Here is a 61134-nt window from a genome sequence, read left to right on the forward strand (position 1 = left end):
GTCTGAAATGGTATAGGGTGTCCTGCCTTAGCAGGGGGTTGAACTTGATGACCTCTAAGGTCCCTTCCAACATTATTATTATTAATTCCATTCCAGTTGATAAGTTAGTTCCATTATTAAGTGAATGTGGTTTCTCCATTAACTTTGCTTGTCAGAAGGTCGCAAAAGGTGATCACATGTGTGACACAGCAATGGTCATAAATATGAACCCGTTGCCAAGCATCTGAATTTTTATTTCATGATCATGGGGGTGCTGTAAAGTAGGGCTTTTCAACCTTTTCACCGACTATACCACTTTTAGGCTATGGCAATATTCAAGTACCACCTAGCAAAGTGTCAAAAACTTGATGACCAAAAAAAAAAAAAAAAAAACCCGTTCAAAATTGCAATTGCACTGAAATAACTTATGGCCATTTTTCACACTTATGACTATTGCAGTATGCTCAGGGTCATGTGATTTATATTTGGATGCTTGGCAACTGATTCACATTTATGATGATTACAATGTTCCAGGGTCATATGATCCCTTTTGCAACCTTTTCACAAGCAAAGTCAATGGCAGGACTGCTAGTGACCAAGTGCTAAGGCGGGATTTCCTTCCTTCCCTCCCTCCTTCCCTGCCTCCCTCTTTCTCATGCCCACCTCCTTCTGAAGGAAGAATTTGAACCCCCCCCCGCCATATTTTCCTTCTTCCATATATTCATCAAACAAGGAAAAGCCTCCAGAGACAGAAAAGTGAAGCTGCTGAGTGAACTAGCTTAAAAAGGCACATTCCTCTTTAAGAATTAGCTACTGGCTAGAAAGAAAACTTAAGGAGCGCAGCTGGCACTTAAGGAAGAAAAAAAATGTAGTAAGTATTGGCTGCCGGTTAAGGCAGCCTCCCCAAATGGCTCCATTCATAAGTAAAGGAATGCTACAGGCAAAATCCATTCAGGAGAAAAATACTTCAAAATCCCTTGCAGCAAAACTTATAGCTAATAATAGCAGAACAATAGAAGCTAACAGGAGACATCAGCCATCAGCCAAATAGAAATTGCCAAACACTCCTTAAGATCACAAAGCCCACATTGCACATATCCCAGAACTTCAAAGTCACAAAACCACATAAGAATCCTTCCATCTCCCTCCCTCCCTCTGTGTCTTACCTCCAGCTGATGCTACCTTTCTTCATTCCTCCTGGAGGGCAACCCCTCCCCTGCTGCATTTCTTGCCTGTTTGTTGCTGCCAACACAGGTGGCTGCCACAGAAGTTGTAGATCGGCTCATGGCCGGCCTGCTTGGCCTGCTTGGACTTCTTGATCTCCTCTCCCCTCCCCCCCTCCTCCTTCCCCTTCCGGGCAGCTAGAGCTGACTCCACATCCTCCCGAGGCTGCTTCTTTTTTTTCCCCTCTCCCACCCAAACTGCCTCCTTTTATAGCCTTTCCTGTCTCCACCCCCCTCCTCCTCCTTTCTCCTGGGGGAAGGTGAGCCAGAAGTGAGCCTGGGGTGAGGTTCAACCTTAGCTACTCTGCAGCTCCAGAGGACTCTCTCACAGTAAGTCCTTGCCTGCACTGGCTCTTTCCCTCCCCCACTACACTTGGCTAGCAGGGCTGCATACCACCTGCCACTCGTTAATGTACCACAAGTGGTATGCGTACCACCGGTTGAAAAGCCCTGCTGTAAAGATCATAACTATAAAAAATTGTCATGTCATTTTTTTCAGTACTATTGTAATTTTGAATGATCACTAAATGAACTGTTGTAAGTCAAGGACTACCTGTGTCCCTTTATGCCCATACTCTCTTATGTTTAAGGGTACCAGACATTTACCTCCTTTTTGTCTTCAAAATGTCCTCCATTTGGCAGACATAGCTTTAAGATCAAATATTGCCAGGCTTTTTGAGTATCTGACAATTTATATCTGAGCAGTTTTTCTCCCTGTGTGCTGCTTTCCTAACAAATTCTGCTCTCTGATTTTATCTGGTGAGCTTACACTGGTGAAATTGACAAGTTACATGCAAAAAGTTTTTGCCTTCATACTACCTCTAGCACATTCTTATACCGGTAATAGAAAAACCAGACTTCCCTCATTCTTTCATTCCCTCTGTTTTCCAGAATTGAGCAGATGTTTATCTAGGAATCTTTCCTGACTTTTCATCTGTAAAAGCAGTAACTCACTGGAGTCAGGTAGAGTTGTATACAATTGTCACATTCAGGAGTTTAACTTTTAGTGTTTTAATTGAACATTTTGTAAATAGATATAAATCTTCAAGTTAAAGATAATTTTGTAATAATGATAAATTTATGCCAAGAAACAATTACTTAGTATTTTGTCATCAGGTAAACCTCCCGTGTGAGGAACAAATTAACACAAGTTGAAGAACTCAACTCATTGTTTACAGTACAGTCCAACATTTGATAGAGAAAAACTTTTTACTTGTTCAAATCTATATCTGACTGTATTTCTTTTTTTTTTAAAAAAAAAAAATCAAATAGTACATCTTAAGTCAGTGGTTCTCAACCTTTTTAATGCCGCGACCCCCAACCGGTCGTACGTCGAGGACTAAACCGGTCGTAAGTCGAGGACTAAACCAGTCTTAAGTCGAGGACTACCAACCGGTCGTAATTTGAGGACTTTCCCTGCCTGGAAGCACCACGCATGCGTGGTGCCGCCCCCTGCGCCGGCCGAGGTGTAGCTGGCAAGTGGCAGAGACGGAGCAGGCCGACCACCAGCTGGGCCACCAGCTGGCCCAGCCCAAGGGAGGTAAGGCACCCACGGAAAAGGGGAAAAAAATGGTGGACAGCCTTGCTTGGCAACCCCTGTGAAATGGTCGATCGACCCCAAATGGGGTCGCGACCCATAGGTTGAGAACCGCTGTGTTAAGTCCTCGCAGTAATGGCGAATGATGAAGACACATCTTTCCAGGAACAACTCTTTATTTCAGTTTCCAGCCAAAACTCCAACAACGAGCAAAAGCACGCAGGCCTCCTTTTATACGTCCAGATCCCCGGACACAATGGCAACAGAAACAGGCGCTTTTCCCGCCTTGCACATGTGTGCAAAGCCGGCGCCACTCAGTCTGGTCCCAGGCAGCTTCTGCAACGCCCGGGACCATTGCAACGTCCCAAGCCTGCATTTGCAGGCTCAGGACACAACAGTACATATATGTATTTTTCTTTTTTTAGATTACCCATTCACACAAATGTAGGTATTTTGATTATGCGCATAAGAATGAAATTATTTACAATATGGGAAGGAAAGAAAATGGAAGAATTCACGAATATTAAAAAGTGATTTTTGGCATCAGATTTTAACTTAAATGAAAATAATGTCAATTTCTTTATATCTAAAAGAAACTTGATCCAACAAGATTGATTTTTGCTTCATAACCACATCTCCATTTTACATTATAGATGTTTGTGCCAACAGCAGTGTGGAGTGGAGAAAATGATGTTATGGTAGATGTTACCGATATTCAGCTCTTGCTCCCTCGAATCCCTCATTTAGCTTTCTATAACTATCTTCCTAACTGGCAACATCTGGATTTTATCTTTGGCCTTGATGCTTTAAAATGCCTCTATCCTGATATCCTTTACCTAATGCAGAAGTATAAATAATGTGCTTATCATTATTTACATTTATACAAATACATATATTCTGCATTAATGGGGAATCCAGTAACATGTCTACCAAGTTGATCCTTTTTTCAATAAAACTGTTTTGTACACCATTTTTATATAACAATGTTTTCTGTTTCATTGAGCTATCCATCTTCTTTCTTCGGGATCCTACTGATCTTTTAAAACAAGTTTGATTGATTTGTTGACTAATTGATTGAATCAGTCACATCTTCTGCCAAGCCCCGACAGCCCTGCAACTCCAGCTGTCTCTCCCTTAGGCTTGTATGGTGCTTCTGCTGCTACAGCTCATTCCACTCCCCTGCTACATTTGTTTAGTATGGTCGCTTACCACCTGCCAGGTGCCAAAGAACCACTGGTGATACTCATACCACCAGTTGAAAAGCCCTGGTATAGATTGTCAAATTATAAGATGCTGGGGACAATTCTCCTTGCCAAAATCTTGTAGTGGCATATGATTTAGGAAAAATATGTGCATTTTGGACAGCATGGAAAATATTGTCTATAGTTAGTACAGGAACTCTGCCTCTACATAACATTCTTATTTAACACTCTTAGTTTCTTTCTAGTAACGAAGGATGCTAAATAAGAGTGTGATGTAGAGGCACAATTTCATTAGTAACTGTCTTTGTGTGTTAGATATCCAGGTTGCAGTTTTCTGTATTTTTATAATACCATTCTCCAAAATTAATTTTAATTCACATACTAAAAAGAAATATGTCTTGGCAAATGTAAATGCTGATATTCACTGAGTAAAATACTAGCGAAACCTGTATGATCAGATACTGCACCCCAGCCTAAGGCTGGAAAACACAATAAATTTGCACAATAATTACATAGTGCTTATTATACACTGGGTAACCATACACATATGATATATGATATTCTACCTCTTTGTTTGAACTTGATTCTGCTGCTGCATATGGAAAAAGCAGCATCAATCACTTTCCACAAAAAGATTATCCAGCTTTAATCAATGCCTTTTTGAACAAGCAATTATCCTTCTCTTGCATCTGAAAGTATGTATTTTGCCTTTATCTTAGTTTTTTACTCCACAATTTGTGCCCACTCGACCTACCGTGCTCATATGATTTGGGCAAGGGACAACCAGCTCAACTGTGAAAAACAAATAGTTCCAGTTTTGATATGTTTTTTTTTTCTCTTGAACATATATGAATATAACCACTATGAAGATCAAAGAGGTAAAATCTGGCAGAATGCATCCATGAACACAAGCTAGCAGTCAGAAGATATGATGAAAACTCTTTAATTTCACATCCGATAGATAGACTTAACCATAGTTTCAGTTGGGAAAATGTGATCATCCTAGATCAAGACAAATCCAAAAATGCCAGGGAATTTTTAGAAGGCTGGCACTCTGATAAATTAGCTATCCATAGACACAAGACATTAACAACATCTGTAGACTATGCAAAAGAAAAAATCAACCAGCCAAAAAGGGAACAAAAAACCCAAGCACTTCTCCACCAGCAATCAGCACCCAGTTCAGAATACATTAACTCCAAGATTAACATTAGACCAGCACCCCTTCAGCAGAACCGATAGCTAATTTTTTGCTACCCATGCCCAGAATAGACTTCCAGAAGCAGCATCCACACAGAGAACCAGTTGTTCATATATTTGAATCCCACCAGTGCATTAGACCAACATTCAAGTAAATTATACCCGAATCAAGAAACTGCTAAAGAAACCAACAGTAAGCAGCCCAATCAAATAAACCCTATGGCCACCCCCACCAATGCTGACAGGACAAGCCACTAGAGCAGGGGACTTCAAACTTGGCCCTTTTATGACTTGTGGACTTCAGCTCCCAGAATTCCTCAGCCAGCGTGCCTGGCTGAGGAATTGTGGTAGTTGAAGTCCACAAGTCATAAAAGGGTCAAGTTTGATAGACCCCTGCACTAGAATATAAACTGATAGCAAATTTTTTACTTTTTACTAGTACTGATGATGTTACCTAGTTTAGGTAATGAAATATCTGCAAGAAAACAAGAAAGCTCAGAGAGCACCAAGGATCCTTCATTTCAACCCTGAGCTACTAATATTCTCCTTTATTGATACATGGATAAATTTATTCATACCCTTCATGATATTTCTTTAAGGGTAAGCACTAATCAAAGATAAAGAGTATAAGGTGACCAACTGTCCTCCTTTAGGGAGGACAGTCCTCCTTTTGTAAGTTCTGTCCTCCCTCAAAAAGTGTCCTCCTACATGTCCTCCTTTTCAATATTTGAAGACTAATCTGCATGGCTTTTTTTTCTCATAGAACGCTCAGAAGGGCGTTCCGGAACCTTTTTTTGATGGGTTTTTTTTCAACTTTTGCATGAGCTGTGCTACTCTCACTATTGGCTTTCGAAAGCCAATAGGAATTGCTGCTGAGCGCACCAAAATACCCGGCCAGCAAACTTTGCAAATGCAAGTTGTCTGCAGTGAAGGCAAATTGGCAGGAACTTTGCACCCCTCCCTGCTACCCAACTATACAATCTCCTAGTTAGTCTCGAAGATACCTGGAGGAGACTAACTTCCATTTAGGGATGGAAAAACCAAAAAAGAGGAAATGCCTTTTCAACGATAAATTGAATAAGGAATTTCCATTCATCACATCAAAGAAGGATAACATTGTTTTCTGCAATATTTGCAGCGGAGAATTTTGTATTGCAGTTGGGGGCAGAGCAGCTATTATGAAACACTTGACCACCAAGAAACATAAGCAATCATCAGATGCATCTGCTTCCAGTTGTAAAGTAACAAGTTTTTTTAAAACTTCAAAGTATTCTGAAGATAAAAAACAGTTAGCTGCAATGGAGGGAACATTTGCATTCCATACCATACCATAATTCACAATCAAAGTTTTTGTAGTATGGATTGTACAACTAAATTATTGAAAAAGTTTCACGATGCTAAATTTTCATGTGAGGCTATTATTAAATCAGTATTTAAAAATTACTGTGACAAAATACTTACAGAAGACTTGAAAACTGCAGCATTTGTAACGGTTTTATCTGATGCATCCAATCATAATGAAACTAAATTGTATCCAATACTAGTAAGATATTTTAATGTTAACAAGGGCATTCAAGTAAAAATTTTAAATTTAGAATCCATTGAGGGCGAAACTGCTGAAATTTTGTCAAACCATCTCTACAGAGTAATAAATGAAAACAATTTGAAATCCAAAGTTGTTGCACTAACAGCTGATAATACAAACACAAATTTTGGTGGGTGAAGACACAAAGGGGTGAATAATGTGTATGTAAAATTACAAGATTTACTCCAAAAGAAATAGGTTGTAATGCACATATTTTGTCAAATGCAATCAACACGGCATCATGTGCCATGCCAATTGATGTAGAAGTAATAATAACTACAATGTATTTGTATTTTAGTCATTTTACCGTTGGTGTGGCTACTTTAAAACAATTTTGTGAAGAAGCGAATGCTCAATACAAAAAACTTTTAGGATATTCAAAAGTTCGATGGCTTGTTCTAACACCTGCTATAAAGCATGTTTTACAATTATTTGAGCCTCTCCGTTCATATTTTTTAAGTTTAGACAAATGTCCTAAAATCCTGGAATTGTTTTTCAATAATGAAATATCTGAGATATTAATGTATTTTGTACATAATCAAGCATCTATTTTCCACCAAACGATTCAGAAGACTGAAGGTGAACACATTTCAGCTACAGAAGTTAGTCTTATTTTGAATGACTTTACATTTCAATATAAAACTCGATTTGAAGAAAAATTTCTTCCTTTAGTTATAAAAAGAAAATTGGCAGACTTAGAGGAATCAAATCTGGGCATAACAGAAAAGTTTATCAAAGAAGTGCAGAATTTTTACCAAACATGTTTTCAATATAGCAAAGAATGGTCTGAAACAAACATCACAGGGAATAACAGTTTTCAATGGTGTTTTTTGACTTCATCGCAAGTTTATTGGACAGATATTGAATCTTGTATTGAGTTTTTAATCTAAAGAAATATCAGACATTAAAATAGACAATTGTCTCTTTGAAGAAATTAAAAGACTGAATGTATTTTTAAATTCTGAAAAATTAATACAATGGGAAAATAAACATGTTGAAATTGATAAAAGATGGGTGGCAGTATTCAGCCATTTCAAAAATGAACATATTCCATGTGAAAATGTATTTATTCTTGTTCAATTTACGTCGTGGTGTCCTGGAACTAATGCAGCAGTTGAAAGGGTTTTTTCAATTGCTTATGGTTTTTGGAAAAGTGAGAAACTAAGATTGAATGTTGATACTCTAGCTGCAGCACTTGCCGTAAAATTCAATATGAAGGATATTTCTTGTTCAGATATTTCCAATATATTGTTAGAAGATGATACATTGACAAAAATATTCATTCAATGGAAAAGTATTTAAATAATAATTAATAGACATGTAAGCACAATTACAATATAAAATGTTATTGTTACAAATGTTTTTATTATGCATTTATCATATTATAGGGTATTCTGTATTATTGTTGCAATGAATAAAATGTTTCTTTTATTTACGATATTTTTTTCTTCAATTTATTTGTGTCCTCCTTTTCATTGTAAAAAAGTTGGTCACCTTAAAAGAGTAGCAAGCAAAATATATTAAACATGGGAGAAAAAAGAAAAGAAAAAAAAATCTTAAATGTAATTTACATTTGACCTCTCTATATTTATTTAACCATATTTAATTTTTTCTCTTTTCATTTTTAGTAAACATACAGCTGTCATTGCATTCAGCAACCATTTTTGAATTTGATAATCAAACCTATTCATATTATCCTATTGTTAAATCCACAAACATGCACTTCTCCACAGTTTGCCAAAGAGCAGAAGTCTGCCTAGTAAAAAGCCACATTGGACTTCCTAAAGTTTGCCAAGTGGGACTACTTAGTTCAGCAAATTAGCCAAAGAAATTTTTCATCTCAGATAGTTTATCATATTTTTCCGTGTATAAGACACTATTTTTTCCTGCAAACTCCCTGTTCAAAAATCAGATGCATCTTATACAAGTGCAGCATCTTATACACGAAAAAATAATGGTAACCTCCGCAGCCCAGAGCATGCCTGTGTAGGTTCTTTACATGCTGCTGCCATGCTACCTGGTGCAGGTGTCAAGCCCCTGTGGGCTTGCCATTAATGGGAGGGGGAGGGGCAAGATCGTAGGCAGGCCGAACTTCCAGATTTGCCAGCTCAGCTGTTCAGTGCTCCACCAAACAGCTGATCGGCACGGAGACAGAATGTCCACGTACCAGAATGTCTTATACAAGGGTGCATCTTATAGATGGAAAAATACAGTAATTACTACCAAACCTAAATATTTTCTAGTGTATGGGTGTACAATGTAGGGATATTTTTCTGTATCAGTCTAGTACTGGTGTTAGACACAAAAATAATCACAAATTGAAATCCACTCTGAGTTACAAATAGAAAGGAAGTTTATTAGACTTCACATCCAAGTCTAAAAAAAATAACGGTTTGCAAAGCGTGGTGGATTCAGGAAGGCAATGCAATGTAGCCAAGCACTGAACCATACCCCAAATTCCAAAATCACATATTATTATACATCCTATCGCGATGCCCCATTCCCTCCCCCATGGCCCCATTGACTTAGGCTTTGGAGGTTACAATCTATCAGAAGTGCCTAAACAGAATACATTATACTAATAAGATCCCTCCCCTACTATCCTATATCAATTCTAGAGGAGAGATGTCTCCCATCTTCTACACCTGTTAGATCCAGTAGGGGTACCAGGCACCAGAAGGTACTTAAAAACAATTCCTAGATGGTGACTCACACTGGGCCCCATGGTAACTCCTGTTCTCCTCCCTTCTTCCATCTGAGGCTTGTATGTTCCCTATATACTCAAAGCATCTACTCAGGCAATTGATTATACAATAATAATTATAAAATATAAAATATGATTACATGATAATACTAAAAGTATATATTTTTATTTTTAAATATTCTCGCTACTTCCAGTTTTTTCCACAATCCACCCTTTTTCTTTTTACCCATTCTTTAAAAATAAAACATTAACATTTTTCCAAATTTCTTTGTATTTCTAAGGTTTTTTCATATTCTACAAAATTAGTTTCTTCATTGATTTGTGTAAGGTTATACATTTTTCTCCCTAGTGATTCCTTCTGATTACTGTGTATTATTCCTTCTACAGTAATTTGGACAATATTCTTAATGAGAGGGATGAGACAAGGTAAAAACATTAATCCCATAATGATTATTATAAGCATGAATAAAGCTTGCTTCCAGTTTCTAAAAATTCCCCCTAAAAAGCCCCCTTCATCTAAAAGACCAGTCCAAGTCTGGACTGGAACATGTACAAGTTGTCTCATTTCAGTGGTTAATTGCTTCACCACTGTACCTGTTTCATCTATTTGTAAGCAACAATTAGTTAAATTAAACTTCCCACTTACCCCTCCTTCTTTATATAATATATAATCTAATGCTAATCTATTTTGATACACAACCACTCTAAGCTTATCAGTAGTTTTTGCCAAAATATTTAAAGCAGTATCTATTTTTCTTCCAACTAATTCTAATACAGCCTGTAATCTTATTATTCTGTTTAACATATAAACGGGTGTTCTATATCCCCAAGATCCATCTTCGGCCCAAGTAGCAGGCGCGTAGACACACACGATCTTTTCTGGTGTCCACTCATTTCCTCTCATTGTTTCAACATTACATGGAATATCTATCCCAAATCCATAACTTACTACTTCAGCATGGTTCTTAGTGATTTCCAACTCCATCGTATTAGTTCTGTATATTCTGTTAAATTTGGTAATACCACTACATCCTGGATAACCCCCTCCAGTGTAATCACACACACAACTCCACCCTGAACATTTAACAGATCCCCCACAAGGTGACCATTGATTGGGGTTCCCATTTGCAAAGTTCAAATTAGTGGGACAGATATATTTATGATTTTGTTTATATGCTGAGATCCAACTAGAGTCTCCACACTTTGTGGCGAGAGGAGATAAACTTAATATTATGCAAGCATCAAACCGTATTAAAGCCTTTTCTGTCCCTTTTTCTAATATTTTTGTGGAATTAACATATATTAATCTTCCTTCACCTTCAGGTCTCTGTCTCGCTCCTGTTTTAGCTAGACCTACATATATACTAAAATTGAAATATGTTAGCATTGATGGATCATAACATTGTATCTTCTTGTCTTCTCCCTTACAAACTGAATATTGTGATATTTAATTGACACATAGATTGAAATATATATCCCCTAGGTGCTTGGGTATAATATACCAAGGTTTTATTTACTGCGTTTCCTTTGGTGGCATTCGTAATGCAGGCTTCACATCCTTCTGTTTTTGTTGCTCTCCTATATCGTTCTCTAGAAAGGGAAAGATAGATAACCATGGACAAATATACAACACTAAGGATTTGCATTTTAGTCATTCTCGTTGTTCGTCCTGGACTAGTTATCTTTTAAAGTATATAGTATATTCCTCAAAAGGTTTCAATTTCCAGAATGTTCTTCACATCTGGTACATCTTACACAGTCAATACAATGGAAACAGCAACAACAATCAGCATGGCATTTACAGTCACAGTACCAACACATCAGGTAAAAGATCAAGTTCTTGAATCTCTCGAGGCTGTTGGGATTTTGGGCACAATATGGATGTGAATTCGTTCCTGGTTTGGCACGCAATCACAACTCCTATAAGACAAAGAAAAATAGCAAACCCTAATCCCACCCAGTCATATAGTTCTGGTTTGGACATTCGGTTACTGTCGCTTGAGAGTGATCTTTAAAGGTTCTGGATTTGGAACACAGGTCCACTGTTCTTTTGGTTCAGCTACTGGTCCCTTCACTTGTGTGTAATGGGTCCACCCTTTTTCTTTCGTCCAGACTACGGTTTCAGAGGTCAGCAACACTGGAATGGTCCTTCCCACTTAGGTTGCAGTTTTTCCTCCTTCCACATTTGGATCAGGATCCACTGTCCCACCTCAAACTTGTGGACAGGAAATTTCAAAGGGGGGTGTTTGGATCAGCAAGCCTTGTTTCCTGAGATAAGACAAAGCAGAAAACAGCCCCAGTATCTAATTCTTTATAAACATGTCATTAGTTTTCATATTGTGGAATTTCCCACTTGAGATAATTTAAAATCAACTTGAATGCATTGAAATAGCCTCACCATTAGATGTTATAGAGCATTTTATGTATTTGTCTACATATCATATAACCAACCATATATTAACCATAGAAAAGTACAGTATCAATTATCCCTCCCCTAGCTATTCCTTTTGTCCGTATTTACAAACACATTGCTTAGTAAAGAGCCAACAAAGGAGCGCTCACCAAACCCTGCTTGAGTTTGTTTGCATACAAATCTTTATTCAAAACAACATAGCTCATTTATAAACCCAAAATTTTTCTCAACTCCTTCATTTTAAACAAGGGTTGAATTACAATTCCTTCAATTTTCTTAGATATTATGTTTTTATCAGTGTGTCCTGCACACAGACATAAAAACATAAAAAATAAAACATCAACAGTATAGATGTATTCAAGTTCTTCTCATATTTCATTACTATAAGAATGGGTATTAAATTTCACATCCACCCCACCTTCCTCCCAAAGCAGAATTCCAAGTGGAGAAAAAAAAGTTAAAATGAGCAGCCCCCCCCCCTTTCTTTCTGTCTCTCACTCTTAAAGCAACACAGCCAGCTGAAAACGAAAGAGGGGGGGATAGCTTTCTTTCCTTCACATGAATTTGCCATAAATTCTCTCACACATTCTCCATGGAACTCTTCTCATGCAAACACTTGCTAAAACAATAAAATCTGCAGTTTAGATGGGGGAGAAACTCACTCTCTCACACACACAAACACAGAGAGAGAGAGACAGGATCAGCATATCCACACATTCACTTCCATTCAAACTGCTTGTATAAACATTTTCACATAGAGATATTTCATTTCATACTTTCTCTTGACAAATCAATAACTATTATTATAATTTCAAGGAGCTGTTCAAAAGCCAATGAGCTCCTTTCCCTCCCCTAGTAAAAACTATTCTCTTCTTCCCACACTGAGTAAACTTGCTGTTCTCTCTCGTGTTTAGGGCAATCTTTTTTAAAAGTGGCCCTTCATTCCACATCCAAAGCACGTTCTTTCCCTATTCTGGTATCCACCCTGAAATCCTCCAAATCCCCTTCCTCTACTCCCATTAACATACTGGTTCCTTTCATCCCTCCTATATCTTGTCTCAAAGAGACTCTTCTTATCCCCAAACTCTCTTCTAGGAGGTTTTTCCTGCTTCATCACTTGCTGTATTGTTGCTACCATCATCTTACTTTCTGCCTTACTTTCTCTGTATCCCTCTGAACATACATTTTCCTCCTTCTCTGGCTGTTGTTGGGGCCAGGTTCCAATTCCTCCCACCAAACAAAGCAACACAAATTCACCACATCTTCTTTAATCAAATTTAATCTATCAATTATCTTATTATAAGGCAATTTATCCCAATTACTTAGGAGGAGTCCTAAAGGACTCCCTGTATCTATGCTCAACCTAGGATTCTTCCTAGTTTTCTTCACACATTTCCTTCTGGGAACACTCCGAGAATTGCCCATACTGGTTTGCCGTACTGTTATCCTTACCAACCTAATGAGACCAACTTTCGCTTCACCAAGCTCCTGCTTCTCCCTTTTTCTCCACCAATCCTCTCATGAGGGTATGGCAAAAAGGGTCAGCTCCCACACCGTCTTACTTGGGACGTCTAATGCACTCCTCTCACAGATCTCAGATTCAAACAGTCCTACCCAGTCCTCCCCCACCGCCTAGGTGGTTTTCATCTGGCCACCCCAGATATTACTCACCTAGGTCTGTGCACGAAGTTACCCGGTTTTTCCTGAGGCCGGCAAATCTCTATTCCTGGTTCCCTCACCCTTTGTTTCTATTTGCAACTTCTATTTAGGTTCGTAGGGCTCTAGGGTTCATTCAGCACCCACCTCTCCTGGAGTTCGAAGCTGGACTGTCGAACTCGACAGGGCATGCCTTCCACATCGTCCTCCAAGTTAGGGAGTCCCAAATGAAATCCCATTGAGTCCCGGGTTTCGGCACCAAAATTGTTAGACACAAAAATAGTCACAAATTGAAATCCACTCTGAGTTACAAATAGAAAGGAAGTTTATTAGACTTCACATCCAAGTCTAAAAAAAATAATGGTTTGCAAAGCGTGGTGGATTCAGGAAGGCAATGCAATGTAGCCAAGCACTGAACCACACCCCAAATTCCAAAATCACATATTATTATACATCCTATCGCAACGCCCCATTCCCTCCCCCATGGCCCCATTGGCTTAGGCTTTGGAGGTTACAATCTATGAGAAGCGCCTAAACAGAATACATTATACTAATAAGATCCCTCCCCTACTATCCTATATCAATTCTAGAGGAGAGATGTCTCCCATCTTCTACACCTGTTAGATCCAGTAGGAGTACCAGGCACCAGAAGGTACTTAAAAACAATTCCTAGATGGTGACTCACACTGGGCCCCATGGTAACTCCTGTTCTCCCCCCTTCCTCCACCTGAGGCTTGTATGTTCCCTATATACTCAAAGCATCTACTCAGGCAATTGATTATACAATAATAATTATAAAATATAAAATATGATTACATGATAATACTAAAAGTATATTTTTTTATTTTTAAATATTCTCGCTACTTCCAGTTTTTTCCACACTGGCTAATGGTATCTCTTCCTAAACTTCTGTTTGCAACCCACTTGCTGCAGGATGACACTTCATTAACATATCTGAGGGACATGTCTTCAGGATGTCATCTCAATCACATTGCCAGCTTTTTGCCAGCTTTTTGCTGAAGTAGCCAAAAGCATCTTTAGTTGTTCCAATTTGGAAGTAGAGATTTATTTCTTCCCCCACATAGAAAATTTAGGATTCATATCTGAATAATCTAGAATATCCAGAAATGACATGGTCAGAGATTGTGATCTGCTCAGCTCCTTTTGAAGATGTCCCTGATTTCAGAGGCCAGTCTTTTTGACACATGGGAGAAGGCCATCCCAGTACAGATAGTCCTCGACTTACAACAGATCATTTTGTGGCCATTTGAAGCAACAAAGGGACTGAAAAAAGTGACTTTATAAAATAATCATGTATTTTACAAGTGATCAGATCAATCTTTTACTACTGTGTCATGCTTCTTAAGGTTTTTCACACTTTGTAGGGTTATTTGTCCTCATATTGTATAATACAGTAGAGTTGAATATATTCTGCATTCTGAAGCACGTAGTACCAATCCCTTGAAGCTTTTCTACAATTAAAAGCTAAACAAGATCAGCTCTGCTAAGTAGATGAATGTGAAACCACTAGGCTAAACTGAACAGGGAAAGCAAAACAAAATTTAAAAAATAAAAAAACCTAAGAAAATTAAAATAAATCAATGAAATACTGTTTTGTCCTCACTACACATTGCCCTGTGTGTAGTTCAATAGAACAGTAAAACAGCAAGGCTGGGATATAGATTTTTGTCTTCAGAAGAACATATGTCACAGACTAAGCTGGATTCTTCTAGATGTTTCTGTTACCTCAAAATGTTACAAAATGGAGTCTGGCTTCTCAGGATGTAGGGGTACTCAATGGGGTCAAAAATGCTATCAAAAACAGTTCTAATCAATGAAAGGTTTGTCGCTGGCCACTTGGTGGGTGGGGCTCAACACATGCCACACAACAACAGCAAATACAAACTCTATGGTGAAAGCATGACCAAGAACATTTCTCAGTCTATGGCTCCCTAATGGCTCCCAGGGGTTTGATTTGAAGACAGTTTTACCTTTGCATTCCATTATTAACATTTCAAAAATCAGCTTAGCTCTGAATATTTAATAGCATAGAAAAATAATACATGTTGCTGCTGTTGTTGCTGTTGTTTTTTTCTGAAAAAAGGAAGATATTTTTTTCTTATTCCACAAAACCACAAAACCTGAAAGATATTTTTTTCTTATTCCACAAAACCTGTAGAATTTTTTCTAAATATTTTATTTCTCTTCACTGTTTTAGCTATAAACCATCCTCTCACAAAACCGCTCCCCTTAATATTGGGATTTTTTTTGCTGATGCAGATTCATCATCCCCTTTCACCAAACTTTCATTCAAAATAGATATAGAGGACAGACCACCTGGAGTCCCATTTTCCATCTCTATTTTGCTGCCCTTGTGTAAATAAAAAAGTTAAATTGGAACAACCAAATTCCCCCCTTTAGCACCCATTCAATCAAATGTTTATGGTTTTCAATGGCACCATAAACTACTGGTTGTTTTCCTAATGTTGTCTGGTTAAATCAGACAGCTGCTGGGTAACAAACTAATATTTGGAAATTATTATTTCTATGACACCACTTAAAAGAAGAAGGGATAGCCTTCCCTAATTTTCCGTGGGCTTTCCCTCCCTGGGATGCAACAAGAGTTAGCTGAGAGGCAAAGTTTGGAAAGGGAGCAGAGAAGCAGACCGTTCCTCCTAATTAGATAGGAAGCAATCTTTTAAAAAACGAGTGGCTGCCTTTTTAGTCCATCTGTCAAAGAGCAAAGCCTCCAGGCTTGATACTATCTATTTCTTCCTGCAGGAGAAGACCAAGATTAATCCCTGATTGGAAAATGAGGTGGCCACAGGTGGAAAGCAGTTGCATTTCATCCCAGGCCCCACTCTGCATAGTCCAAACTGGTGGGCCTACTTAGACCTATGGTTGGAGGCCTGTTTCTGACTTAAAGCCATCTAAAGTGGTTCAGTTTGCAAAAATCTATCAGCAACCTAGGTCCATGCCTAGACAAATGTATTTGAAATTTGTGTCAGTGTTAAGCATCCTGCTTTGGACAAAATAGCCTAGATATCTATTTTCTCCTAAATGATTGTGCAACATCTACTATTTACAAGTGGTGGGTTTTTTTCCCCTTTCTTGCACAAGGAAATGGTTCAATATGGGGAAGAACTGGTTATTTAGTCATTTTTCTTATTTATAGACTAGTGAGGCCCACAGATGCATAGAATATTGCAGTAATGACCTGAGGGATGCCAGCTATGCACAAGTTGGGCCAAGGGTTTTCTTAAAAATCAAAATGCACAGTACATTTCATTTGTGGCTGTAAACAAGCTTTGTGAATCTGAGGCCAGTGGTTTTGTAAATCTGGTGTAATACTTCTAGGAATTTTATCTACTCACTTAATGATACAATCTGTTGGCAATGTATACTCAATGATTCTTGCCATTTGTGAAAGCATTTTGAATAATTATAATTATAAACCAGAATAATTATGCTGGTGAGGTATTAAGGAGTTTAAAGCATCGGGAATAAATATATTGTGAAATAGAAGGACTGAGCTTCCCTCTCTGATTAAAATAGTTTTCATGTGTTTTGAGGAGAAACATAATTTTTTCCTTACTTTTTCATTTATTTTGAGGAACTTGTAAAGAAAATTAGAGACAGGAGACACAGGAAGGTTATTCCCTCTGTCTTTCCATTCCCCCCCTTAAAGAAATGTTAACAATTTTTTTTATTAGTATGACATGTCTCCCCTCTCCATGAAATTACACTTAAATTATATTTATACAGTAGGTTATTTATTCAAAGAGGACAGATATGATTATTAATGCTGGCCGGGGACAATGGGACTTATAATGGAATACATATGGAAGGGGGTGGCCAGGGGTGTTCTCAGGAGGGGGTTTAAAAAAGGCAAGATGGAAGTTCTGGGTGTTTAGTTGAAACCTTGCTTTTTTATTCTATGCCAGACAAGGTTACATAGCAAGGTGAGAGATGGTGTTGTTCCTGGTGTTAAAATTTGTTCAAGGTTAAAGATTTTTTTTCATGGTGATGGTGGTAAAAAAAATAAGATAAAGAATAAAAATAATAAGAAAACATAGAAAATGCAGAAAAATAATACAATAAAAAATTGAAAATAAAGAAATATAGTAAAGGAAAAAGAAAAAAAACAGATTAAGGAATTTTACCTGTATACCAATCCTTGCAAAGAGTCAGATAGGAGATTGTTTCCTCAAATAATCTGTGGTCAGCTTTGTCTTTCAGAGGAAATATGTAAAATTTATTTATTTATTTATTTGTTTGTTTGTTTGTTTGTTTGTTTATTTATTTATTTATTTATTAACATTTATAGACCGCCTCATTCCCGCAGGACTCCGGGCGGGTAACAATAAAAACACAATATAACTTAACAAGACAAACAATACAGTAACATTCATCCAGGAGTCAGATTTTATAAACCCCAAGCCTGCCGGAAAAGCCAGGTCTTAAGCAGCTTGCGGAAAACCAACAGGGTGGGAGCGGTCCTAATCTCCGGGGGGAGCTGGTTCCAAGACGTGGGCACCATGACAGAGAAAGCCCTCCCCCGCGGCCCCGCCAAATGGCATTGCTTGGCCGACGAGACCTGAAGGAGGCCCAACCTGTGGGATCTAACCAGACGAAGGGAACTATGAGGTAGTAGGCGGTCTCACAAATAGCCTGGCCCTGAGCCATATAGAGCTTTAAAGGTAATAACCAACACCTTGAATTGGACCCAGAGACCAATAGGCAACCAGTGCAGCTCGTGGAGGATAGGTGTAATGTGGGTGTACTGAGGAACACCCAAAATGACAGGCTGGTTAGTGTTGTGTTTGTGCTGTGAGAACTGGTAATGTTATAGGAATCAAGGAAGAGGTGGAATGGAGCTTTGGAAGAAGATGATTAAGTTGGGATCAGGATCCCAGCAAGGAGCTAGTTGGATCAGGAAGAGTTAGCTGGCAAATGTCTGGCTGGTGGAAAAGAGTGAAATGTCTGGGAAGGATAGACCAGGAGTTAACTTTAACCAAGATGCTGGATTTCAAGAAGCTCAAGGAAGGAAGGAAGGAAGGAAGGAAGGAAGGAAGGAAGGAAGGAAGGAAGGAAGGAAAGAAGGAAGGAAGGTTTCATCTTTCATTCTTTTTTTCTAGGCTATAAAAGCAAACTCTGAATATGAGGATAAAAAGGGGATAAAAAGAGAGAACAAATGAAAAAGCAGTGTACAAAAATATATGTCAGTAAATGTGCAATATAATTTGTTCAGTTAGGCTATTGTATGTAATAGAAATCAGTTATTTGCTTCAAAAGCAAACTACAACAATAACAATAATTATAGTTTGGAAAACAACATTTGCACATCTGTAATATAATTTCTCCCTCCTCAAGCAAAAAAGACTGAAGAATGCTGAACATACTGTCAGTTGTCCCCAAACAAATGGGGACCAACTACTATCAATCTAAAAAATAGTTTTGAAGAGTTTCAATGTTTTTTTTTTCTATTATTAATCTATACAGAGCTAGAATGTGGCTGTTTCTGGTAATGGCATGCTTAATCTTGCAGACTGAAAATTCAGAAGGATCTGTAAGGCATTTGAATCCTCAAGAATTCATGACAATTGTAAGTTGCTTATCTGGATGCCTTTGAAAACAGAGCATTGAATTCAAACGCTAAAATCATGCTTACTATTTATTTATTATTTATTTGTTTGTTTATTTGTGTATTTATATTTCATATTTCTAAACTAAATCTTCCTCAAATATTTGCTCTAAGCAGTGTACAATATAGTATAGAGAAATAAAACAACATATTAAAAATAACATTAGAAATTGAAAATGAAATCAGGGTTAAAAATTTCAGAATTATAGAATGACAAACATCAAAAAGGGGGCTATGGCCATTTAGTGTTCATTACAGGCGGGATGGGGCTTTCAAGGGACTAGCCAGCCATACAATTGCAAAGCCACAGAACCAAGTTTTGATCTCTTTGCGGAAAGCTAAGAGATTGGGGGGCACTCCCTCACCTCTTGGAGCAAGATGTTCACAAAAAGGGATCAGCAGCAGAGAAGGCTAACTCTTCATTGAAAAGATGTATGTAAAAATGAAGGAAGAAATACAAAATAAAGTTTAGGACTTACTTATTAAAAAAAAAAAACCCAAGAGAAAAAGACCACTATTGACCTACCTGTTGCAACAAGGAAGACTAGAATGGCATTTTAGTGGGAATATTTTATACTTTGTCAGTTTGCCCTTTGGCATTGCATTGAATACCTAGGAAATGTGTGAAATATTAATTGTTTCATACTTTGATGTCCCATTTTTGGCATTCTATACATCAGAGTTCCCCAACCTGCTGCTTAGTAAGCTAGAAAAAGGAGAGATAGACAACATCATCACCAGATGGATCTGTAGCTGGCTGACAAACCATACTTAGAGAGTAGTCCTCAATAGTACTACATCCACATTGAGAGAAGTACACAGTGGGGTACCACAAGGCTCCATCTTAGGCCAAGTACTCTTTAATATCTTCATAAATGACTTAGATGAGGGAATAGAAGGGAACTCATTAAATTTGCAGATGACACTAAACTGGCAGGAATAGCCAACACTCCAAAAGACACACTCAGGATCCAAAAAGATCTTGACAAACTTGAACAACGGGTCCTATACAACAAAATGAATTTTAATGTGGAGAAAAGCAAAGTTTTAAATTTAGGCAGGAAAAAACCCAGTAACTGTGAGAGGGACCTTGAAGTCCTAGTGGACGATCATTTGACTATGAGCCAGCAGTGTGCAGCAGCAGCCAAAAAAGCTAATACAATCCTGGGTTGTATAAACAGAGATATAGAATCAAGATCACGCAAAGTATTAGTACCGCTTTATAAAATCCTAGTAAGACCACACCTGGAATACTGCAGCCGATTTTGGTCACCATATCACAAATAAGATGTTGAGAGTTTGGAAAAAATTCAAAGAGCAACTAAGATGATCAAAGGCCTGGAGATTAAAACATATGAAGAGTGGCTGCGGGACTTGGGTTTGGCTAGTCTAAAGAAAAGAAGAAATAGGGGAGACCTGATAGCAGTATTCCAGTAATTGAGGGGCTGTGACCAAGAAGAGGAGGTCACATTATTCACCAAAGCACCAGAGGGCAGGACAAGAAACAATGGTTGGAAACTGACCAAAGAGAGAAGCAACCTGGAATTAAGGAGAAACTTCCTAACAGTGAGGACAATTAACCAGTGGAACATCTTGCCTTCAGAAATTGTGGGTACTCCATCACTAGAGGTTTTTAAGAAGAGACTAGACAGTCACTTGTCTGAAATAGTATAGGTTCTCCTGCTTGAGCAGGGGGTGGACTAGAAGACCTCCAATGTCTATTCTATTCTATTCTATTCTATTCTATTCTATTCTATTCTATTCTATTCTATTCTATTCTATTCTATTCTATTCACATATGGTAGGAACTAGAAATCTTCTGGGTTTTTGATGCAATGAACAATAGTGATTATATAACTGATTTTGGCCCAAGTTATAATATTTTATTTGCAGCCTCAAATTATCCAGTACTGGGGATATTCTAGTGAAGAGTATGAAGTCCTGACTGATGATGGCTATTATCTTAAGTTAAACAGAATTCTTTCTAGAAGACTTTTTCTTCATCTGACAGGTATATCTATAAGGTAGCATTTCACAGAGAGAATGTATAAATGTGAAATGATAATTGAAGTAGAAGTGATTAAAACTAATACTTAGTATATTGCTTGCCACATAAACAACACCCAGATTAGCAGCAATTAACAACAGACAAACAGTCAAGCAGAAAACAATACCCTAATTAAGAAATTACCAAGGATAAAATCACACCTCCACTTATACTGCCAGTAATACTGTATATAAACATGGATCAAACCCCGCACTCACTTGCACTGATGGTATTACCTAGCTGGGTAATAAAACATCTACAATCAAACAACTCAGAAATCCACAATACTAAAATATTTTTACAATTTTTGAGAAGTATTAGATAGGCTTGATAGGTATTGATAGATGGTTGGAAAATTACTGTAGATAATTTTCAATTTAGTCTACACCTGTTCTGTCCCACCTTATGTGAGTCCTTGTTATGCTCACAAGGAGAAACCACTCTTCCAAGAAACAGGCAGGAACTGCAAGAAAAACCAACCCCTTTTATTCTCACAAATCTGAGTCAATGTCCAAGGCAAACAAACACAGTTCACAGAAACTCAATCCTCAACATGAATGGTTGCCTTCGGTAACCAGCACCTCCCACACCTTCCGTTTTATAATTCAGCCAAAGCGTGGCTTCCTAATGCCTTCTCCTTTGCCTTTGGTGCCGCCCCATTGCATTCCTCTGTCCTACTCGCTTCTCTTGCCGGTGGTTTCATGCATCCTGGATTTGTCCCAACTGTGCTTCATCACTGTCCAACTCAGGCTCCCAGCACAGCTGTGTCTCAGCTTGAGTGCGCATAGAGGGGCCAGGCTCCTTGTCCGACTGTAAGTCTTAGAGCTCCTCAGAGTCTTCCTCTGACTCCAATGTCACTCCAGGCCCCTTCTCCTCATCTGATTCCTCAGACTCAGCTGCCGGATCCACTGGCTGATGAGGAATCACAACAGCACCTATACATGCCCAGTTACTCCTTATATCTGGATTAGAGCCACCATACGCAACTTTCAATATAGCTAGCAAAAATATACAGAGCTTGATGTTTATTTATTTAGCAGAATAGTCTTTGGTTATTTAAACTTTAACCCTTTTGTGTATATCATGACAGCAGAGTGGAGATAGAATGTAGGATGTTAGGTCCTACTTCTGTACAGGTAGTCGTCGACTTACAACAATTCATTTAATGACCATTCAAAGTTACAACAGCACTGAAAAAGTGACTTATAACCATTTTTCATAGTTACCTTTGCAGCATCTGCATGATCATATGATCAAACTTCAGATGCTTGCCAACTGGTTCATACTTATGACAGTTGCAGTGTCCCAAGGTCATGTGATCACTTTTTGTAATCTTCTGACAAGGAAAAGTCAATGGGGAAGCCAGATTCACTTAACGTCTGTGTTACTCACTTATCAACTGCAGTGATTCATTTAACAACTGTGGCAAGAAATGCCATAAAATGGGGCAAAATTCATTTATTATATGTCTCATTTAACAACAGAAATTTTGGGCTCAATTGTGATTGTAAGTTGAGGACTACCTATATTTCTACTACTCCTCTGTTCTCAACAATTTGATGAACAGAAACGATATATACTGTGATGAAGACTTTTCCTTCAACAACTCTATACAACATAGCTCACATACAATTAGTAATACACTCATGATTTATTTCCCAGGGCCTAAGCCAGTTGTTTTATTAGTACATGGTTTGCTGTTTGAAGGGAGATGTTGGATTGCAAATCTTCCCAGCAATAGTCTGGGATTTTTTCTATCAGATGCTGGATATGATGTCTGGATAATAAATATCAGAGGGACCACATGGTCTAGAAGACACCAGAAATTTTCAATTGACCAGCAAGAATTCTGGGAATTCAGGTAAATCCAAGAGAAAATACATAGGAACAATGGATAGTAAATGTTAAGAAGATACATACTTACGTATCTATGAACAAATTTGACTGAATTATGGAATTATGAACAATATATACTGAAAGCATGGTATGAATGTTTTTTGTGGCACATCTAATACAAAGTTTTCAGTATTAGAACTTAATTTTGTTTTGAAAATTGTATATATTCCAGTACTGGATTTTTTTAGCATAAAATATAGACTTTAAGTGCAAATTATCAAGAATTAAAAGTTGTGTGTATATGTTCAAGAGGATGTATTATATCATCATTTTACAATACTTCCTGTAGGAAAGCACCACATAGTGGTTTAGAAAATATGCAATGCATAATAAACCCAATAAGATAAAATAATTTAGAAATTTAAGACATTAAAAATGAAGATGGGAAAGTAAAAGTAAAAGAAATTGAAAAGCACTCATCCAATGTTCATTAAGCCTGAATGAAGTCTATGGTAGGTGCCTAAAAGAGCCTAATGAACTTCATAGGACAGAACATTCCAAAGTGTAGGTTGCCACGACAGAAAAATCTAGCCTGCAACCAGTGGTGGAATTCAAATATATGACCAACGGGTTCTCTGTGTGGATGCCGCTTCCGGAAGTCCATTCTGGGCCTGAGTAACAAAAAATTAGCTACCGGTTCTGCCAAAGTGGTGCAAACTGGCTGAATCCCACCACTGCCTGCAACTAAATGATATTCTGTAGTTCTGGGCACAATTAGCAATATTACACCTACCCATTTTGATATCAAGCAGGAGAAAACAATATTTGGGTGTTATGTTTAGGGCATTATATCTCATAAATGTAATCTATCTTAATTGGCAGCCAGATGAAATGCTTCAGTAAAGATTTATTATGTTATAACCAAGCCTCTCACATCAAAACCTGTTTGCCACATTTCTTCCTCCATCTCAAAAGAAAAAAAAATGATCTCCTAAAATCTCCATAATTTCAACAATCAATAATTTTGCTACAGATTAGGGTGGGCTCCCTCAAAAGGCAGGCCACCCTCCTCTCTGCATTCTGAAATAAATTCTAAATTGAACATTTGCTTCACTTATAGGGGCATGGTAGCTATGAAATCCAAGGCTGGTCCTTGTTCAACAACAATATGCCAAATTAAAGCCTTCAAGCTACATTAATTCTGAATTTTAGGTTTATTTTGGGATGACACTAAGGGACAGAGAAACTCTATCCTCCCAGCATTCTACTTGCTGGTCTGATACTGCATTGAGAAACCAAATAGCAGAACTAGATGAAAATCAACCTAGCTTATCCTTCATCCAAGTTTCTATAATAGTTAGAAATTCTGTTTATATAGCTTTATAGAACAAACAAGGTGCACAGTCATCATGTGCTTTACTGCTTAATTGTAACAGGAAATAGGAAAATTTTCTCAGAACAAAAAGACAGAGTATATGCCATAGATGAAAACCTATAAACACTGCCATCTATTGGTTGGCTGTAGTTGTTGCAATGTATTCCAACAATAATACCTATAATATTTTTAGGACAACTTTCTCTTTTACAATCAAGATCAATGAAATAGAGTTAACCGTGAACTGAACAGGTATAACAGCCACTTCAACTGAAAGGATGGATCAGAAATCATGCCACTAAAAACTTGCCTAGATTTTTGATGTCCTACTGTTTCATACTCTCGCTTCCCTCTTTTTCCTGAGTTAGAATTAAGATAACACCATTCCAAAATCAATAAAAGAAAGGAATATGAGACTTTTTGTAAATAACTATTATTTTCCATGACTATTTGACATGTTTGCACGGATATTCACTGAATAAAAGGAGCAGTACTGTTTTCTAAGATCCTTCTTTGCAATAATAAGTTATTTTAAAAATATAAGAAGCTGAATTTAGGATAAGTGAGTAACAATGAGTATCTTAGCACCTTGGATTTACCAAAGAAGACACAAAAGAAGGAAAAGAATACAGGTAATGTTTTAAAAACAGTTCTTTAAAGGATCAGATATGTGTGTTAGTCCCTCATCAAACTGCAGATACTATTCTCCATGCCACACAAATGAGGCACAATCATGTCCCATTGTAAGCACTTTTTATATGATGTGTCACCATGATATTGCCTTTGTCTCATACAAACCCATGAATGAATCAGTTAAAATTTGTCTTCAGCTTCTCCAGTATTAATGCTTTTGTTTCCTTCTCCTGCCACAATTTTTTGCTATGGATATAGTCCAACATATTTCATCAACTGATCTGCCAAGCTTCAACTGAACGCTTTAGGCTGCTCTGAGGACCTCTCTATTCTGGTTGCAGGACTCCTAGCTTCAAGGGGTGATGGGGTGTAGAATTGACTGAGTGCTTGGCTTTAATTGACATCTCCATTTTCCAGAGTGCCTATTCTACTAGCCCTTCTCTCTCTCTCTCTGGCTTTAGGTAGAGAGAAATTGCAGTTCTGTCCTAAGATCCAGAGAAGATAAGATAAGTGAGCAGGATCATCACTGACTTTTATTTGTGTGCATATGTCTCTTTGTTAACAGTTTTCATGAAATGGCCATATATGATATCCCAGCAACTATAGCATTCATTTTGCAGAAAACAAAGCAAAGTAGTTTATATTACTTTGGCCATGCCCAGGGAGGAACAATAGGTAAGTTAAAAATGGACATATGTATTCTTTCCATAATTTGATAAAGAGTATTAAAAATACAGTCTTTTCTATTTTTAAGCAAGCTTGAAGATTAAGCAGAAGACAATGCTGTTTTGTTTTTGTCTCTATTATCCTATACACAGATTTCTATTGATCTTGTTTTGGAGGTTTCAGAAACTAGATTGTTAAGGACCTATTTTGAGGGTGTTTTTTAACACTTTAAAAGTGTTATTTCACACATGGTGGAGTTAAGATCTATAGATTTACAATCAGATTGCCCTAGTTACATAATTTGCATGTGTCTCAACTCAGCTGAGTACTTTGCTCAAGTGAATTACCCAAGTTACAAAATCAGAGCCAAGCCACTTAGATTTACTGCTCTTGTTTGACAGAAATGCCTTTTGTGCAAGCATTGCTTCTATGTCAGTGGTTCTCAACCTTTCTAATGCCGTGACCCCATAATACAGTTCCCCATGTTGTGGTGACCCCCAAGTGGGTGTGGCCACCAATAAGAGGGAGTAGGACAGCTAGGGAAAAGGGAAAAAATGGCGGACAGCGTGGTTTGGCGACCCTCGTGAAATGGTCGTTCGACCCCAAATGGGGTCCCGACCCACAGGTTGAGAACCACTGTTCTATGTAGTAGCTACTTCTGATGAAGTGAAGGGAAACATTGCAGCTTCTACCATTTGGAAGAGGGCAGTGAAATCTTTCTTAGAGAAACTTCAAAGCTGGCCCTTTGAAGTCATAATGTAGAATTCTGTGAGTGAATGTCATACCTCATTCCACCCTACCATTAGTTTTTCTCTAAGGTTTTTTTCTTCATTTGTTAGTCTTTAGAATCGTGCCCCTACAAATTCAGTTGACATTTCTTCTAAGCCGTGTTTTTTTTTATTATTCTTGCTTAGTTCTTAGAGTGTAGCTATCCGTGCATGATGTGACATGGGGTTTTCAAGTTTGAAATGGAGTGATTTGCCCAAGGTCTCTAGCTGACATCTGTAGCTAAGGGAAGATTAGATTCTTTCTACACCTATTCCAGCACCTTAACCCCACATCAGACTGGGTCTCAAAAGGAATGTTAGCATTTCCTTGAGTAACATGAACTCATCTTTTAAATTTACTGGCAGAGTAATCATATTCTTCCCTTATAAATGCAGTCTTGCTTTAAACTGGATTATTAAGGTGACATCTTACTTGTCATGCAAAAGGGTGTTCACTTTGTGTTTCAGTAGTTTGAAAATGAATGATGTTCCAACTATTCACCCTGTTCTTATATTTACATGTGTGAAGGGGGGGGGGGAATAATAACACTGAGATGGAAAGAAGGAAGAATGTCTTTAGATATTCAGGAGTTTGGTATCACCTTTTCAAACTGAGAGATTAAAAAGCATGAGCTTTGTCAGCTGAAACTCATTTCATCAGATGCAAAGAGTGCCCAGACTGATGTTGAATTTAAATTGGCATGAGGTTGGGAGGGGCAAGGAAGAAGAATATACTATAGGTTGGTTATCTAGATGTGAAACATATTACAATCTCCCTTTTTTAAAAAATAAATTTTATTAGTTTATAGTATACAATACAAAGAAAATACAAAAGTAAATAGTAGGAAGAATAGGGAAGAGGAAGGGGAATAGAAAAGTGGGGGAAGGGGAGAGGAAAAAAGAAAAAAAAGCATTGACTTTCGACTTCCTTTGGTGCAGTAAAATAGAATATCAACATCAAACCTCAACTTTTTACTTTTACAAAATAGTATAAGCTAGCCATTTCGATAACAACAAATCTATCTAATCAGTAAGGCCCAAAATCAAAATTTCATTTTTTTTCCACCTCAAGCACAAAATCCAGAAGCGGTTTCCATATAACAGTAAAAGTATTTGTAGTTTTTTCTTTAATCAAAACAGTCAATTTAGCCATCTCTGTGAGTTCCATAAGTTATTGCAGCCATTCCTCCATTGTGGGAATCGATGTACCGGTAGTCTTCCATTTCTGAGCATAGAGTAATCTTGCTGCTGTCAACATATATAACATCACATTTCCAATTTTTTTCCAGATCTTTGTCTATTAGCCCCAAGAGAAAAGTCTCTGGTTTTCTTTCTATATTCATTTTAAGAATTTTCTGTATTAACATATGAATCCTACTCCAATATTTTTTTTTGCTTTATCACACATCCACCATTTACATTTCCAACATTCATTTGAAATGCCTTCATACATTCTTAATAACTTATCTAGTGTTAAATACCAATGATACATCATCTTGTAAAATTTTCTTTTAAGTTATAGTTTAATGTAAATTTTAATCCTTTATTCCACATATTCTTCCATTGTTCAAGCATTACATTATAACCAATGTTCTTTGCCCACTGAATCATACAGTGCTTTACTTGTTCATTTTCCATATTTAAATTCAATAACATTTTATAAATTTTAGCAATAATATGTCATGGAAATGAGTTGGATTTACAATTCATTTTTAACAAAGCTAAACCTGTTATGTATTGATATTAAGAGTTGATGTGTTTTGGTTTAAATGTGTCTCCAACCATTTTGGAGGGAAAGTTAAGTTTAAGTTAACTTTTTGATTTGGTTGGTTGCTGCCTAGAGGCGGCAAGTATAAATAGCCGTCATTCTGCCGGTTAAGCCAGTTCTGTTCCTGTTGAATAAAATCACGTTGTATTAAACCGGTCTATTCAATGCCTCCGAAACCCACTATGCAACAGTGGCAATGAAGGTGGGATCTTGCTGGAGGAATGAATTATGCCTATTAGAATTGAAGTCACAGGATGTTAGCCCAAGCACCAGAGCCCTGGTGGGACCATGTCCTCACCTTGCCTGCCAGTAAGCCAAACTGCACAGCATCCTGAGGGATCCATCCCCAGGATCTAGGCTGTTCATCTCCTATTGCAGCAAGAGAGGCAGCATCCAAGACCTCACTAAAATTCTACCATGGCCAAGCTGGGCAGCTGAACGAATTCAATGTCTCCCATCCAGAACAGTGGAGTTCTTACATCTCCAGGGTGGACAACTACTTGTGGGCCAACCAGGTTAGAAAAGATGGCTTGAAAGCAGCTACTCTACTCTGCACATGTGGACAGGCTACGTTCGACATCGCCAAGAATCTTGTAGCACCAGCCAGCATCGAATCAGTAACCTATGGAGACTTAAAGAGGAGGCTCAAGGAGCACTTCGAGCCAAAGCTGTCTGTCATCGCTTGGCGTCATGGGTTCAAACAACAGCAACAAAAGTCAGGAGAATCAGTAACTGAGTTCGTGGCAGTGCTGTGTCAGGCTTCACACAACTGTGAGTTCCCTGACTTGGAAGATTGTCTAAGAGACAGACTCATGTGTGGACTGTTGAACAGAGAGTTGCAACAGCACCTATTTGCGAAGGAGAATCTGACCTTCCAAGACACTCTGAAGGAAGTCATGGCAGAAGAGGCTGCTGCAGAGCAGTGAAGGCTCTCTGGTCTCAGAAAAAACATTTCAGCCCTGCAGCAATACATCAGGAGACCACTGAGAGACTGAGTGAACCATAATAAGTCAATGAGATCAACCAGCTGCAGAGAGAGCCTATGAGATGGCATCACACAGTAGAACACACAATCCTCCCTCTAAACTGTGTTAGCTGTGGAGGATAACATAAAAGAACTGAATGCAGCCATGTGCCAAGCTGTGGAAAGCAAGGTCACATTGCCAGGGTCTGTAGAAGTCGCCAGAAAGAAGCTAACCCTGCAGATGTACCGCAGAAAGGTAGATGGACCCCGGGACAGAACAGGTTTGGAACTGTTCAGGGAGGAGGAGTATTCAGCGGACAGGAGCCCAATGTTCCCTCAAAGAGAAGTTGAGACTTGAAGTTAACCTTCAACGGGTCCCATGTTCAATGGAGCTAGACACTGGGTTAGCTCTATCTATCATTTCATACAGGACCTTCGAGTATATTTGTAGACAAGGCAAGAGGTGAGTTCAGATCAAACCGTCAAGTCTCATCCTAACTGATTTTCAAAATTCCCATATGGCTGTTAGGAGTGAAGCCACTGTAATGGTCAAATTCAAAGACTTTGAGGGTCCCCTCAGTGTGGTAGTCATTGATGGTCAGCACACCAGCCTCAGATTGGACTGGTTCGAAGCCCTGGGCATCCATGTAATGGGCATCCATCACACACAAGCAGATTACCTTGGCAGTATGCCAAGAGTGTGCTGATGTGTTCAATTCTGACAATACAGAATTCTGACAATACAGAGGGGCACCCATTTCCCTAAATCTGGACCTGACAGTTACCCCAATTAGAATTAAACCACGCTGAGTGCCTTTCTCTTTAAAACCAAAAATTGATGCAGAGCTGGACAAACTAGTGCAACAGGGAGTGCTCCAAACCGTGGACAATAGCCTGTGGGAGATTCCCATAGTGACCTCAGTAAAGCTGAATGGGGACATCTGCATCTGTGCAGACTACAAGTGCACAATTAACAAGGCACTTCAGCAGCATGCTTACCCAGTTCCAGTGGTAAGCAACATTCTAGCCTCGCTCCAAGGAGGCCGTCTGTTTGCCAAGCTAGACCTTGCACAAGCATACCAACAGCTGCCAGTAGATGATGCTACAGCAAAAGCACAGACCATTGTCACCCACAGAGGGGCATTCCGAGTACGCCGCCTGCAGTTTGGGGTAAGTGTAGCCCCCGGCTTGTTTCAAAGCATTATGGAAAGGACACTAAAAAATATACCTGGCATCTGCCCCTATTTTGATGATGTCCTAATTGCAGGAGAGTCAGCTGCAGTCCGAGCAGAATGACTTAGGGCAGTGCTTCAAAAGTTCCGTGAGGCAGGACTTAAATTAAAAAAGGACAAGTGCTGACTTCCGGTTTCGGATTGCGGTGTTTGCAGCCATGCGAAGAGACTGCTCTCTTCGCCGGCGTTTCTCTGCTGCCAGTCGATTGGGTCGAAAAGTCACCCTGGAGGGGCGGCTACTATTGAGGAGGCCCTCATTGACCGTGGGAGAGTGGCAGTTTCTTCCACAGCCCGAGATTGCTCCTTTGGGCCGACGGTGGAAAGATCAGCCAGTAAAATGGCCGATGACTTTGCCGCTGTAACCAGAAGTCAGAAGAACATCTAAGTGCAGGAACCACCGTGGCTGAGCTGGGTGAGATTTTTTTTCCCTTCTCTTGGTTCTCCTTTCTTTTTTGTTGCCTGTAAAAAGCATCTTTGAAATTATTTCCCTGCTCTAAGAAAGCGGCTTTTGTGAATGTGGGAAAAGAAGCTTAAATGGACTGAATTAACTTAAACTGACTTTTTTATTTTTATTTTTTTTATCCACTTTGGGGTCTTGGAAAAAACTTTTAATATTGAATTTACTACTGGACTTAGTCTACATGTGAATAATTTTCTCTTTTTTACTTTTTCTGATCTTGTTAATGTCATTCCTGGTGTCTGGGAGGAGATTTTATAGTCTACTGAGGACATCTTGTGGAGAAAGTCAAAATTGCAACTGTCTTTTTTCTGATGGTGAGATTGATTTTGAACTTCAGATTACCATAAAAGGGAAAAGACAAAGAAACTTAACAGCTGTATTTGTGGGGGTGGATACTGACTAAATGTTTTTTGAACACAGCCTCTACTAAAAGATAACAGACTGTTTCTAATTATTATTGAAATGGAGAAACCCTATTCTCAACTTGACTATAAACTCATATTGGAAAAAATTTATGAACCTACTGAGCAAATATGTTTGCAAATAAAAGAGTGTACTATAGTAATAAAAAACAGAAATTCTGCTTTGAACCTACAAACTGACCTCCAGATTCTATCTGAGCATTCTATAGACCAAAAAACAACAGAAGCGGAACCAACCAATATTAAAGAAGATTCTTCTTTACTTCATACGCAACCTAATGAGATCTCCAAGGAACAAAAAAGGACTGTAATTAAACCACTCACAATTTCAAAACCAACAGAAATGGATATACAAGCTCAACTAATCGAGAACTATGATAGCTTGGATAAGCAACTATTAACTACAAAGCTGGACATAACTGAGTGTGCTATTCAACAGATCCAAGTGTGGACACTTGACTCTTTAAAACAACAAGGGACTATTTACAAAGGAGTCAGATCTCTAAAACACAAAAGGGGACGCTTTTGCTTGACCCAAATGATACTACAAGGCACAAAAAGAGACTTGTTTATTGATATAGAGGCATTGCTATGGAAACCTGCCTGGCACAAAAAGAAAGCTAGAATAAGATTTAAGAGTGTGATTGAAGGCTCTATATAACGGGTTTAAAAGGCTTATTAGATATGGATTGATTTATGGTTTAAGATAGTTAAATAAGATGTTAGATTGAATAAAAATTAATTAAAGATTTGAATTTAATAAGAAGATGTTTGTTTGTGTATTAACATGTTTGTTGTGGATATAGTAATTTTGGGAGGGGGTTAAAGAAGTTTGATCTAGATATTGAGGGATTGATAGATCATAAAGTATAATAGAGTAGAAAAGTGTTTTTTTCTTTTCTTTTTTGAACTAATATTCTTATTAGAAATGATAGTTATTTTGTAATTGAAGAAGAATAAGAAAAAAGAAGAAATGATATTAATAAAAGATTATTGATGACAAGGAAAAAGGGAATGGAGAGACACCTGATGTGTTAATTATGTATTTATACTAGCAAAATGGAATATAGTAATTGAAATAGTAATGCTTAACACAGGATTTGGACTTATTTAGATGAAATGTTATTGATGATTGTTTTGATTGACTTAGTTGTATTGAAATACATTAATTTGAATATAATATATTATCAGAGGGAATAGAAAGGAGGTTTCTAATGATTTAATCTGAACTATATAAGTATGACTTTGCTTTTGGACAATTGATTACCCTGCCACCACATTGATTCTTAAGCGTTTGTAAAATGAAAAAACATAAAACTTGTGTGTGTGTTTTTTTTAAAAGTAACTTATGAAGTTGAGCAGGCGTAAGGAGACATAACCAGATTCAGGAGCTTCCTGGAGTTTTCTTCAAAATTCTTTCTAGGACAATAAAACTTCTTGACCGGAAAAAGGACAAGTGCCAAATTGGCATGGACTCTACTAAGTTCCTGGGATTCCAGATAGATGCTGCTGGGATCCATCCATCTGAGGCTAAGCTCAAAGCCATTCAGCAAGCCCCCAGACCTAAATCTAAGGGGGAGCTATAGGCATTCTTAGGACTATTAAACTTTTATCACTCATTTTTCCCAAACAAAGCAGCATTGGCAGAGCCATTCCACCATCTGCTAGACAACAAAAGCACCTTGGGTGTGGACAAACAATCACAACAAGGCATTCAGAGCAGTAAATCACTGCTATCTTCGAGCTCCATGTTAGCTCACTTTAACGAGAATCTGCCAGTGACATTAGCATGTGATGCCTCGCCTTATGGCATTGGAGCAGTGTTAAGTCATCGAATGCCATATGGTCATGAAGCCCCTATTGCTTACTACTACCCTATGACATCTCCAGCTGAGAGGAACTATGCTCAAATTGACAAAGAAGCTCTCGCTATTGTTGCAGGGATTAAAACATTCCATGACTTCTTATACGGGCAACCATTTATAGTTTTTACAGATCACAAGTCACTGCTTGGCCTTTTCATGGCTGACAAGCAGATTCCGCAGATCCTGTCACCAAGGATGCTGCATTGGTCAATCTTTATGGCTGCCTGTTAATACAAGCTAGTACATAAGCCTGGCAAGGAAATGGGCCATGCTGATGCACTCAGCCGAGTACCCCTGCCACAAACAGATCCAGATCCAGCCCCTACACCTTGCATCCTGGCAATCCAGGATCTTCCAGAGACACCCTTACATGTGGGAGATGTGGCCGCTGAAACTGCCACTAACAGAACACTCAGCCGTGTTCTCAACTGGGTGTTGAAGGGATGGCCAGAAAACAGACCAGGTCCAGAGTTTCAACAGTATACTTGCAGAAAATATCAGCTGTCAGCCCACAAGGGTTGCATGCTGTGGGGAAACAGAGTAATTGTCCCACCCAATTTGCAAGCCAGAATGTTAGAATCCCTGCATGAGGGACATCCAGGTATCGTAAGAATGAAAGCACTTGCAAGAAGTTACTTGTGGTGGCCTGGTCTGGACAACGACATTGAGGCTCAAGTAAGAAGCTGCCAGGTCTGCCAAGAGACCTGTCCAGAAATGCCACAGGCACTTGTGCACTGCTGGGAGACCATGGTCTTGCGTGCACATTGACTTTACAGGTCCATTTCAGGGACAGGTATTCCTCATTGTTGTGGACAGTTATTCAAAATGGTTAGAGGTAGTACCTGTCCAATCTATGACTACTGCCAGGGTCATCCAAGAACTGCACCGGCTATTTGCCACACATGGACTACCGAACGTTATTGTGTCTGACAACGTGGCACAATTAACAGCAGCAGAATTCTAGTCATTCCTTAATGCTAATATGATTAGACACACCACTTCGGCTCCGTTCCATCTAGCTTCTAATGGCCAGGCTGAATGGATGGTAAGGTCCACTAAAGACTCCCTTAAAAGACTGACTAAGGGAGACTGGAATCATCGCCTGGCAAACTTTCTTCTATGCCAGCACACAACTCCAAGCACAATGGGTTGCAGCCCAGCTGAGCTAAGTGGGGATGGCGGCTCACAATGAAGCTAGACCGCCTCCACCCTGACAGGATAGCTGCTGAAATAGTGCAACCCAAGCCTCCCCAGAATTTACAGTTGGGTGAGCATGTTTGGGCTAGGAACTATGGACAGGAGGTACCTTGGGTGGCTGCTACAGTTACAAAAGTGTCAGGACCACTATCATATGAGGTGGCTCTGGATGATGGTCGTGGGATCTGATGCCATATAGACCAGGTGCAATTTTAGTTGTTAAGGTTAATGTTATACAATGATATTATAGTCATATATATTGATTTATAGTTAGAAGTATTTTATATATATTCTTTATGCAAAAGTGGAGAAATATTATTTAAGTTATAAAAATGACAAGTACTGTAACTACAACTAAAGTTAGCAAAAAAAAAAAAAACAGTTACAAATCCCACAAATATGGCCTCTCCTTCAGGCCAAAGAATCATGTTGGGGAAAGAAAAAGAAAAAGTAGAATTGGCAATGAACCCACAGAGTTTGCAGATAACACTACAAACGATTCAAGAAACAATGATGATGACCCAAGAGGCAATAGCAAATAATCATGAAGAAATGAAAATACATCATAAAGAAATTAAGAATGATATTGGAAAAATGAGAGATGAAATTAAAAATATGAATGATAAGATATGTAATATACAACAAACAATGATGGAAAATGAGCAAAGAATTCAAAAAGTTGAAACAAAAATGGAGCTTGTTGATAGTAAAATAGAAGGGATGATACAGAAATCTGATCAAGCAAATAGGGAGTTGACTGAATCTATTGCTTTTCTGGAAATGAACAAAGCTTCGTTTTGTTTAAGATTTCAAAATATTGTTGAGGAAAAGGAGGAAGATTTGGGAGAAAAGATGGCAGAGATTTTGGCGGTGATTTTAGGCAAAGAAAAATTGGAAGTAAAAAGAGACATGGATGAAACATATAGAGTATACACAAATTATGCACGAAGGCATAGATTGGCGAGAGAGGTTCATATAAGGTTTACTAGAAGATCAATAAGGGATGAAATATATAAAAAACCAAGAGATGATTCAATAATGTATAAGGGTAAAGAAATAATTGTATTAAAACAAATACCACGTAGTATACGAAATCAGAGACGAGAATACCAATTTTTAACGACTCAATTAATTAAATATAAAGTCAAGTTTCGTTGGTTAATACCTGAAGGCATACTTTTAACTTGGCAGGAGAAAAAATACAAGATAGATACACTTGAGAAAGCACAGGACTTTTATGAGAGTTACTTTTCACAAGGAATAGAACAAGAAAGTAGGGAAGAGCCGGAGAGTAAAAGTTATGATGAAGATCTATTAGAGAAAGTTGATTGAGAGCGAGAAATACAAAAGTTGCAAGAAAGAGAAAGGTTAGAAAGAGAAGCAAAAGGAAGACTTATAGAGACAAGAAGTATAAAACAAAATAAAAACAAAAAAATAGATCAAGTCAAAAATGGGAGATGTAATTAAGCTCTTTTCTATAAATATTAATGGATTAAATATATCAAGAAAAAGAATTTAGACGTTTAACAATTTAAGGAAATTGGATGTAGATGTGATGTATCTTTAGGAAGTTTACATAAAATAGGATTATAGAAAATTACTAGCGAAAGTAAAATTTAGAAACATTATACACAATATTAGTATAAAACAAGAAAGGAGGAATTATTATATATGTCAAAGAAAAATAAAATTAAATAAATATACTTGGATGAAAAGGGGTGAATTTTAATGTTGGAAATAGTGTTAGAGTAAAAACAGTATATGCACTAAATAATATGAGAATATTTGTATGATCACGATGCTTAGATGGAATTCCGGTCGAGTCTTATAAAAAATATGAGTGTTACTACAATGAATAATGTTGGATTCCTAGTAAGTAGTAGAATATGAAAGAAGGAAAATGTAAATAAGAAACAATGGGGCAATAAGGACAAATATTTCAAAGAAGAAAGAGGGGGGAAATGTAAAGAATAGAAGAGTACTGTTACAAACTGCTGTTAACAAAAAAGGATATATTACGTCTGTATGTGTGTAACGTTTGTTGTGTTTTGTTTTGTTTGTTGGTCTAAAATAATAAATAAATAAATAAATAAATAAATAAAAAGAATTAGACTCTATTCAAGAGAGTCTATTCTATTGGCTTTCAAAAGCCAATAGAATAAAAGGGAGTAGCACAGCTAAGGAAAAGGGGGAAAAAATGGCGGACTGTGTTGTTTGGCGACCCCTGTGAAATGGTCGTTTGACCCCAAATGGGGTCCCGACCCACAGGTTGAGAACCACTGAGCTAGACCTAACCTCCTCTTTCCCTAGCATTGTGCAATAGTCTATATCTAATTCTCATTTTTTTCGCCTGCCATATGAACTTTGAAATATCCCTCTGCCATTGTTTAAATGGAATATCAATTGTGAGTATTAGTAGTGTTTGAAATAGGAAAACCATCTTTGGTAAAACATTTATCTGCAAAACATATTACAATCTCCTTATCAATTAAAATTTTAATGTGTTACCAACCCATTTTGTTTGTTGAGATGTTCTACAACTGCCTTGCTCAGTGATGCAGTTAAAGCATTGTTTTCTCAAAATAGTCATTTTAAGATCTTCAGTGAGATATGATAGTCTGATCTGGGTGAAAGCTGGAAGGGTAACAGAGTTTTGTGAATATAATTGTGGATATTTGGAGTCTTTAGTTTTTGAAATAAAATTCTCCATGTATATTTTGTATTTGCAAAATAATAAGATTCCTACAGGCAACTTTATTTCCTGGAATAGTCAAAGTGGTCACATAGTCACATGTTCATTTCTAGTAGTTTTATGGGAAAGAAAGACTCTGTCTGAGTATCCAGCCTTAACACATGCTACTTTGAATAAAATAGATCCCCCAGCTAGTCATGAAGGTTGCATGACTCCTCCTGCCCTTCAGCCCGTGACTTTTTAAGTGAATTTTAAAGAATCTTGCTTCCTTCACGGGAAACAAAGAGAATCTTTAAAATGGAGAACAGGATTCAGCCCAAAGCTTAAAACTCAACAGAAATAAAAGTTGTAATGGTCCAGACAGGGGTGGAAACATTGGTCATCACATAGTTTTAAAGCAGAATTCTTCCTCTCTTTTTTTAGGATTAATTGCCTTTTCACTTCTGCCCCAGCTAGCACAAAAAGTGAAGCTCTTTCTGTGTTTTACTCCTGCTTACACATTGAGGGGTATCACAGGGCTTCCCAAAGCACTGGGAAAAATTCCTCCTGGACTAAGAAAAGTAAGTGTATCTCTTGCTTTTATTAGTGTATTAAACTAATTAAAAAAGTTTTGAAAGAGCACACTCTCTTTTATTCAGTTTTCTGGAAAAATGTATTAGGATGCTTTGTGCATTCAGTGAGATTTATTTATCAGTAATTTTAACACAACCAATTTTTAGTAGAAAAATAGATTAATTCTAACTCATTTTTAAATTACCTTTAAAGGTTTTCTTACCACTTAAATATTGTTAAGAGGTTTAAATGTGCTTGATTTTCAGTTTTAGTTGATACTGCCTGGATATTTTAGAACAGACCTGGGCATTTTATGGCTGGTGGGCCATATCTGGTCCTTTCACTGTCCGTGTCTGGCTTGAGGAGGGGGCAGTAGCATTCAGGAGGTTGGACACTGAAGACATTTTTAGATGTAGTATTTGTATTTAACATACAGGTAGTCCTTAAAGAATGACTATAATGGAGCCCAGAATTTGCATTGTAAGTCATGATGATTGTAAATCAATGTACCCATGTGACTGGACCTAATTTTATTACTTTTTTTGTGGTGGTCATTAAGCAAAAAACACAATCATTAAGAGAACACCAAGTTAAGTGGTGAATCCACATTTTCCTATGAATGCTTTTTGCTGGAAACCATCCCCAAAAGCCAGAAACAGTCAAAACAACAGTGTAAATCATGGTCAGGTTGGTGAGCCGGTTTCTAAGTGCCCAAAATTGGTCATGTGATTGTGAATACGTGTGCAGCCATCAAAACTGAAAACAGAATTGGATCTTAAGTAGTTTTTGGGAGGTCATAAGTTTGAATGGTCTCCATGCGACTGGTCATTAAGCAAGGACTATCTGTATATATGTGAATGTACATAGAATTATAATCACAGACACACAATGCATAATTGGGCAGGCAGGCAAAGGAGGAACACTAAATATTTATGCATTTTTATTTTACAGCTAATATGGGGCAAGAAAGAATATTATCTTTTAAGTAACAGATTAAAAGCTTTCATGGCCTATGGATGTAGCTATGCCGTGTTCGATAAGCTTTGCCTTCAAGTTATCTTCTTTATGGGAGGATATAATGCAAAAAACCTAAATACAGTAAGTAAGGTTTACTTTTATTGTAATTTCTATGAGGAGGTGGGAAAGGAAGAAGAAGAAAAAAAGCAGCTTAAGTCATCCAAGCAACAATGTAGTATCTCACACTTGTTTTTCTTTTGTTACTCTAGGACACATTTTTATCTATATTTGTACAATATACTTTGAACAGCCTCTCTCCTCAATAATTAGACTATAGAATCCTGAAATAGTTGTTTTGTCAACTGAACAAACACAGAGTAAAAACTGACTCTTAGAAATCTGCTCTGAATTTGTGTCTGTAGCACCAAAACTGTGCAAATAGAGTAATTACAACTAAATATGAAATTATATTGTTGATTGATATTTGGGGATGAAAAAGTCAAAAGGATTCTTACAGGAGGACAGGAAAGCCTGCTCCCACAATATTAGTAGATATTTTTAGAGTCAATATTTGAAATTCCCATTTTATTTACTAAGAGTTTTCAATGAAGCTGTGCAATAGCTTGGGGTAAAAAAAAGCTACTGAATTAAACCATGAGGTTTCATTGCTGCAGGTGAACTTGATCCTGGGTTCCTTCAGGCTAACGTCTAGCCTAGTTTTTGCTTCCATTATATCCTGTAAAAAAAAAGTCAGGTGATCAAAGGTGATCAATTCTACATCATATGCAAGACATATAAACAAGCAACAAGATTTTCATCATTCAGTGGCAGCCACCATCTTGACTTTGTAAACTTTATATTCCTTCCCTCTCACCCCCCTCCTTTTTTTTGGTCATCACTTAAATCAGGGATGTCAAACTCGCAATTTGACTTAAATCTTGTAGGTCTGTGCTGCCAAATTTCCATCACAAATTACTTGGATGGTTCATTTCTTTTCACTTTTTTCTTTCTTTAAAATAATGTGTATCTAAAATATGTAAGGACCCACTTCAATCTCACATCTTAAGAAAGCAGAACTCTTGGAAACAATTTCTTCCAACAGGAACTTTTATTAAGAGTAGTTGATAGCAGGCATAATAGCCAAAATCTGAGGGATTTATTTACAGATTGATACTTTAAAGTGTCCCTAAGCAAACCCCACCCCACAGTTCATCCGGATGGTTCAGACCAGCCAATCCCCAGGTGTTAAGTCCATTGTGGGAAAGGGGAGATAACATCGGTCCAGCTCTGGTTGTAGCATGATGTTCAACAGCTCTTTGCACCTCCTTTTGAGATCGGAGAAATAAGCCAGGCTCTGGAGGTTTGTATTCCCCCCTTTTTCCTAGATGCTAGGTTAGGAAGAAGAAAGTTCATAGAGATGTATGCAGGAGGCAATTTGTTACATGGTAATGGGCAGCAGACACAGAGGCAATAAACAAAAGGTTACATTGTAGTGAATAGAGGAAGTGAAAGTAATAACCTCGCAGGCATATCTCCCCTCCCCCTTGGGACTATGGCAGAACTCAGGGGAAGGTGAGATTTGGTTTTAATCAGAGGAGATAGATAGAAATGAAATATAAATGGGTTTGACATCCTTCCCCCCTTAAAAATAAGAGAGATCCACCTCTAGAGAAAACAAAACAGCTATAGAGGTTAGTCTGGTTTGTTGGGATATTTTGTATGAAACTTCTTTAGTAGTTTTGATGCTCTGACATGAATGGACCCAACTCGTTTTGTGAGGAGGGAAGGTGTTTCCATGCTACTAGGTATTGAGTTGCCCTGTGATACTTCCTAGAATCTAGGATTTCTTTTATCTCGAAGTGTTGTTCTCCTTCAACCATGATTGGGGGGGGGAATTTTTGGCTGTAAGGGCGACCATTATTCTCTTTTCAGCAAGCTGCAGTGAAAAATTGGGTGTATTTATCTGAGGTTTTTGGGTAGTTCTAATTCTGCTGTTACTGGGTTTATGATTCTTTTAATTGGAAAAGGTCCTATATATTTTGGGCCAAGTTTTTTACAGGGCTGTAGGGATTTTAGGTATTTTGTAGACAAATATTAAAAACATCTTTCAGTGATTCGCTTAATATGTCTTGTAAATTTTTATAAAGCTCCACCGGGAGCCCATCTGGGCCCGATGTTTTCCCATTTTTTTTGTCGTTTTATAGCCTCTGATATCTCCATCATTGCTATTCTTTCTTATAACATAGTTTTAAATGTCTCTGAAATTTTTGGCAGTTTACTTTCTTCTAAGTATTGAGCAGTTCTCTCTCTTGAAATGTCCTCTTTATCATACAGTTCCTTATAGTATTCCTTAATTATCTTTTTTATTTCTTCATTTTTGAATTGTAAACAACATTTCCCATCTACTAAGTTATGTATTATTTTCTTCTCTTTCTGTTTTTTAAGTTTGTAGGCTAGCCATCTTCCTGGCTTATTGGCATTTTCCAAAAAGTTTTGTTTTGCTCTCTTTATCTGTTCCCCAATTTTTCTGAGTCCAGCAAATTTAGCTTGTGTTTTATTATTTCCATTTCTCTTTTCAAAGTCTTTTACTGTGGGGTTTTTTTGTAATTCTATTTCTAACTTTCCAAATTTTGTTTTTAATAGTGAATATTGCTGTCTTCTCTGTTTATTTTTCTTTGCCATATACATTATAACTATGCCTCTAAAAAATGCTTTGGCTGTGTCCCATAGGTTTTGTAATGAAGTGTCTTCTTCTTTATTTTCTTTAAAGAAGAATTCCATTTCTTTTTTTGCTAACTCTATAAATTCTTTGTCTTTTAGTATAGATTGATTTAAGGTCCATCTTGTTTTTGTTTTGTTTTTTGTATTCCTTTCCATGTCACTTTTAGAGGATTATGGTCTGCCCATATACCTATTTCTATCTCAATTTCCTGTATATCTATCCTCAATTCAGAAGTCATCCAAATCATATCAATTCTTGACCAGGATTTATGGCTATTTGAGTAAAAAGTACATTATCAGTTTTGTGGATTAATTTCTCTCCAGGCATCTTGTATTCCAATTTCCTCTGCCATATCAAAAAATATCTTAGGTAATCTTCTTCTTACGGGTTTTCCTGTTTTGTTGTTTTGTCATCCATTGTTCCATCTACTATCACATTGAAATCCCCTATTAAACAAATATTTTGGTGTTCCATTTCTATTAGTTTCCTGTGTAAGCTTTGATAAAATTGTTCTTCATTGTTATTTGGAGCATAGCTTGCCACTAACAATATTTGTTTTTGATGTAGATATATTTCAACCATTACAATTCTTCCTTCTTCATCTGAGTACACTAATTTAGAGTCTATTGCCTCTTTAACATATAAGGCAACCCCTCTTTTTTTGTTGTGCTGATGTGTAATAAAGCTTCCCAATTTTTGGGTATTCCAATAGTTTATAATGTTGTTTTTTAATGTGTGTCTCTTGTAAACAAATTATATCTGTATTTAACTTCTGGAGTTTCCTAAAAAAATTATTTCTTTTTGATAGTCCATTACATTTAACGAAAAAAATCCATTTTTTTCTCCATTTCCATTTCCGTTATTTATCTTTCGGTCTAGTTGATCTTGTATTCCTTTGTTCTCTGACAATTCCTTCCCCTTCACCCTTTTGCTCATCTTTCTCCTTCTGTTGTTCTACTTGGGCCATCTCCTTGGGCCATCTCCCGTTTGCTTATCCCCTTGTTGTTGGTGCAGTCCTTCATCCAAAGTTGCTCTGTTTCTTACTTCGAAGTCCTCTGCTTTCCAAATTGAATCCAGTCGATATCTTGTATTGTTCCAGTTTATTAAAATGCCTTCCGGCATTAGCCATCTGAAATTTGTGCCTTTGGCAATCAACTTCGTAGTTAAAAAATGGTAGTGTCTCCGAGTATCCCTTAGGTATCTGCTTTAGGACCACAATTTCTTTATTTTTGTATTGTAATGGTTCTTCTCTCACTTTTCTCAGTACTTCATCTCTTGTTGTTTTCTTGATGAATCTCACCTGTACTTCTCTTGGTAGTCTATTTTTTCTTGCATAGCTCGAATTCATGCATAATGTCTGATCTATCTCATTTTGCATATCTACTCTGTCTGCATTTAAGACCTCCGCCAGTAACTCAGTGATCACAATTTCTATGTTTTCTTCTCTATCTTCAGGAATATTTTGGAATCTGAAATAATGTTCCGCTTTTCCCATTTCTACCATTGCCATAGCCTGCTCTAGTTCTTGATTTGTTTGTTCTAATTCTTCATTTTTTTGCAATAATATTTCCACCTTTTTATCAATGTCCTCGGTTTTATTTTCCATTTCCTGGATTTTCTGTTCATTTTTAATAATTTTTTGATTTTGAGATTCAAATTGTGCTTTTATATTCAGAATTTCTTCACTTACTTTCTCCAGTTTACTTTGTGTTTCTTCATGATTTCTCTGTGTTACTTCCTGACTTTTTTGCATCATCTCTTGAATCAGTTTTAATGAAGCCTGCATTTCATCTTGAGCAGTGCTTGCTTTCTCATGTTGCAACATTGTCCCAAAAGAACTCTGAGTTGTTGGACTAGCTTTTCCAACAGAGGGCACAGAAGAGGTTTTCTTTGCGAGTCTGGTAATATTTTATGTACTCATTTTTGTGGCTCACAGGCTTAGACCAGTATCCAAAGTGTAAACAGGAGCCAGCTGTTGTAAGGCAAGTCCACCCCCTCCAGTCACGTCTTAAATCTAAAATATTCTCTTTCTCCATATAGTGTCTATTTAGTTTTAGCCAGCATCAACAAGTATAGCTATAAACAGTCTTTTCACTTGTAATCTCAAACCAAGACATGGTTTTGTTCAGAAGTTACTGTCAAGGTCATTTGTAATAGAAGCACTTCTTACTCTTTTTTTTTTCTTGGTACTGTCATTTCTTTTTTCACCATTAGATGTCCTCCTCGGCTTATTTATCAGTCTCTGATATTTTGAAACAGCTTCCCCCTTCATTATAATTAATCTTGCCACTTTTAAATAGCCTCTCTGGGGTTGTTTACTCTCTCAGCTTCTTCCCATCAGGGTCTCAACATTTTCAACCACAAGGAGAAAGAAAAGACTTCAGCTCACCCAGACTCCACTCGTTGTTGAAGATCAGCTGTTTTGCATAGCTTCCCTTCTGGCTGGAGACAACTTGGGCTGCCTTGGCTCTCCTGGCAGCCTTTCTTCCGCCCCTTTAGAGGAGGCTCCAGTCCGCTCAGATCAGTTGCCACCAGATCCAAGCTCCTGAAGTATCCCTCTTTCTTTGTTGCCCCTCCAGGGCAACTTTCCATCCCTTTAAGGGATGCTGGGCGAAGCGAAACCAGACTGAGAATCAGGAACTTCAGCTTCTTCCATCTATTTCATTCTCTACCAAACAGGAAGGACTTTTTGAGGTCCATTTCAATGCCCTGTGGGGATATGCAATAACCCAGGTAGTCTATTCTTTCTTGGTGGATTCGCATTTCGAAGTTTCTTTAAAACCACTCTGACTAGGTTGACATGTTCCTCTTTGGATTCAGTGAAAATAAGGATGTCGTCTAGATAAACCAGGACCCCCTTATATAGGTGCTTCCTTAGTACCTGATTGATTAATTGCATAAATACTGTGGGGGCCCCTTGTAGTCCAAACGGCAAAACTTTGAATTGGTAGCACCCCATTGAGCAATTAAATGTGTTTTTACATTCATCCCCTTCCTTAATCCTAACGCAGTAATAGGCTTCCTTTAGGTCTAGTTTAGTGAAAATTCTTTCTTTCGAGAGGTGGGATAACATGTCCTTCATGAAGGGTAGGGGGTATAGGTTACTTTCACTGATTGCATTCAGGGCGCGGTAATCCACGCATAAGCGCAAAGTGCCATCCTTCTTCTCTCTAAAGAGGACAAGGGTGGCTACCTTAGGCTTGGCAGGTTCGATAAACCCTCTTTCTAGATTTTTATTTAGAATCTTTCCATTTCCTCCTCCTCCTTAGGGCTCATAGAGTATAGTCTGGGCTTCGGGAGTTTTGACCGGTGCTTGAATTTTATGGCACAATCTGTGGGTCGCTGAGGGGGAAGCTCATCCACCTGCTCCTCACTGAAAACTTCAGCAAGGTCTCAGTATTCTTCTGGTATTTCGGATAGCCCCTTTTCCTCTCCCACTGATGCTTTCTCCATTCCTAGGTTTGGTAGGGCTCCTTGGGGTTTTAAGTTTGCATGATCCCCCTTTGGGAAATTGAGTTCTGCCATTCTCCAATTTACCAAGGAGTTCCATTTCTTTAATCATTCCAGCCCTAGGATCACTGGGCATTCCATTCTGGGGTCACTACAAATGTTATGTCTTCCTCATGGTTCCCCAGGGATAGGTGGACTGGTAAAATGGCTAGGGTAGCTGGCACACACCCCCACTAGGGACCCATCTAACTGGCCAAATGAGATTGGCTGTTTTAACCTCCTCACCAGAAAGCCCAAGTTCCCCACTAGTGTTGGGCTAATGAGGCAGCGGGTGCACTAGAGTCTATTAGGGCTTTCACTTTGACAGCTTCAGGCATGGAGGGAGCTAATATAGTCACTGTCTTGAGGATGGGTGTGATGGGTCCACTTACCAGGGGTTTGCCCTCTGAGCTGTCATCTGAAGTGTCCACTGTCCCTGAAGTGTAGGCCGGAGTTCCGTCCTCACGTTTGGCAGGGATTGGAGACTCCACAGCCTCTATTGCCCTCATGGTGGGTTCTTTTGGCTTGGCTGGGGACTTCCCTGATTTCCTGGCCGGTGATCAGTCTGGGTTGCACTGAGGGGCATTTGGGCAGCATTCTATGGCATGATGACCCTCTCTCCCACATTTGAAATAGCCTGTTGACTTCTTGGCCATAGCCCATGATTTCGCTGGCTTGCGCATCGGCTCAGGAGGTGAGCGGCCCCATGGTTTTCCTCGGCGGTGCCTCTTCAGTAGGTCAACCTCTGCTTCCTCTGCCAGGATGTACTATTCATTGAGGTGGTGTAGGTCCCCTCGAGGCAGGCAAACATCATATAGGTCATAGTTTAGGCCATCTTTGAAATGGCTAAGGAGGATGTCTTCTGGCCAGTTCAGCTTGTTGGCAATGGCCCGGAATTTTTGTATTTATTCAGCTACCAGGCATCTGCCCTGCCTCACCAACTTATTTTTTTTATAAGAAGTTTTATTATTTTTTTCAATTTTACTGCCAGGTATTTAGGAAGCAGTGCGATGATAGGGTAATCAATAGTCCAATAACAAAATCTTTCATAAATATCTCAGATTATATCATTAAAAACTCCCTCTCTATTTCCCTTAATTATTGTGTCAAATTCAAATTAATACATTTCTAATTGTAGTTCAGTCATTCAATACATTTGTCAATATAATTTTGCCTGTACATATCCAAGTCCTGTTTTAAAGTTTTACCTAATTCCGATTACCATATTCTAATTTAGCCTTTAATAACGATAATATTTAAACTTCGGGTAACCCAAATTTCCCTAGTTTCGTTACAGAGTACTTATCATGTCTAAAAAACACATATTATTGAGACAGTTACATTTTCAAAAGTATATTCTATTTCTCATCCTAGGAGCTCATCATTTATTAATAAACTGTCTTTCATTGTCACAAACCCCTTTCCATGTTACATTTCAGAACTATAGTCTAGTAGCTAATTTTCATTTCCTTTATAAGTCTAAGTCCTGGATATTAGATCAATCAATATCTGCACAAATCTCCTTAGCCCATTAAGTAAAATTTTAAGCTATTCCATCATCAATCAGCAATAAAGAGAAAGAGGAAAAGGAAAATCCCATTTCTGAATCTAACTCTAGCTTTTTTTTGTGCCAAGGAGGTTTCCATACCAGTGCCCCTGAATCCTCAAGTGGGTCTCCCTTCATTCCTACACATGTTGTTTGAACCAAGGGAGACCATCCAGTTATCAATTTTTCAAAGGAACCGGCCCCTTTGTAGTCATTAAATTATTGCCCTAGTAGTTCAGGTCTCTCTGTTTGATTTAAGATGTTTATCATCAGTTCAGTCAAGCCTTCTTCTTTTTCCAGTTTCATCTGGCTTAAGTAAAAGGTCATATCTGGAGTTGTGGTTGTTGTATGGTTGTCAAAATTGTTGGAGTTCTCAATATACTGTGTTTCCATCTTAATGTTGCTTCCTTCAGTTTCTGTTGCTTTTTGAGTTATAAGTACTTTGGCTGAAATCAAGATTTGCTTGTCAAAATTCTGCATGGGTTGTATTTGTTGTTGTGTAGAATCATCTTTGATATTAATTGGCTCCTCTTCAGTAGTTTTTGGGTTTGTAAGTTCATCAGTTAAAGTCTGGGTTTCCATTTGTGACTTTTAAGATGACATCTTTGTGTTTCACTTGAGTTCATTAGCTCAGTGGCTTCGAGGATTTTTTCAAGTATAAGTTTATAGTTAGGTTGTGGGTAAAATTTCTCCATTTCTGTGGTGGTTAGAGATAATCTTCTAGTGGAGGCTATGTTTAATAAAAATCAACAAATGTCCACTTCCACTATTCCTAGAGGTTATTTTCACCACTCATTTGTTTCAGGTTTTTATCTTTTTTAGATAATGTGAAGGCTACTTCTAAAGGATAAATAGGCCTCACAGTAAAAAAAAAATCAATTGCTGTACCAGGTTTCACCACAAGATGTCCCCGATAGACTATGAAATCTTTTCCCAGACATCGGTTAAATTTTTATCCAATTATTTTTTTCCCAACTTAACAAATAGATGAGATGATAGATCACTATAATGGAAACTTTTTGGTTCCCCATAGTGTCCAAAAAAATACAAATCCAGTTATATAGTTATTTAGATTAGTTGTTCATTTTTTTTCTAAAGCTTAATTTCCCAAAGTATGTAAATGCTGCTGTGCTGAAAGCGGGGAAGAAATTTCAGGAGGCTTTCACAGGAATGAGGTTGGGGTAAGAGAAAGGGAAAGAAGAATCTCACCCAAATCCTCCGCAGTGCTTGCTTTGTGCTTGATCGTGATTTTGGCTTTCGGCCAGTATGGCTTAGTGATCGGCCATGTTAATGGCCGATCTTTTCTTCGTCGGTCCAAAGGAGCTGCCTCGGATCAAACGGAAGGGGTGCCGCCCTTCCACGATCTAGTGAGGGTCCTCCTCAGTGGTGGAGAGAGGGCTCTTCCCATGTGTCTGCTGGCACTGAGATCCAGAACCGGAAGCTCCCTGCCTCACTGTCTTGATTCTCTCACGGACCTTTCAATCAGCCAGGGGGTCCTCGAATCGCCTTCTCAGAGAGGACATTTAGCAGTTGAAGTCGTTGAGCTCTGGGGCATTGGAATCATGCAGGTTCACCATCCAGTCTGTGGCCACCCCGTCCAGAGAGGATTGCACAATACAGATACAGGCTTTGTCACTGGGGATGTCCTGTCCATATTCTTCCATGTAGCTGAGGACTTGGGTTAGGAAGTACCCCAAGCGTGGTGGCTCCCCCCTGAATTTCGCATTCAGTGGCAGGAATCTTTGGATGGATCGGTGCCTTCGCCGCTGACGGTATTGTCTCCCATCCAGATCACCATCTGCAGGTTGGCAGGGAGTGGGGGCTGCCAAGGTGGTAGCTGCTGTTTTAGCAGACATCCCCAGGACTACAGGTTCCGATTCCCCTCAGTGTCTCTCCAGTGGCAGGTTTAGGTGCTGGTGCAACCATGGGTTCAGGTTTCTCCTCCCCTAGAGAGCCGAGGGTTCTTTTCATCAGATCAATAGCTTTCTCTAGGATCCAATTCAAGTGCTGTGCACAACTTCCTTCCTCTTCGCTAATGTGCAGGGATTTCTCCATCTGTTGCTTCTATTCAGGTTTGTGGCTGCCTCATCTCAGGGTCACCTTTCTCGATCTCTTTCCCCATTTGTCTTTCTTGCCAATGCCCATCGACCACTGAGGTTTGTGATCGTGCATTTCCACCATTTCTTCTCCTGAGGAGTATGACGTCTTGGATCCCAATAACTGGCGGGATCCCAGCCAGGGGAAGGTTCCCTTTCCACAGGTTTTCTTCCTTCCCTGCTCCATTGTCCGACATTGTATTTTTTGCAAAGTCCCCTGGTAAGGATCTTCCTTCAAGGTTGACTATTACTGCAGATCCTGTCTAATGTAAGGACCCACTTCAATCCCACATCTTAAGAAAGCAGAATTATTGGAAACAATTTCTTCCAACAGGAATTTTTATTAAGAGTAGTCAGTAGCAGGCATAATAGACAGGATCTGAGGGATTTCTTTACAGATCGATACTTTGAAGTGTCCCTAAGCAAACCCCACCCCACAGTTCATCCAGATGGTTCAGACTGGCCAATCCTCAGGTGTTAAGTCCATCGTGGGAAAGGGGAGATAACATTGGTCCAGCTCCAGTTGTAGCACGATGTTCAATAGCTCTTCGCACCTGCTTTTGAGACCGGAGAAATAAGCCAGGCTCCAGAGGTTTATATTCCCCCCCCCCTTTCCTAGCTGCCAGGTTAGGGAGAAGAAAGTTCAGAGAGATGTATAGTGCAGGAGGCAATTTATTACATTGTAATGGGCAGCAGACACAGAGGCAATAAATAAAAGGTTACATTGTAGTGAATATAGGAAGTGAAAGCAATGACCTCACAGGCATATCCCTCCTCCCCCTTGAGACTATGGCAGAACTCAGGGGAAGGTGAAATTTGGTTTTAGATTAGAGGAGATAAATAGAAATGAAATATAAATGGGTTCTGACAATAGCCCTCCATAAACCCTTCATGTATTCCTCTGTTCTGTTGTAGAAGATCAGACCACCTTCCATTCAAATTTATATCACCTCTTGTCCTAGTTTTGCAAACCTACAGCACACCTATTTTTCTTTCTTTCTGTTGCTAATTGATTTTTTTTTGCCACATACTCTTCTTACATTCCAGGTGTTAATCTTTTAACTGTGATAATTTACACCAGGTGAGCCAATAATGACCTCTTCTGCCTGTCATGCCATTGTTCAATTGAATTGAGTTGAAACAAAGAGTAGGATATTTACCTGATCTTCTTAGTACATGAACAATGATCTCTGAGCTCAGATTAATAAGATTATTAGGGGAATGGTTGAAGTGAGAATACAAAGATTGCAGCAAGCAACATTGTTTTCAGATTTGGAACTTATTTAGAGGTAATGCAAAACTGTTTAATTGTGGCATTCTTCCTCTGGCACATTCAGTACATGGAGGGAGCCAATTTCTTGTGAATTTATTCTCAGGTTGTGTTTATATAATGGTATCCTCATTATCAATGTGAGAATTCTATGTTACAAATGATTATCAGCTTTATTCATACCCATGTCACATATAATATTCCTTTCTAAATGTAATAATAACATAAGTCTGGGCACAGTTTGGTCTGTAGGTTATTAGGGCAACTGAAGCCTAGTTTTACTCTAAGTATGCCCATGCTATCTTTGCAAGCTAAGAATACTAGAGGTACTGTTGCCCACATCAACTGGGAGGTATGTACAGCATACTGATAGCTATTAAAATGTGAATTCCTCTTGTTTTCCAGAGTCGAGCAGATGTTTATGTTGGAATTTTTCCTGATTTCACATCTGTTAAAACAGTATCTCATTGGGGACAGGTAGAATGTAATTTACATTTTCACTGGAAGACAGAATCAATATTGTATTTGATGAAATGCTTTGTTCAGTATGCAAGACATTATTTTTATATATTTATATTAACATTGCATATAAAATATTTTTAAAATAATTATAAAGTATATGTTATATATTTTTTAAATTTCCCCCCTTTTCTACATTTTTAAGAATTAATCACCAGGTTCCAAATCTTTATTCATTTATGTATGAGTGGGATGAAATGAATTGCCAACTGCTTACATAGAATATATAGGATGATTCTGCAAATGTTTCTAAAATTCTAATTTCATCAGTATCTGAACAGGAACTATCAGAAATATTATATGAATAGATTCTGACTTGATAAATCCATATTCAGAAATTTGTGTTAAGTGAGGTAGTGCTAAGTATATCAATCCATTCCCAATATTCTTACCTCTTCTTGTTGAATGAAGGTGTTTGCTTACATACTAATTAAATTGCACAATCAATAATCCTGATCAGGCACAAGATGAAGTTTAGGTTCATGTAATTATACATGAGATGTAATTATATATTAGATGAAGTTTAGGTTCATGTAATTATACCTGTTATCATTCTGATCTATATGGCATTGTTTCCTTAGTTTTATTTATTTTATAGAGGTGATAATCTGGAGGAAGGCTTAAGAGAATATTCTTAAATAATGAGACACATTGCTGCAGATTTTCAAGGCTGCTACTGGTCAAAAGTTGGGAAAAGAAAAGTAAATTTGAAATATATCTATCAGGATTCCCCTCTATTTAAACTATGTCTTTCATATACAATTAAGACAATTTTTAATTGTACACCACCCAGAGTTAATTGTGAGTGAGGTGGGCAGTGTCTAAATTTCATAAATAAATAAAGCCATAAATGTTTTTTTGAACTGAGATCAGTGTTTCCTATATTTGGGTAAATCGTTCATGAATGTTGTAATAGGAAAACACTGCAGTAATTTTAATTTCTTAAGTTTTTACTTTTTATAAGAAACTGTCACCCCCAAGATAGATCAGACTAGAAAATCAAAGTCATAGTAACAAAACCTTGCAAATCTGAATGTCCTTCACCCTCTCTCCTTTTATCTTTGTTAGAATTAGGGAAAGTCTTGTCTGAGTTTATAATTTTTCCCGTCCAATTTCTTTTATCTGACCATTGTTTTGCATCTGTTCCTTCTGTTACTCAAGATAATTCCTTCTGACTATTAGAGACACACAAAGTGGATCTTCACAACACCTTCTCTGGTGGATTTTAAATGTTAATGTTAAGCTCCTGCATAACATTGTGGTAGTTTATTTTATAAGTAGCTTTTGTAGCTTTTGTACACACACAGTCATGCAAGTGTATAGATGCATAACTTGCTTAATTTAAAAATGTTCTTTCTGTGCAATTTACTAACCTATTTTATTAGTGTTATTGGTTTATTACTGTTACTCTTCTAAAGAAATTTCAACAGCTATATGTATTTTGAGGGCCAAATATGGCTCTAGTTTTGTGCCTCAGCATGCATATTTTTCCAATGAAATAAACCAGGACAGGAGGATCTTTTTATTACAATTTATTCAGAATGTTCTGATTCAAAAGGATTCCTCTCATTCAAAGAGGGAACCCAGATCCTCAGCTTACATTCTGTTTTATAGTTAACACATCAAGAGAAAGGTTGATTGGACAGGACAAAAGTAACTAGTCCTTTGCAAAGAAAATCAGTTACATGAAGTTAAACATTTTATATGTTGTTGTGTCCTGAGCCTGCAAAAGCAGGCTTGGGACGTTCCATTGGTCCCAGGCATTCTAAAAGCTGCCCGGGACCAGACAGAGCGGCGCCAGCCTTGTGCGCATGCGCAAGGCACGAAAACAGTCTGTTCCTATTGGTTGACATTGTCCGGGTTTCTGACCATATAAAAAGGCCTGCGTGCCTTTTGCTTTTGCTTGGTTGTTGTAGAAGGTGAATAAAGTGTTTGTTCAGCATTGCCATGTGTCTTCATCATTTGCACGCAAACGAAGTACACAACACTGGCGACAAAGATGGGATCCTTTGCAAGCTGAAACAAAAGATTTAAGAACTTTAAGGAAGATGGCATCTGAATCAGCGTCCCAGCCTGCTGGAGGTTAAGCTCAGCTAAAGGACCCTTTCCCCAAACAGCAGCTTGTAGAGGAAGCGAGTAGTGAAGGTCGTAAAGTTTATGATGAAGATTGGCTGCTTGACTGATTTCGATGTCTCCCACCCAGAGAGATGGAATTTCTACATAGCACGGGTGGATAATTACTTCTGAGTAAATCAGATTAGAGAAGACGGCCTGAAGGCAGCAACTCTTTTGTGTGCCTGTGGACAAGAAGCTTTTGACATCACAGAAAATCTGGTGGCCCCTGCACCTCTGGAGTCAGTAACCTATGCTGACTTGAAGAAAATGTTGAAGGAACATTTCCAGCCGAAGTTATCCGTCATTGATTAGAGGCACATGTTCGAGCAGAGAGACCAGAGGCCGGGTGAATCTGCTGCGGACTTTATTGTGGCCTTAAGGTAAGCAGCTAGACCTTGTGAGTTCAAGGATCTGGAAGAGAGGCTGCGAGATCATTTTGTCTGTGGTTTAAGGAGCAGAGACTTACAAAAAAAGATTTTTGCAAAAGAAGATGTCTCCTTCCAAGATGCATTGTGAGAGTGGCAGCTGAGGAAGCAGCAGGCGGGGCTGTGAAGGCCTTGCACCTCGCCAGGAATCCTCGAGACACAGCTACAGTCCATCAAGAGGACACTCGAGAAGGATCAGAAGTGGATCCTGAAGAGGAGGTCGACAGACTTCACCAACCAGCTGAGAGGAGGCAGAATGGACATCCGGTCAAGGACCCAGCATCTCTTCAATGCTTCAGGTGCAGAGGATACCACAAGCGAGCTGACTGCAGGTTTCGCTCCACCATTTGCAGGGCGTGTGGCAGGCAGGGCCACATTGCATCCATCTGTTTGGGTCGCCAGAAGGTTCAACCTCGGGAAGAATTGCTTCAGAAAGGTACCAGGGTCCCCAGCCAAAACAGGGTAGGTTTCTGCACATCACGCAGGAGCATTCTAAGAACAGGGACACACAAGCCCCTTAAGAAGAAACTTTCCATTAATGTAAGGTTGTAAGGGGTTCCCTTACTAATGGAGTTGGACACAGGGTCCGCTCTTTCCATTATTTCAATTAATACCTTTAAAAGGATTTGCAGCAGTAGTGGCCTTTGAGTTAAACTCAGGCCATCGAATCTAATACTCACTGATTTTCAAAATTCTATAGTGTGTGTTAAGGGGGAGGCCATCCTTAGGGTACAGTATAAGGATTTTGAAGGTTCCCTAGATGTGGTGGTTGTTGGGGGTGAATGTACGAGTCTTATTGGACTCGATTGGTTCGAGGCTCTGGGAATCCAGGTAACTGGGCTGCACAGCTTGCAAAAGTTGGGCCTTGCAGAGGTTTGCCAGGATTTTGCAGATGTGTTTAGTTCAGAGCTAGGATCCTACAAGGGGCCTCCATTGTGCTATGGTTAGACCCATCAATCCACCCATCAGGGTTAAACCTAGGAGGGTACCTTTTGCCCTCAAAGGTAAAATTGATGCTGAGCTGGACAAATTGCTCCAGCAGGGCATTCTAGAACCTGTGGATTCAAGTCCATGGGAAACCCCATAGTAATGCCTCTAAAGGCTAATGGGGACATATGTATATGTGCAGACTATAAGTGCACACTGAATAAAGCGCTGCAACAGCATGCTTATCCAGTGCCTGTGGTTAGTCACATTCTGGCCTCCCTCAAGGGAGGATGCATTTTTGCGAAGCTTGACCTGGCACAGGCCTATCAACAGTTACCTGTTGATGAGGCAGCTGCAGAGGCCCAGACTATTGTAACTCACAGGGAGGCCTTCAAGGTCAAGAGACTGCAATTTGGAGTAAATGTAGCCCCTGGCATATTCCAAAGTGTCATGGAGAGCACACTTCGAGGTATTCCTGGGGTCTGTCCCTACTTTGATGACGTCCTCATTGCTGGGGAGTCATCTCAAAATTTAGGAGAAAGATTAAGGGCTGTCTCACTTTGTTCTCGAAAAGCAGGCCTTAAACTAAAGAAGGATAAATGTAAGATAGGAGTCACTTCTACTGACTTCTTAGGATTCAGGATTGATGCCCAAGGCATTCACCCTGATGAAACTAAATTGCAAGGTATCCAGCAGGCCCCAAGCCCTAAGTCTGAGCTGCAAGCCTTCTTGGGGCTATTAAATTTTTACCATGCATTTCTCCCAAATAAAGCTGCAGTGGCAGAGTTGTTACACAGGCTCTTAGACAAGCAGGCTCCTTGGCAGTGGACTAAAGTCCATGACAAGAGCTTCAATGAGGTTAAGGCCTTGCTCACTTCTAACGTTGTTTTAGCACATTTCAATGAGCAACTGCCTGTTTGCATCGCATGCAATGCATCTCCTTATGGGGTGGGAGCTGGACTTAGCCATCTGAAGGCTGATGGAACGCAGGTCTTTGTGGCCTATTATTCAAAGACTCTGTCTTCTGCAGAGCAGAATTACACTCAAATTGATAGAGAAGCCTTGGCCATAGTGGCTGGCATTAAGAAATTTCATGATTTCTTATATGGCTGCCATTTCACGGTCTATACTGACCATAAGCCTCTGCTGGGTTTGTTTACCACTAACAAACAGACCCCACATATCATTTCTCCTCGTAAGCTGAGATGGTCCATTTTCCTGTAAGCATATGACTACACTTTAGTTCACAAACCTGAAAAAGAAATGGGTCATGCTGATGGCCTGAGCAGATTACCCCTGAACCAATTAGAGCCAAATCCTGCTCCAGCCATTAATATTCTTTCCATTCAGGAGTTGCCTGACTCTCCCCTCAATGCTAGGGACGTGGCTGCAGAAACTGCCACTGATCACACGCTTACATGCGCGCTGACATGGGTGCTATCAGGATGGCCTGACAAGTGCCCAGATACTGAGTTCCAAAGCTTCTGTCACAAGAAGCATGAGTTTTCCACTTTCAAGGGTTGCCTGTTATGGGGTAGCAGGGTAGTGATCCCAGCCTCATTGAGGTCTAGAATATTGATTTCTCTGCATGAGGGACATCCTGGTATAGTCAGGATGAAAGCGCTTGCGCGCAGCCATCTTTGGTGGCCTGGGCTCGATAAAGCCATTGAGGCCCAGGTGCACGAGTGCCAAGTGTGCGAACAGTCTCGGCCTGAAATGCCTCAGGCCACAGTACATAGGTGGGAAGAAACTCAAACCCCATGGTCTAGGGTGCATATAGATTATGCTGGGCCCTTTCAGGGGCAATTCTTCCTGGTTGTTGTTGATAGCCATTCCAAGTGGCTAGAGGTTGTTCCTGTTTCCTCCACTAATATTGCCAGGACCATCCAGATGTTGACAGGAATTTTTGCATCACACTGTCTTCCGGATGTGCTGGTTTCAGATAATGGCCCTCAATTTACGTCTTCTGAGTTCCAGGCTTTCCTTCAGGCCAACCTGATCCGGCATGCACCATCGGCTCCATTCCATCCATCCTTCAACGGACTGGCAGAGAGAATGGTGCGCACCTCCAAAGATGCCCTCAAGAAACTGACTTACGGTAATTGGCATCACAGGTTAGCAGATTTCCTTCTTGCACACTGCACCACACCATGTACAACCACAGGGAAGAGCCCTGCTGAACTCCGCTGGGGTCGCCGCCTCATCACTAAACTGGACAGGCTGCACCCTGACCGGGCGGCTTCACAGGTGTCACAACCGTGGACACCTAGGAGACTCCAGGTGGGTGATCTGGTTTGTGCACGAAACTATGGGCCTGGACATCTCTGGGTCACAGTTGTGGTCTGCAAGGTCTCGGGGCCGTTGTCATACCATTGTTGCCTTGGGTGATGGCTGCATTCTTTGCAGATACATAGACCAACTGCGTTGGAGACTGGACTCGCACCCTTCCGCACCTGGCTCTGCTCTGGGGGGGGGGAGAAGGACCATAATATGCATTCTGGGTCACAGTTTCCTAGGACTAACTGGCCCTCACTAGCTACTACTGAGGCTCTTTGGGATTCATCCCAAGGTTCCGCAAGTGCTCCTAACAGGAATTCACTGGATAGGGGATCATCCCACACATCCATAATTACTCCAGAGGGAGTCACACCGGGGATATCCACAGTATTCACATATGTCAGATAGTGCTCCAGACAGGGAGACTGACCGGGGGTATCCACACAAATCACAAGCAGCAAGAGAAAAGGAATTCCATCAGGGGTGCTTGCCAAATTCCACAATTGCTCCCAAAATGAAGTCACCAGCAAAGGTGTTGCCATGGAGGCAGCTTCTGACTCTGGCACCTCAGGCATGTGATTGGGGGCCACAGAGTACTGGGGCACTTCCGCTACCCAGCCCTCTCCATCTGCTGGCCTTGGGCTCGAGGGACAGTGTTCCCAAGAGGGGTCCATTGTGGACTCGGGGACTTCCACCCCTCCAAGGTATGCTGGCTTGGACTCAGAGGGTCCACCAGTCTGCAGCTGGCCGGGTCAACCGGGTATTTGGGGCAGCAAAGTCCTGGCCTGCCTAGCCTGGTAGGCAAGCAGGTAGGCCAGGCACCCTCACCAGGGTCACCTGGGGATTTAGGGCAGCAAAGGCCTGGCCTGCCTAACCTGGTAGGCGAGCAGGTGGGCTAGGCAATCTCTCCGGGCCTTAGAAGGTTGCAGCAGGCCAAGTGCACACCCAACCATCTGAGAGACTTTGTGAAGTTGTTGTCAAATCATGAGGGACTTGTTCATGAGGCCCCTGAATAACGGAGCAACTCGTGGTAGATTATTTTGTATTTTTTTTTTAAATTTTGGATACATTTATTGTATTAATCAATATTGTAGAGGGTTTGCCTGAGGGCAGATTCAAGTATTCCACACTCCTTGCATTTGAATAATGCAACTGTATGTCACTCTTCCCAATGCATGGCATACATGAATGTTCACGAAGTATATTCCATCTAGGGGGGAGGGGTGTTGTGTCCTGAGCCTGCAAAAGCAGGCTCGGGAGGTTGCATTGGTCCTGGGCATTCCAAAAGCTGCCCAGGACCAGACAGAGCGGCGCCAGCCTTGTGCACATGCACAAGGCGCGAAAACACTCTGTTCCTATTGGTTGACATTGTCCGGGTTTCTAGCCATATAAAAAGGCCTGTGTGCCTTTTGCTTTTACTTGGTTGTTGTAGAAGGTGAATAAAGCATTTGTTCAGCATCGCCATGTGTCTTCATCATTCACATGCGAATGAAGTACACAACACATGTGTGTCCATTTAAATCAGCTCTGATGTAAGTAGGGGCATAAAATTTAGCATGTTAATGATAATAGGTTGTTTGGAGCTCACAAACAGACAACCAGTCCCAATTAACATAAACTATCTCTCTTTCTCTTATCAAGAAACATTCTGATTTGGAGAACAAAGACAGTTGTTTTATATTGAAATTGAGGAATGTTAGAAGTTATCAACTATTTTACATTTCAATCTGCAATGGTTTGATAAACCATTTAAAAGAGAAAAAAATAAAGTCAAATTAAAATACAAAATATTATGTTAGTTAGCAATGTTGTTAGTCCATGTTGATACTACAAAGTCCATGGCCTTCAATATAGGTCATATTTTTAATGAATAAATGATTCTTAGTAACAAGGACTTACTTTATGCTGAAACTCGATAGTATTGATTTCAAAAAAACATTTGAAATGAGAATTAGAATATTTAAATACATATTGGCGATTGTATTACTTCTGCTGAACCAGCTTTCATTTCTTTTAGGTTATTTATTCCAAGGAACTTAAATATTTTGATCATGGGAAAAAGAACAAAGCCGTATATAACAGAGTAAGGATGCTGTAGACAAAAAATACAAATTATGGAAATTAGATTTTTAAAAATATGTCGTGTATCTTTTTTCCTTTTTGAATTTTTCCTTTTTGAAAATAAACATAATCTCTGCTCTATATTGCTTTTCTTAACCATTTTATCTTATACTTGTGACTCATATGTATAATTTATGTGATTATCAGTATTAACCACAGAGTATTCATTGTGTATAATTTGTTTTCTAAGAGAGAATTACTCAGGCTGGTAATACTTTAGCTTTGGGCAGTGAGGAGGAAAACTCATTCATCTAATTTAAACTTGTTGCTTTGCTTGTATGTGCACTGCATTTTCTGTCTCCACTCATAGCTGAAGTCCTTCAACAGAAATGCAGAAAGAGCAGCAAGCCTGTAGGTTTCTTCCTCCCTTGCCAGTGTTTTTGATTATACCAGAGAGAAACTTGCCTCCCAGCCTGCACATAAGTCCAGTACAGTTCCAAGGAATCTGGACCATATAGAAACTGACCAGCAGGCAACAGCACATTGCTTTCTCAGACTGTCCTTAGATCAGTGGTTCTCAACCTGTGGGTCAGGACCCCATCTGGGGTCGAATGACCATTTCACGGGGGTCGCCAAACAAGGCTGTCCACCATTTTTCCCCCTTTTCTTTGGCCACGCCCCTGGCACCCGGTGATGTATAAGTGGTTGGGGGTCACCACAACATAGGGAACTGTATTATGGGGTTGCGGCATTAGAAAGGTTGAGAACCATTGCCTTAGACTCAAGAAGGACAGCCTGAAGCAGTTCTGCTAAGTTGGGTTTCATCACCTGGAAGAGGCAAATGGCTTCATCAGATCAGCTGGATCCAGAATCAGATAAAGGGAAGTATACCACTACCCAGCCTTTGAACTGATCTGACTCCCCAGCTACAGGAGAATCATGATTTCAGGAATACTAAGTAAACTCAGCCAAAGCGCACTGACAAAGTCATTGTTGGTAGGATTCCTTCCTTCCAAATGTTAGAAACATTTTTTTTTCCATTAAAGTGGTAGCTATGTGAAATGGCTAGCTCCTTGTGTGGAATGAGTAGGTAGTTGCATCTTATAAATTCCTCTCTTTGCTATGTCACCATAATTCTGATTTCTTTTGAAATGTCTGACTTCCTCCTTCTGCCCTGCATATAGCAGATTGCAGAATCAAATTGTGCAGTCATGTCACAGCAGCATGAGTGACAGTATGTAATGCCTCCTGATCCAGGAAAGGTTGCAATTGTTACCCAAGATGTCGTTGTGCAGGAGTAAAGAATGCAACTGTCATCCAAGCTCATGGCAGGAGCTGCAAATTTAGGAGAACCTCCAAATTATGAGCCAGTTTTGTGCAGAATGAAAGGTGGTATATCTTTAGAGTCATTATTTAAAATCCAATAATATTAATTATAGTTTGGCTTTTTTAAAATTCTAGAACACATAAGCATGTTTAATAGTCTATTATACAGAGTCCAGTGCTTTTTTTGTGTAAAAAAAAAAAAAGGTGCCGGAACTCACACATGTCATACAACCCGCCTTGACTACTCTACAAGGTTCCATTCAAAAAAGGTGCCGGAACTCTGTTCTGGATGTTCTATGATAAAAAAAAAAAGCCCTGCAGAGTCCTACACAAAACTGGTACTGCAGCAGATCACCATTTATAATACAGGGTTCTTGCTCAGAAGGCAGTTTTATCTACAAACTTTTGGTGCCAAGGATAGGGTGAAAATATTAGTATCTAGCCTGACATTTCTGAAGTAGGAAATACCTGAAAATGCAATTGATCCATGAAAGCCATTGTTCTTTTTTCCCCCTCTTTTCATCAATAGACAACACCTCCGTTTTATAAAATTGAAGAAGTTACAATACCAGTAGCGATGTGGAGTGGAGGAAGAGACATTATTGCAACAAAAAAAGATGTTGAATTACTGGCTTCTCGAATCACTCATTTAGTTTTCTATAAGAATATTCCTTACTGGCAACATATGGATCCTATCTTGGGCCTAGATATTCCACAACAGCTATATAACGATATACGTAAGCTAATGCAGAAGTACTAGGTTTAATTTTAGAGGTGGAACCTAAGGAAGAGGCAAGATCTTAAAGCATTTGTTTATTTTTGCCATGAACTCTTCAAATCTAATGTTTAAATTATATTGAAAAATAAATGTTAGAAATTAACTTTTAAAGTAAACTATGTTATATATGTACTCAAAGTTATATGCATACAAATAACTTTGTAAATAATTTCCTGGTCTAAATAACATGAAGTTCCAAGATACCTTAGATTGACCAGAAAGTTTAATTTGGAAAAAGTAGTTTAAATTATATGAAAGCAGATGGTTCTGTTGAGCAGTAAGCTGGTATTTATTAACATCCTATGAGCATTTTACTCATTTGCATTTTACTTGTATTTGTGATTTTAGGTTCTTGTTCCACTTATATTTTGTAAGAAATTCATGTTTGTTCATTTTCGAATTTGGATTGTTCAGAGTTGATTTGTTTTTGGTTCATACGAAAAGATTTTGAAGAATAATGGTCTTTCATAAATATTTTTAGTTCATTTCAGGCTGCCTTGTTACTTGTAACTTTCTATTATTGTTCATGGGTTTTTTTGCTATTAAATAAATATTCTTCCATTGATTAATGAACAGATCAATTCAATATTCCTTGGAAAAGCCCTTAAAAACCAAAGACATCTCTTTCCTCTCTATCAGCTCCTGAGCCATCTGTTCTCAAGAGTGAGCAACCTGATTATAAATTTTCTTCAGAGTGAGTGTCTGTTTGTCCTTATTTATGTCCTGTAGACAGATCATTAAGCAGTTTGAAGCATTATATGTTTGATCAGATGCTTTTAATATACAAAGTTGACATCTTCATTGAACTAGTGCTTGAAAGTATGTTCCTTTTTCTGACTTAATTTCTTTGGGAAGCCAGTTTTATGATATACATACTATAGAAGTAACATTTCTTCCTTTCACTTATCTCTCTTATTTCAATCTTTCCAGTATTAATGTGTTTTGTTTTTTCCTCTTTATGCTAGGGTGAGTAAAAATCTAAAATAGTTTAAGATGCTTTAACTATA

General features: G+C 38.8%; 1 protein-coding gene across 7 annotated transcripts; it reads left to right on the top strand.

The window, feature by feature from the left end:
• The first annotated feature begins 14069 nt into the window (after positions 1-14069).
• On the top strand, positions 14070-60692 carry LOC120304880 (lysosomal acid lipase/cholesteryl ester hydrolase-like). 7 transcript variants are annotated; one of them, XM_039335922.1, is made up of 10 exons: positions 14070-14151; positions 19002-19104; positions 21037-21154; positions 22853-23051; positions 25600-25709; positions 37491-37627; positions 38571-38717; positions 50105-50176; positions 57980-58045; positions 59879-60692. In XM_039335922.1, the coding sequence occupies exons 2-10, from the start codon at positions 19009-19011 to the stop codon at positions 60107-60109; spliced, it is 1176 nt and encodes a 391-aa protein (XP_039191856.1). In that variant the 5' UTR covers positions 14070-14151; positions 19002-19008; the 3' UTR covers positions 60110-60692. The 7 variants fall into 7 exon arrangements, with proteins under 7 accessions (XP_039191856.1, XP_039191854.1, XP_039191859.1 ...); XM_039335920.1 differs by lacking the exon at positions 14070-14151 and adding an exon at positions 15263-15340; XM_039335925.1 differs by lacking the exon at positions 14070-14151 and adding an exon at positions 15263-15340 and having other exon boundaries at positions 22952-23051.
• Positions 60693-61134: the final 442 nt, after the last annotated feature.

The sequence above is a fragment of the Crotalus tigris genome, unplaced genomic scaffold (assembly GCF_016545835.1).
Source record: "Crotalus tigris isolate CLP2741 ecotype Arizona unplaced genomic scaffold, ASM1654583v1 scf7180000017663.5292952, whole genome shotgun sequence".
In the NCBI taxonomy this organism is placed as follows: Eukaryota; Metazoa; Chordata; class Lepidosauria; order Squamata; family Viperidae; genus Crotalus; species Crotalus tigris.

What these genes read in the sequence shown, in the direction of transcription:
- LOC120304880 (XM_039335920.1), top strand. Translation starts at nt 15,297, where the DNA reads ATGGGGTCAAAAATGCTATCAAAAACAGTTCTAATCAATGAAAG. An exon ending in CAGTATCTCATTGGGGACAG is followed by an intron (nt 50,177 to 57,979) that starts GTAGAATGTAAT and finishes CATTTCTTTTAG; the next exon opens with GTTATTTATTCCAAGGAACT. An exon ending in ACAAAGCCGTATATAACAGA is followed by an intron (nt 58,046 to 59,878) that starts GTAAGGATGCTG and finishes TTTCATCAATAG; the next exon opens with ACAACACCTCCGTTTTATAA.